At 38.3% G+C, this 72,089-nt stretch overlaps 1 protein-coding gene and 1 non-coding gene across 3 annotated transcripts; both read right to left on the reverse strand.

The window, feature by feature from the left end:
• Positions 1 to 2,188: 2,188 nt before the first annotated feature.
• TRNAK-UUU lies at positions 2,189 to 2,260 on the reverse strand. Its single transcript has one exon. It is a non-coding gene; the product is annotated as a tRNA-Lys (tRNA).
• Positions 2,261 to 11,330: 9,070 nt separating this feature from the next.
• On the reverse strand, positions 11,331 to 60,613 carry ZNF800 (zinc finger protein 800). 2 transcript variants are annotated; one of them, XM_043463637.1, is made up of 6 exons: positions 59,967 to 60,611; positions 59,374 to 59,492; positions 54,306 to 54,401; positions 44,453 to 44,596; positions 40,594 to 42,286; positions 11,331 to 12,434 (listed from the first exon to the last, which is right to left on the reverse strand). In XM_043463637.1, exons 2-6 carry the CDS (start codon positions 59,432 to 59,434, stop codon positions 12,248 to 12,250), a joined length of 2,181 nt encoding a protein of 726 aa, XP_043319572.1. In that variant the 5' UTR covers positions 59,435 to 59,492; positions 59,967 to 60,611; the 3' UTR covers positions 11,331 to 12,247. The 2 variants fall into 2 exon arrangements, with proteins under 2 accessions (XP_043319572.1, XP_043319573.1); XM_043463638.1 differs by lacking the exon at positions 11,331 to 12,434 and adding an exon at positions 37,594 to 39,378 and having other exon boundaries at positions 59,967 to 60,613.
• Positions 60,614 to 72,089: the final 11,476 nt, after the last annotated feature.

Raw genomic sequence — 72,089 nt, forward strand, 5'->3', positions numbered from 1 at the left:
AGTCCAAGCACCACTAGGAAAGACACAGTGAAGATTCAGCGTGCCACCACTGAGACCCGATGCAGCCAAATAAATACTATTTAAAAACAAAATAAAAAGTAAATAAAATAGCACCAATTCATTGTCTTACCGTCCTGGAGGGATGTGGTCTCAACAGGCTAAAATCAAGTTGTCGGCAGGACTGTGTTCCTTCTGCAGATGCTAAAGGAGAACCAACTTCCTTGCCTGTTCCAGCTTCTAAAGGCTTCCCATGTTCTTTGGTGCATCACTCCAACCTCTGTCTGTCATCCCACCTACTTGGCACTCCTGTCTCCTCTTTTACTTATAAGGACCCCTCTGATGACATTGGGCCCACCTGGAGAATGTAAAATAATCTTCCCATGAGAAGATCCTTAATTTAATCATCCCCCACTTTGACACAGTCCTTTTTGCCACATAAAGCAATTATACTCATAAGTTCTGGGGATCAGGTATGGATATCTTGTAGGGGGTGGGGATGGAGGGCTCTCAATTCTGTCGACCCCACCTGGGGAGTGCCTGTGGGCTAGCGGCTGGGAGGTGAGTAGGCAGAGGCAGCCCCGGTAGGCAATCTGTGCTCCAAGACCAAGTCAGAGCAGGTGATGCCTTGTGTCTTTCATTGGCCAAATGACATTGGCAACGTGAGTGAGAGAGAATATTCAGGTGGTGTGAGGGGAGGAGGCCTCGGAAAAAAGAAACCAAATGTCACATTTCCAGGGCACAAAGGAAGGGGCAAGCAATGAGCTAGATCAGTGCTCTCCAGTCTGAGGACTGGTGCTGGCTCCCAGTCTGTAATGTTGAAAAAGGACAGAAATTGAAAGTAAGCTTTAAGGAAAATTTTGTAGCGGTTTGACAGAGTAATTTTGTGTTGCAGAATGTGATTATTTAAAATGCAGCTTTATATTTTGCATTTGTTTTAAATTTTACTAGCAATTCAGGTTTATCATATATTTCAAAACTATTGGGTCAATAACAGACAGGAAATAATTAAAAATTACTGTTCCTGTTCTCTTTCTCTTTCTTTCACACACACACACACACACACACACACACATACATACATACACACACACACACATAATCCTAGTTCTTCACCACAGATTTTTCAAAAAGCCCTGCCTAGAGGAAAGTGCATGACTTACAGAGGGGAATTCCAAGTGAGAGGGACCCTGGAAATCTCCAAGGAGCTAGAATCAGCTGTAAACACTTGCCAGGCACTCCAGTGAGCTCCACACCAGTTCATCGCACTATCAGTTCACTAAGAACTGTCTCAGTCCTGTCCCCGTTTCTCTACCCCATATTCCAACCCCAAGGCTATACAAGCTTTGGGGTGGGGGTGGGGGTAGGACCACTAACAGGAAAGAAGCCTGCCACACCCTCGTCCTTTTAAATCAAGCTTGAAGTTTTGATTATTACAAGGGACTAGACATTCTAATTACTGAATTTAGAATATACTCTGTGGTTTAAAATGAATAAAAGACATTTTTCATTGTATGCCAGTGACCAGAAAATTCATGAGATGGGCCCAAGTTTTCATCCAAGGCCAGGGCCAGGACAAGCCCCGTGGAAGCATTTTAAAGTAAGAGTTGACAAGAATAGAAGTCACTTTATGGTTTCATCCCTCAAGTCATGATTGTTCAATCTAATAATTATGTAACTCAGAGATAGGGCAAGACTTAATATAGAGTCACTCATGTCATGGTTTAAGGCAGGGTTTCTCAGCCCTGGCTACACTGCCTATTGAGCTGGGCAATTTTTTGTTTTAGGGTGTGCATTTTACCAGCATTTCTACCTCATCTCTAATCCCTAGCACTTCCACCCCAAGTTGTGCCAGCAAAAACATCTCCAGACACAGCCAAATAAATGTCTGCTGAAAGGGCAAAATTGCCCCTCGTTGAGAACCACTGAGGTAAGAGAAGTCAGGAAATTCTTTTTCCTTTTCCCACCCAGTAAATACCTCCCTGCCAAGATCCAAAGCATCTGAAGTCCATCATTCCACATTCATTGCCATTTCAGAGTATTCTTTTTTTTTTTAATGTATTGGCCATAGTTGATTAACAGTGTTGTGCTAGTTTCACATGTACAGCAAACTGATTCAGTTACACACATATATATTCATTCTTTTTCAGATTTTGTTTTTCCCCACACTGAACAGTTTGCAGGATCTCAGTTCCCTGACCAGGGATTGAACTTGGGCCATAGCAGTAAAAGTGCCAGATCCTAACCACTAGACCACCAGGGAACTCATACATATTCTTTTAAATTCAAAGTCCTCGAGAAGCGATACCCAGCTGTTATCAGTCATTGACACATTACTGTAATTGAGTCATCAGATTCCTTCCTTCCACAGATTGGCCCATTTTTAATATACTGGTGGTCTGAAGCGAAAGTGAGAGTAAGGCACAAAGATCTGGGAAAACCAGTTGGTTCCTTCTATGTCCAAAACATCCCTTGATCTTCCCCCCACCCCCACTACAAATTCTATCTTTCAGGAGCTCTACTTCTCACCTGTATTATGGCAACAAATTTTTACCACATCCCCCTGCACCAGTTTCATGACTCTCAAACTTATCCTCTCCATCGTCCTTGGACTGATCTTTCTAATTATGCCAGTCAACTCATAAGTCTTTAAAGACTTGACATCATCCAGAGGAAAACATTCAAGCTCTTAATAAGGCATGCACCCTAATTCCATCCATATGAATGTTTCCTAATCCCATGTCTTTGCCCTTGCTGTTCCCTTTCTCTTTCTTTCACTTCCCTTTGTTTACTGGGAAAGCTTCCAAACTTTCAGTTGCAACTCAAACACTCACAGCCTTGAAAAATCCTTCTCTGATTCACTCAGCAATAATTAAGATGCTCCTTTTCCCAGGATGCCAGATAACAGTGAGCATATCTTTAGTGTAGCACTTACCTCTTTTTTAAGTAAGCTTCCCTGGTGGCTCAGATGATAAAATAATCCTCCTGCAACGCGGGAGACTTGGGTTCAATCCCTGGATCAGGACGATCCCCTGGAGAAGGGAATGGCAACCCACTCAGTATTCTTGCCTGAAGAATCCCATAGACTGAAGAACCTGGTGGGCTACAGTCCATGGGGTTGCAAAGATTTGGACACCACTAAGCAATGAACACTTTCACACTACCTCTTTGTTTTTAATTATTGTTTTACTAGACTTTTTTCTCCACTAGACCTTGAGTTCATTGAAGGTAGGAACCATGGTCTGCTGTTTTCCTGAAGTTCACAGCATGGTTTAGAGAGCCCTGTGTGATCAGGCCTCGGGATTCCTCTCCTGTCTTTTCTGTTCACAGTGTCCTTCTTGCTTTCAACTCCCACACCACGCAGACCTTTATTCAATTCTAATTCACTGTGTCCTCTTCAACTTCCAACCTCCCCATACAGCCTTTCATCCTGTTTGCAATGACCTTTTCCCTCCTCCATTGAATGCTGTCCCTGAAAACTCTGCTCACTGTCCATCACTCAGCTAAATGTTACTTCTTTCAAGAACTTAATCCTAACTTCCAGACCAAAGGAGGTCCCTCTTTTACACTTCCAAGACAGTCCACGCTTCTTTCTGTACCATTTTGCACATACTGCGGTAGTATGACTCACACCACCACATTCAGGGATAAGAGATGGTACTATTACTTTAATTTTCTAAGTAAAATTCAATCTGATTCTGAACTTTTCACTCACTAGTGTGGGGGAAAAAAAAATCTGTCATATTTTTGCAAGGCTGTTAAGAGTACAGAATTCTGGAGGCCTCTGGAAAGCCTAGGACTTAGACTCTAGTCTTTAACCCACTGTGACCTATGACCACTGCTGAGACACTCATCATCTAATTTGTATTTCATTCAAATACAGAAGGCTCTGTTGCTTCATGCTAAACTTTCAGGCTCCATAAGGCCCTAGTGAAAAGTGAAACTCGTTCAGTTGTGTCCAACTCTTTGCCTTCCCATGGACTGTAGTCCACCAGACTCTTCTGTCCATGGGATTTCCCAGGCAAGAATACTGGAGTGGGCTGCCATTCCCTTCTCCAAGGGATCTTTCCAACCCAGCGATCAAACCCGGGTCTCTTGCCACAGAGTCAGATTCTTTATCATCTGAGCCACCAGGGAAGCCGGGTTTTACCTATCTATCAACCTTACTATCTATCTACCTATCTATCATCTAACTATATATATATCATATATATATACACACACATATATATATAAAATGCTTGCATCTATCTATATATGTATAGATATAGATATATCTAGATATATATGTATATCTATCTATCTATCTATATCTATCTATATATATATATATCCTACCTCCCTGGGTTCTATCACCAAGTGTCACCCTGCTGCCACTTTCCTCTGAGGCCCCAAGACCTTCCAAGTGCCACTTCCCCCAGGATTGTAACTTTTGCTTCTAGCCATCTGAGCACCAATCTCACCCCTAATATTTACAGGGCCAAGACAAGAGAAAAGTAGAAGTAACCTACATCCAAATATTTTCAAAGTTACAAACCAAGCCAACAAACTATTAAATGACTTCTATTGCTCTATGCTCACGTATATGCCCTCATAATTTCCTGGAAGGCTACATTCAAGTTAAGAATCCTTGGATTCCTCAGTGTCCCATAATGGAACATGGGAGCCTAATCATAACTGGCCCTTATACCATACCCCAGCTGCATCCCACACTGCGAGGGGCCCCACATACACTGATGTGGACTCCCGTCTGCAGAACCAAGCTGTCACACCCTTCAAATAGCCACCCTTTCACCATCCTTTAGGCCTAAGAGAACTCAAGTGGCATGATAGGATGGACTAGACGAGGCTCCAGAAGGTGAGGCTGTTTGGATTGAGAATCCTGGGTCCCAGGCACCCAGAATGCAGTCTAAAGAAGAGTGTTCAGGGTCCAGGTGGGCATATTCCCTTAGATCCACAGACTCTTCAAAAGTGACTGAAAGAGGGCCAGAGCAGGGCCATATAAAGAATGGGTCCCAAAGCAAGGGTCTCTCTTACCCGGGTCTGATGGTAATTTTGAAATCAAATTGTTAGGTATTGCTGGAACTAACTTCTCAGCACACAAGAAGAGGCTCCAGAAAAGAAACTTATTCAATATGCTAAATCAGTATTAATTCAACTGATGAGTGGAACCCAAGAGAAAGGGCCATCAAGCTGCTGCTAAGCTAATAAACAAAATCAGTGCTTCCTAAAGTTTTATTTTAAGAAGTTACCAGTTCTACTAGGAAAAAGTACAGTATTCTGTAATGAAATGTTTGAAATGCATATTTTTAAAGCAGGTTTTTAATGCATAACTTCTCAGAAGCTTTAATATAAGAATGTGGTCTGTGAATCCAAAATAAGCAAGTAAACTTACATGGGTGTGTGTGTGCTTAGGTGTGTGTGCATTTGTGTGCACACTTGTACACACATGCATATTTCTTGGCACTAGAATTCTGAAAATGCTATGAATCAAATAAAAGAAAATCACTATATCAGTCAGAATTCCTGAGTGCCAATGACAGAAATTAAAGAATTAAATGGAAGATTATTAGGCGACTCTTTTAAGAACCAGGGTTAGAAAGCAAGTAGTCTGGACAGTAGAAACCACAGCAAGAAGAGCCCAATCCTTATGTTACTAATACTGAAATAAATTAGTTCCTAACCATTTCCACTTCTTTATAGCATTGGGAAATGCTAACAAATAATAACTAAAAAAACAAAACCAGGATGCAAAAGAATATGAGCCCAATTCTGTCCAAAGGAAGAAAGAATGAAAGAGGATATACAGAAACAATCCTAGAAGAAAATATAACAAAATGTTAACAGTGTTTTACTGAGTGACAGAGTTACAGGTGATCTTTATTTTATTTGATGTATATGAATTACATGTGTAAGTATAAAAATAAATATTTTTAAAACCAATCTTTTCCAAATCTAAAAGAAAACTTGTTCCAATGCCAAAATCTTCAAACTCCTTGTTTACAATTCTCAAATCCCCCTGATTTCATAAACTTTGATAATGAGTTTTTCTAATTTTTAGATGACCTTTTAAGTTTCATATTACCTGAGGATTTTTGAGGTGATAAACATTATTAAAGCTCTTTTTTGCCTTTTACATGAATGAATATGATACTATATATAAATCATAGTTCCAGTAAATTATTGACTATAATGGCATACCAAATCCCTGTTGTCAGTAGCCAGTATAGTCACCATTAGTCAGTGCAATTAGTAGGATCTCATAACAAAGAACTCTAGATAATGCTTGCATATAACTTGAGATAACTTCAAGGATAATTTCACTTTTTTCAAACAAAATTGCCTCTTTATTGAATTAGCAACATAAATATTAATAAATTTATTTTTTATTAAAAAAAAATCAGGGTTAACAATAACAAAACCTCACAACACTATCCTAAATAACACCAGTCAAAACAAAATGAAAACAGCAATCATAATCTATTTTTTTTAAATAGCAACAAATAAGAACTATATACCAAAACCTTTAAGATGCAGTCACTGTTCAGAGGTAAATGTATAGCCTTATGTGTCCTATTATTAAATAAGAAAGAAATAAAAATCAATGAATTAAGTCATTAATTAAAAAGAAATATTCTGAAAACAACAAAATAAACTTAAGAACAAGGAAGGAATTTTTAAAAATTAAAAGTTATATTAACGATGTAGAAAATAGAAAAAATAATTAAATGTTGGTTTCTCTAGAAGACCACCAAGTCTAATAAAAGAAAGAAAATGTAACTAAAAAGATTAGAAATGAGAAAAGAGCTATAACTATAAATATAGAGAAAAATATTTTCAATTATAAGATTATATGTAGAAGACTGGTAAACTGTTAAATAAAAAGGCATGATTTGCTTTAAAGTTGCTACTATTTAAAATTTATACTCAAGAAATAGTAGTTAACCTGTCTAAGCCAAAACCATAGAAGAAAACTTAAATTTTTTTAGAGAGTTATCTTCCACTCACTTACCCTGAAAAAAGCTTGGGCCCTAAACAGTGTGGTGGGTAAGTTCCTCCAAACCTTCAAAGAATTGACAATTCCTACACTCTATACTAATCTAGGACACGGAACAAGATTTTTTTGAAGCTATTTAAGACAGAATTTAAAAATGCAAAGCTATAGTCCAAACATAGTCATGAATATAAATGCAGTTATTCTAATTAAAATGTAAGGAGCTGAATTCAAAGTATTATGCTGAAAGAGGAAAACAAACCCACTATGATGAAACAGGATACATCTCATACAGAAATAATCCAATATTAAGAAAATCTATTAATGTAATTTATTATAACAATAGGCCATATGATCATCTCTTCTTGCCCAGAATACATTTAATATAATTCAGCAACAACTTCCAATAAAATGTTTAGAATGCTTGAACCAGGAAACCACTTCTTTGGCCTGATAAAGATTTATTTCAATCAAACAGCTAACATTCAAAGCTAGTGAAATATTACTGGTATTCCTAAAAAGTCAGGAATAAGAACAAAATTAAGATTAATACCATCATATAACATGTGAGGTATTAATATTGTAAAGAAAGAAAATCACTATTAAGTATATTTCAAGTGATTGTCTACTTAGAAGAGAATCAACTAGAAAAATTAATGAAAGAGTACAGAAAAGTTACCAATTACAGAAATCAATAGCCTGACCCAACAAGGAGCAACCAGTTATAAAACATGAAAGGAATGTGATCCCAACAAAGACATAAAATATCTAATAATACAATTAACAAGAAACACACACCACCTACAAAATTGCTGAAAAATATATAGGAAGCTTTCAATAATCCTGACGTGTGACAAGTTCCTGAATGGCAAAATAACTAGTACAACAATGGGCATTTTCCCCTAATTAATCTATGAGGTTAAAGCAATTCTAAATAAAATGCCAGTTTCTTTTGGAAACTGAGCAAACTATAACTAAAGTTTATCTGGAAGAATAAAAGCACAAATATAGCTGAAAATATTTTGAATAAGAAGAGTAATGCTTACCCCATTAAAAAGTTAATCACACAATAAAGCAGATTACAAAATGACAATAATTAAAACATGGTTCAGGAATATAGAAGGATGCCCCTCCCCCAAAAAACAAGCAAATAAATAATAAATCCAGAAACCACTCAAATATATTTAAGAATTTAATTTTTGATAAGTGTAGAATTTTCAAAACAGTGGAAGAGGGAGTTTTCAGTAAGTGATGATGCAACAACAAAATAAATATTTAGAGCCTTAATCATATCTATATCAAAAAATAAATTCCATTTGGAATAAAGATTTAAATCTAAAAAAATTAAAGGAAAAAATAGACAAATATTTATATAACATTGAGCTGGAAGAAGACTTTTTCAAACACATCACCAAAAGCAGAAATCTTGAAAGGACAAATAGATTTACCTAAATAAAAAATGTAACATTTCTGTATATCAAAGATACTACAAATTAAATTGGTACATATAAGACAAGGGGCAAAGTATTGGCAACATATTGAATAAACAAATGGTTAGTGATTTAAATATATAAAGAGTTCTTACAAATCAATAAAAAATGAACTCCCAACAGAAAAATTAGCAAATGTGTTCATTTATTCCTTTAACAGATATTTATTGTTCACCTAATATGTGCCAGGTATTGTGCTTCAGGCTAGAAACACAATGTTGAAGAATCTAGACATCCAGACACAGTCTCTTTCATTCATTCCAGTATGGGAAACATAGACACAAAAAGTAAATAAACAAATAATTGTACAAATCAAGATAAGGAATTTAAAGAAACAAAGAAGTGAGAAAACAAATGAGAGGAGAGAGGTGAGCACTATCTGCAAACAATGCTCTGGGCAGGGCTTTTTAAAGATGCTATATTTAAGCAGTTATCTAAGGATTGTTGTTGGGGAGAGGCTAACCAAGGAGAGCAGCTTGGCAGAGATAACAGCATTTACTGAGCCCCTGGGGCTTCCCTTGTGGCTCAGCTGGTAAAGAAGCCACCTGCAACTCAGGAGACCTGGGTTTGATCCCTGGGTTGGGACGATCCCCTGGAGAAGGGAAAGGCTACCCACTCCAGTACTCTGGCCTGGAGAATTCCATGGACTCTATAGTCCATGGGATCACAAAGAGTCAGACACAACAGAGCGACTTTCACTTTCGCTAAGCCCCTGTGGGGCAGAAAAGCATGTTGGAGGAACCAGCGTGGCTACATCATAGTGGGCAATAAGAGAGGAGCATAGATAGGGTTGGAGAGATAGGTAGGGGTCAGATTGTGCAGGACTCTGTGAGTCATGATAAAGGGTTTAGATTTTATCTTACAATTTACTCAATTCAATTGAGGAGTAAGGTCATTGTCATCACTCTATGAAGAATGTATTTAAGTGGGTCAAGGGTCATGAGTGAAAGTAGAGACAACAGGTAGGCTGGCTGTCACAATAATCAGGTGAGAACATGATTAGAATTAAGTGATGGCATTGAAAATGAAAAGAAGACATTAAAGATACATTTGGGGGACCAAATGGCTATATTATGCTGGTCTACTTGATGTATGGGAGAGATGAAAAGAATCAAGCACGATATATAGGTTTCTGGCTTGAGAAATTGGTTGTATGGTGGCACTTTTTACTGTAACAGGGGAAACAGGTTTGGGGTGAGAATGTGGAATTAGATTTTGGACATGTTAAGTTTGGAGGATCTGAGTCAATCAAAGGAAGATATTAATTAAGCAAGCAACTAGATATGTGAGTCTAAAACTTAGAGGAAAGATCAAAGTAGGAATCATAAATTTGTAACTTATTAGCATAAAGCCAGGACTTAAATCCATGGCAATTGATAAGATCCTCCTGGGAAAGAACATGGAAAGAAAAAAGGGACCCAGTGGAGGTTTTAACAAAACAAAAACCGTCAACTTTTCAAAGTTAGGCAGGAGATAGAGCATAACATTAGGAGCAAACAGTAAAGCAGGAAGAAAACCTGGACAGAATAGTCTTGAATATGAAAAGAGAACCTTTAAAGAAGCAGGGAGTGGTCAAGGTGAAGACAGGAAAATATCCTTTTGGATAGGATAGGGTAATATGGAAACTCCGGGAGATGGTGAAGGACAGGGAAGCCTGGCTGTTGCAGTCCATAGGGTCACAAAGAGTCAGACATGACTTAACGACTGAACAACAATATGGAAGTGAGTGGAGGCTTCAAATAGGGCACTTTCAGGAGTGGGGGTGGGGGTGTCACACTGTGAAAGTGAACGTAAGGTCAGAAAATGAAGACAATCTATAGGATAATTCCTTAAAGAAGTTTGGTCATGAAAGAGAGCTGAGAAATGGCTAATAGATGAAAAAGATGTGCCTGAGGGAAGGTTTGGTTAAGAGTACTGGAGTGTGTTTGCAGGCTCATGAGAATGATTTATTCAAGACAGAAATTGACATCGCAGAAGAAAAGGGAAAGCCTAAAGAAAAAAGTCCTTGTAGAGGCAGGAAAGGTTGAGATCCAAAGGTTGAGAGGAGGAGCTGGCCTTTGAAACTTCCTCCAGTCACTAAAAGGAAGTTGGTGGTTACCAAGGCAGCTGGGTTGGGAGTGGAGGGTCTTGTGCTGGGAAGATAAAGTTTGTATGTAACATGTATTTTTCAAGGGAAATTTAAAGTAAACAGGGAGGAGGAGATTGGAAAATTTTGAGGAGAGATGAAAAGGTATAAACAGAAGTGGGAAACTGAGACTATAGTAGGAACAATAGCACCAATTTGAGGTTTGAGATAAAGGATTCAAAGTAAAACTGTGATTTTCTTAAAGAAAATGTCCAGCTGTCCCAGTCAGGCCAATGGAAGGCAGACAGTAAAGTTCATTCAGAGTTGAGATTTTACCAGGAAAGTAAATTGAAAAAAATTGAAGTTCAAGACCACTGAGGGGACTATATTTCAAGGAGGATGATAATAGTGATGGATCACAGGATCTAGGCTAGACAAGAAAGTGACAAGGGCTGATAGTGGGGAAAATTAAGTTAATGAATTGTCAGTGAACAAGGGATCCAAGCTGATAGGAAGATGGTGATCACAGTGGAATGACTGATAAGGTGTTAGTTCAGGTCCTCCTAGAAGCTGGGAAAGATTGGGGGCAGGAGGAGAAGGGTGACAGAGGATGAGATGGTTGGATGGCATCACAGACTCAGTGGACATGAATTTGAGCAAATCCTGGGAGATAGTGAAGGACACGGAAGCCTGACATGCTGCAGTCCCTGGGGTCACAAAGAGTCAGACATGACCTGGTGCCTGAATAACAACCACCACTCCTAGAAGCAGACACGGAGGCAGGTTTTAACTTAGAAGACTTTTATTGAGGGGACATCTGTGAAGGAAAGAGGGAAAGAATCAGGAGCAGGGCGTGGTCTTCATACCATAATGCAAGTCTGACACCTAGAAAAGGAGAGGGAGGTTGGGCAAGAAGAGCCTTAGGCTCATGTAGCACGGTTCTAAGAAAGTTTCAGTCAGGCTGCTGAGGAGTACGCAGGCCGAAGTTGCTCGTTGGAGGAGTATGGCGTCTCACTAAATACCCCGACTCTGCTCAGTCACAGACCAAGCAGCCCAGGAGACGCACCAACCTCGGTGCAAACCCAGTAGAGGATGCCCCGGGATGGCAGATTAGAACCTGGGAGCAAGGGCTGATTCGGAGAGGAACAAATGGTCACTGGGTATGAAGTTACACGGAGGGGACTGGAGGCTGGAATTCAAGTTTACCCACAGTTATTGGTCACACGACTCCGGACAGCGCGTGTCACCAGCCTGTGATGATGGGATTTGAGGTGAAGAAGATTAAAATGGGAGCTAGTCTTTGAAGAACTAATAATGAAGGGAAATGACAAGTAACTCGACAAATTAGGAGGAGGAAAGAGGATGGTACTCTCCAGTGGCAAGATTCTCAAAGAAGCCGGGATTGTGGCAGACGGGATGAGGAAGTACTGCTCTCCGAGTAACGACTAGCAGGGAGGCTGTCCTCGCACCCGCCGGCCCTAAGGCACACGGTCCTCCTGAGGGGCTGCGTGGGACAGAGGTCGGTAAAGCGCGGGGTGACGGCAGGGCGGCGGTAGCTGAGGCCCCCGGGGAGATCGCCGACGCCAGAGTGGACTTGAGAGCTCCGGCGGGTGCGGCGGGAGGAGAGGCGCGACGGGCGAGGCCTGAGGTACTGGGCGGCGCGGAGCGCGGCGGCGTCCGGGCGCGGCCGGGCGGCGCCGCTCACGGGGCCGCGGGTTTCCCGAGGCCGCGGGCGGCGTGCTGGCGCTCCCGGGCGGCGCCGCCGCGGAGCTTGGCGCGGCAGCTGGCGGCGGCCTGGCGCGTGGTGACGGCGCCCGCGGGCGGGCAGCGGCTCCCGGGGACGGCCGGGCGCAGGGCGGCGGCGCTGCGGGGCGACGGCTTCCCGAGGCTTCGGCCCGCACGGACGGCAGCGATCCCCAGGGAGAGAGACAAAGACACGCCGGTTAGAAACAGGCCGAACGCGCCGGCGCCTCCCCGCTAATTCAAGGAGCCGCCAACCCCAACTCAGCGCGATGCCATTTCTGCCCAACAGGTTGTTTGTCGTAGCCACAGGAGATAAACCTGTGTTCATCAGGGGAAGACAGCATCCAACTGAAGTGTCATTAAACATGTTCTTAGCCATTTAGGAAAAGGTATCAAAACCCTTAAATTCTTTTGACCCAGAAGTTCTAGTTTGCGAGTTTTCCCTTAAGGAATAATTATGAATACCTGCAAAATTTTCATACGGGGTATTCACTGCAATATCTATAACAGCAAAAATACAACAGGCAAAATGAAACAGCAATTTAAAGAAAAACTGGGACTATCCTGTAGCCAACAATGAGATAAAAGTCTTAAGAGTTGATACTAACCTGTTATTAAAAGAATACCGGGATATAGTATCTATTCATATGGAAAGGTATACTAGATAGGATAAAAAAAAATTGCTTAATCCTCATTTGTAGTGTATGGGAATGGGTGTATATATATGTGTGTACATGTGGATACATAACACTACACACCATACATGTATAAAATAATGGAAACACTCCAAACTGTTAGGTGGTTATCTTCAGGCGATGAGGCTACAGGTCAATCTTTACAATTTCCCAAATTGTATTCAATAAGTGTATCTTTATAATAAAAAATTCAAGCAACTTAATAATAGGCATTTAGTCCATTCTTACATACCCATTCTTTCTACCAATTCAAAATTATGTTTTACGTTGTGTAGCAAAGTGATGGACATCAAAAGATTCTAAGAATGAATGAATGACTTCCACAGAAGTAATTTATCCTCCTCAAAAGTTCTGAGTAAATCACAATATTTCAGAGCCGTTTATGTCTTAAACATTATGCACTGAATCAAAACCACTGTCTTCTGTTAAGTTATACCTTTACTCAATTAAGTATTCCTACTTCAGGTGAAAAAGACTTTCTGAGTTTCTAATGAACCTAATTTGATTTGTAATCTCCACAGACTTGGGAACACAAAGTTTGCTGGGAAAAAAAAAGTTACCACACTTTTGGAACAAATGTTTTAGGTAATACCAATGTTTTAACAATGTATTCAATAATTTGCTCTTCAACTTGAAAGAACTTAGTGGGAGCAAAACTAAAGTATTACAATAAACTAGTCAAAACCTTTTATCTTGGTATTCCAGTCATAACAAATTTAAGTTTTTAGCACTTAACACCAAGGGAATCTTTTGGGTGATACTAAAATTTTATACCACCATAACAAATGGAAGGAATTATAAGGCTTTGTTATTAAACTGATAGAAGATCCATTAATACATAAATTCCAGATCTCAGAACTGTGAGATTTTCCTTAACTTTTCCATAATTTTGGATTTTCATAAATCCAAGCTTAGATGTTTATTGGAATGTTGCTTAAACAGAGGATGAGGTACTGATCAACCACACCACCCTGCAAGTTTCCTTCCCTCTGTAGGTAGGCATGGGATAAAACAATCATGTCTAGACATTCATTTTTGTAAAAATTTTTTAAAAATCATCAGAAATAAAACATACAGAAAGAAAAAATACTAACTGGCCAAAAATTTGTATTAACCAACTGCTGGAACAAAAAGGGTATGTGAACTTTTTATAAAGCAGTGTCTCTCCAAAATCCTTATTTTACACCAAATGATTTAACATAGCAGGATTAAATGCAGATAAGACAGAAGTACATTTATTTTTGATGCTATCATCCAACTTTCATTTGGTGTGTTGTACAGCAATTTCAATTCAACATTTTTGAGTGTTATGTTTCAAGCACTGTGCTCAGACCAAAAAAAAAAAAAAAGATAACTTGAGATTTCTCCCTTTGAAAAGCTCTATCTAGAAAATTACCTTCAGATTATTCAGATAACTCCAACCCTAAGGCTAACCTGAATCCCTAAATCACCCTTCAGCCCTGCCAAAGCTTTTCATCTCATTATTCTACAGACGAGCTTTCTAATTTCCTGTCATTCCTTTGCTCAGATTCATCCAGAGCGTCCCACTGTTTCCACACTAGCGAAGTTATTAGTTCTTATAACCTTTCAGGGGAGTCAAAGACTAGTGAGATTCTGACTAGACATGGACTTTGTCTTCCAGAAGCATGCACAGAAATGCATACATACACCATATACTTCACTGCACTAGAAACTGATTTCCTGAACATAAGCAATATACAAAAAGCAGCATTTACAAAGAAAGGAATCCCTCCTTCATCCTTTCTTGCAGGAAAACTAGTGACTTCCTGAAAGAAATTTAAAAATTTTAATGGCTCAGCAGTAAATCTCAGTAAAAACCTGGCTTGATTTGAAATTCTAATATGGTCTTTGACATAATAACACATAGATAACCTTCAATAATCAATTGTAACTTTATTCTCCATGGCCGTTAAGTATTGAATTCCTTGACTCAAAAAGGTACACAGAACCAAAGCCGAATTCCATAGAATGCTTTGTCAGTGTGTACTAGAACACTGAATTCCTCCCAGAGTTTCAAGCCAAAGTCAAGTCCCATTATTTCCTCTGCCTTCAATTTCAATTAAGACCTCTGGAAAGGCAGCAAATTTCTGTCTAGTAGAGAAAAACATCATATTCTGTTCCCGTCTCTTGGCAATACCTCTTGGAAAGGTGGTAACAGCTGCTGACATGGAAACAAATGAGGCACAATGACATGTGGCTATCCCTTCCTCATCAGAGAAGGAAAACCATGATGCATGCCTGACGTCACAGGTGCACATCTGACCTCAGAGTGCTATCAAACTTTTTCTACCATTTGAGTAATTATCAGACAGTAGGGGAGAGAGATTATTTTGAAGATGTTGACAGCCTTTCCAATTTCCAAAGAGTCCGAAAATGAAATTGGTGATGACATGATAGAGCACATGAAAATGGGAAGCCTGATGTACCAAGAGGCATCAATAGTTTTATCCAGTTACATGATGAATGGAAATGGCATGGGGCTCATTTTTTTCCAACTATGGAGTAAATGATATCATTTGACAAGCAGTGCCTCAATTCTCTTTCATGGACCTCATTTAAGAAACTTCACATCAAACCACTTGACTCTCCACTCCCCTAACATACAATGTTCTCTCCCTTCTCTCATGTATTCAAATACTCAAGACCCTCAGCCATTCTAATAAGCTTTCCCTGATTAACTGCAGTCTTAAAATGACCTATCCATTTTTTTTTTATGAATTCCCGCAATGTTTTCTATTTATGACTGTCCTAAAGTGTGTATTATCATGATACCACCAGCTTCAAAAATGCACTATAATCTGTATTTTTACAAACATCAGAAAGAGCTGTGGCAATTTCTCCAGTTTCCCTAAACCTATTTTGCCATTTTTAAAAGAATAACTTATCCCCAGAATGATGGAGAGGAGAAAGCTGACAATTGTTGCTGGAGTGACAGATCAACTGACCTCAATTATTCCTCTCTGTACTCATTTTGATACACAAAATTTGATTTTTCAAGTGTATATTTGCCAGATCCGTAACGTCATTGTTGACTGTTGAGTTTACCACCATTGTACTTCTACCCCTAGATTGTCCAACCATGCCTCCCAACTCCCATGGTCATCCTACTATTCTAAGAATTCAGACCACTTTCAAAATAACTTTATGAGAAAGAATTTAAGCAGATCTGAAATGAAGATAAACTGATTAGATGGAAAAGCCTACAATTAACATCATCTATTCAAATAAGATATAAAATTATCTACATCCTAGAGCTGAGCAATAACTTGAAGATTATCTCTTTCAATAGATTCACATTATAGATGGAAGAACTGTGGAGAATGGGGTATTTTGGAATAAGAAACTTAAATTTTAAAAGTATCAATATTTCAACAACAAAAGGATAGCAGAATCATGTAAAGCCAAAAGGGATTGGCCTAATCCATTAGCTCATGGATTCAACACTAATAATAAATGCAATTAAGGAGTTAAAAGAAAAAGAAATTAAACAATGAAAGTAACTCAAAATGTGAAAGATGAGATTGATTAGTAAGCCAAAGAAATGGCCCAAAAGATCGTCTTTGACATTAAAATACATCAAGGTAACCCGAACTTAACAACAGTTACACTTATTATCATTTATTGTATGCCAGGCATTGGGCTGTTTGAATTACATTAGTGCAGTTTTATTAAACTCTAATGCAGAAAAACTTTGCTAAAGGAGAAAGAAATCAAGAAAGCAAAAGCTGGCCATCTGTCTGCATTCTGGTCTACTAGAAAGGATGCTCTGAAAATTGATGAATATCTGGTCTGAGTGGCAAGTATATTCCTATGGGAACACTGAACGTATCATACTACCAGAGCTTGCAGATAATGGTCACTAAGAGCTGATTCAATGTTCATCAAGAAACCTTCAGATTATAGTTAGTTTTCCATGTATGTTTGTCTACTGGGGGAGATTACACTGAACCATAAACAGAAGTCAGTGTCCCTGATATATCTCATGACAAACTTAAAAACTAGTATTTTGGGCGTCCCAGGAGACAAAGGTTCATATAGTCAAAGTGACGGTTTTTCCAGTAGTCATAAAAGGATGTGAGAGCTGGACCATAAAGAAGGCTGAGCTCTAAAGGATTGATGCTTTTGAACTGTGGTGCTGGAGAAGACTCTTGAGAGTCCCTTGGAGAGCAAGAAGATCAAAGCAGTCAATGCTAAAGGAAATAAATCCTGAATATTCACTGGAAGGACTGATGCTGAAGCTGAAGCTCCAATACTTTGGCCACCTGATGCGAAGGGCTAACACATTGGAAAAGACACTGATACTGGGAAAGAGGGCAAGAGGAGAAGGGGGCGACAGGATGAGACAGTTGGATGGCGCCAATGAACAGGAGTTTGAGCAAACCCTGAAAGTCAGTGAAGGACAAGGAAGCCTGGCCTGCTACAAACCATGGAGTTGCAAAGAGTCAGACACGACTGAGCAACTGAACCATAAAGGTGGCTCAGTGGTAAAGAACCCACCAGCCAACAGGGAGATAACAGTTTGATCCCTGGGGCAGGGAGATCTCCTGGAGAAGCAAACAGCAACCTACTCCAGTATTCTTGCCTGGGAAATGCCATGGACAGAGGAGCCTGGCAGGCTACTGTATAGGCAGTCGCTAAGATATGACTTAGCAACTAAACAACATCATTGTGGCATTTATACTTAAATATTTATCTATGAGACTGGCTAGAATGACACAGTCCTCAAGCACCCAGTCACCTTGCTAGCTGAATCAATAGTGGCCCTAGATGAACCAATAGGACCAGCTTTAGAAAGCAGTGACCATGTCAAAGTTAAGTGTGAGGTCTAGCAGGGAGGCTAGCCTGCCCTCTCTGTCTTGCTGTTCACCATCTTTAAATTACGATGCCATGTGATTTTCAAACACATGCATACAAAAACAATTTAATTCAAAATGGGAATAATGGAATAAGGAGGAACAAACTACAGCATTGTTTCTCCATGTTCCAGTGCACTAACTTGTGAATTTAGAGTTTAGTTTCTACAGCAGAGAAGGCTGAAGATTTATTTTTGTTTTTCTGGCACCAATAAGTAACTGTTTCATCTATTAAAAGAATTAGTCACCTAAGCAAAAAGTAAATGTTCAAGAACTGGACATATAAACTTTTACTGAACAATAAATACCAAAACGTTTCTCATGTCCACAAATATATGCAATATGCAGTTACTTAACAGGTTTTGTTTTTGTTTGGGGTGTTTTGTCAGTTTTTGTTTTCTAACGACATCTCCAGAGGCGCAAGATCTAGTAATAAATACAGCCAGGTCCTAACATGACTTATCACAATTCTTGACAAGATGTTCACAGCATCACATCAAGAATTCCAAAGTCAGAATGCAGTTAGGACCCTGTGTCCATGGTCAGGGAGAACACACATAGAAGCTGTACCAATGCTATGAACCTCATGGATACAATTTTATTTATACTACTACTGAATTTTAACTACTGTGGTATCAGTATGAAAATACACTTTTAGTCTGGTTAACTTTTTTCCAATCAATAATGGAGTTATAATTAATACTATTTTCAAACAGAATTAGTAAATGATATGTGGAGAAGTACTGCCATCTTTAGGGAGAATGCAGGATTACTAGTAATCAAATATAAACATTCAGCCTCTATGAATCCTATCATGGACACTTGGTACGGTACACTTTTTTTTCAATGGATTTGTCTTCTGTGATACAGTTTGGTCCAAAAGATCTAAAATCAAGCAGTTTTAACAGGCCCCATTAATGTATGAAAAATAAAGCAATAATTTCACTGACAGATAAGCTAGCCAAACTAAACCGTGAATGATCGAAATTAAGGATATATGTTTATACAGATGACATGAGTCATCCCAAAAAGATTAAACATGAGTCATCTCAAAAATAAAAGTTATAAACCATTTTAAGAAACAAATGAAAAACTATATTTCTGTGATTAGCATATGAAGTTGGAGATTTTTAAATTTAGAAAATAAATATTTGTGGTTTAATATTTATAGCACCACTGCTTATCACTGGCACTGAGATATAAAGCTGTTTGGAACATACCATACAGGTTTTTACACAAGTTTAAAAGTAAATGATTTCCTTGAAAATTTCACCTACCATTTCTCATATGGAAAAGAAAATATCCCAATAAGCTATTTTTGGTAACTAGCAGTAATAATTATTATGCACATTTCACTAATTTTTTAACTTTAATATTTATCATAAGTAAATCAATGGCCATGATCTCTCTGAAAGAAACATGAAATACCACACTATGTTGCACATGAGGTCCTCAATCTGATACGCTAAAAGGAAAGAGTAACACTTTGTTCGCATTAACAAAAGTTAGTTGTCTGATAGGATATATAGTAAAACGGAAAGTTCATGGACCAAGGCATAAAAATATATGAGTTCTACAATTTTCAGACTTAATGCTAAAAAGTGAAAGAAAAACAAAAAACCCACCAGGAACAGAAAAGTGTGTATAAAGGTGAATATATACATTTATATGATTATATACACATAAAACATCACGAAAGCCCAAGAAAACTGGAAACTAACTTCTTAACTCAGGGAAGGAGAATAAGAGAACCAAGAGATAGGGTAGGAAAAAAACTTACCTTTCACAGTACATCTCTTTGTATTGCTTAACTTTGTTAACATGTATACGTTGTTATCTACTAAAATCATCTTTAAGAGATAGCTGGTCTCTATTCCTGACTTCTTCATTGACTTCATGCAATCACTTACCTCAGTTTTCTCCACTTAAAATGAGGTTAAACTACATCTCTAGAGTTCCCATCTACAATTCAACAGAATTCTGGCTTAAAAGAAGGTATATACAGAATGTATGTACCAGATGGCTAAATAAAATAACTATGAGCCTTACTTTGCAGCCTGCTCTGTTCCCATTAGGCTACAAAAGCAGCATAGTAAGCAAAAGAGTCTGGAAAGAAAATTTATGTTTGTGAACTTGATAAAAGTTTGTCTTCTTTCTTTTTATTCTGTTCCAAAAGTAAAAATATGGCTAGTCCTGGGAGTTCCTTGATGGCCTAGTGGTTAGGATTCTGGATTTTTCACTGCTGTTGGCTTGGTTCAATCCCTGGTGGGGGAAATGAGATGCCACAAACTACACCCAACAAATACATCAATAATCTGGCTAGTCCTCCTTTTATACACATACACACACACACACACAATTGCTTCTAAGGTACAGATTCTCAAAACATTTTGATACATGAGTAAATATTAAAAATAATTATAAAGAGGTAGAATCTTTGTGGAGGCTTTTAAATGGATTCTGAGGCAGGAAAAAGCTGAAAAATCACCCCTGTATTCCCCTAAAATTGGCCCAAGAACCTCCTAAAAATCCTTCATAATCTTCATAAATACAAGATACCAGCAGACCCAGGGTAGCCAAGGGTAGAGCAATAGAAGCTTTAGACCAGTAAAAACAGGACATGAAGAGAGGACACGGACATCTGAAGAATAGAAAATGGGGACTGATGATCCATTCATTCATGACCTTACATGCTGCAGAGCAAAACTGTCAGTCTTGAGTCTCAGTGGGCTTAGAGTATAATCATGGGGACCCTGTAGTTAAATAATGATGCACTAATAACAAAGGATGAAGAGGGGGGGAAAAAAAGAAAAGTGTTCCAAGTTCATCAGAGGAAGAGGTCACCATGGGCTGGAGCTACAAAGAACAGATTCACAGAAGAAGCAGAACTTAAAATCTGTGTGATAAGCAAAATGATGATGGAAACATGAACAAAATTAAGTCAGTTTAGTTTTAGTCATAGTTTGATTTTAAATAGTAACTTGGCAAAAAAAAAAAAGAATTATGTTGCCACATTTTCTTGACAGAATACAGGAGTGATGACATACTGAAGATTTATCAAACGTGACAAACAGGCTCAAATATAAGATTAATATGCATCTAGATACAATTTTTAACAGGGCAGGGTTCTAAAGTATGAGAAAACCATACCTATTCCAGAACATTTGGCCATCCTCTTCCAGTATTTTCTTGCAAGTTACTGGCATTATTTCCTATCACAACCTTCACACTCGAGTTAGCTCCACCCAAAATGTACAAAATGAGGAAGTCAAGAGGTGCCAGTTCTACTTTTCCATTGATTACAATTGTGAGTTGGGTCTGGGTAATTCAAAGAGTTATGTGTGCTTTACTACATGAAAAAATGTCAAAACAAAACAAAACTATCCTCTCAAGAGATTCTGTAACCATATGAACTACGGAAATAATACAGAACCACATAATCACTTTAGGAAAAATATATAAATTCAAGGTGTTATTTATGAATACAGTGTTATGTGGCTTCTGCTTGATTTCCTCAACATAAATCTTACCCTTATCCTGGCTCCAGTTTAGTCTCCTCAATGCTATCAGAGGCTCCTGGTTTTTAAAATCCTTCAACAGCTACCCCAAATTTTAAAAGTATGATTCAAACTACTCACTTGGTATATAAGACCTTTCTTGATTTGGCTGTAATTCCTTTTCCTGGTTTATATGGGGTCTCATGTCCTCTGTACCTACCTGGAAAGTTTGCCTAACTAACTCTTTCAAAACTCAACTTAAAAATGAATGGATGAATTATGAAAAGCCTTCGCCAATCCCAGTGTGCCTTACAATTCCACTTCTGTGTATCCTTATAATGTGTTCTTCTTTCACAGTACTTGAAAAAAGGAACTGCACTTCTTTCTGTAATCCTAGCACCTAACTCAGTGCCTCGCACAAGCAGGAGCTCAAAATGTCTACAAAATGGATACAGTCAGCCTAAGACAGTGAAATCTGAAGAATATTCATGAAATTCTTTGACTTTTGAAACCTGAACAGGCTCCATGGGGAAGGGGAGTTTAATTTGCTTATTGTGTCTATATTTTTTTTTTTTCATTGTGTCTATATTTTAAAATAATTTTTTCATTTTCCATTCAATAGAAGTTTGCTAAATTAAGATCTTTAATCTTTAAAAGGCAAATAAATACCTCATGTAAAACACAACTAGTCCTTCGAGTAATAAATACTTTAATTAACATGTGGTGCAAAGGCCTGAATCACTCAAGAGGCTAAAAAAGAATCTGGGTTAACTCAACTTAGCAAATACCTGTTTGCCTGCATGGCTAGGGCACCACCTATGCATTTATAACAGGTAAACAAACCTTAGGGGCCACCACCCTACAGCCCCCAAATCAACTACAGTCACATCAGCATTAGCGTGAGTGTGGGGTAATGCAACTGTTGACTCATATCCTTAGGGAAATAAACGCAAATGGCAGAAGGGAGAAGCCCATTATTACTTCAGAAAGGCCAGAACTATAGACCAAGGTCCGGGAAAATGTAGGAAGCTTCTAAAGCTTTTCTGCCTTTGCTATCTCCTGTTTTCATATACTGATAAGCTATCTATTATTCATCCACTCATTCAACAAAGATTTTTTTAATGTCCCAAGCATTGTGCTAGGCACAGGCTCTATACAACTCTCCCAGTCTCTTACATAAATCTCTCCAGTGGGAAGACACATGCTAAACAAATTAATGCACAAATATAAACATAACTAAAAATTATATTAACTGACAATGTGGGAAGGAACATGAAACAGAACTATAAGGGAGATAATTTTAGACTGTCTTTATTTAGAAGTGAAATTTAAGCTGAGACCTGACAATGAGTAACTTAGTTGAGCAGTGAACACACAGTAACAACAGATCTGTCTGTGTTTTAGGAAGATGGTTCTGACAGCAGCATGGAAGACAGATTAGAGGTCAGTTAAGAGATTACTGCAGCAGTGTAGGTAAGAGATAGGAGTCCTAACTAAACTATTAATACCAAAGGTGGAGATGGCAAGGAGAAGCCAAATGTGAGACACATCCAAAGGCAGGATGGACGGGCACTGACCACTGATCGATCAGGTAAAGTATGTAAGAGAGAGAAAGAAGTCAAAGTAGTTCCTAGGATTCTAATTAGCCCAGGTAACCAGGAAGGTAGGAGTGTAAATAACTAAACAGGGAACACACAGAGGAGAAACAAGCTTAAAAAGAAGCTAAGTTGGGTTTACTGAGTTTCTGTTGCTTTTAAGTAAGATATGGAGAAATATCCAGGTGGAGATGCTTGACACATAACTTTGAAAACAAATGGTCTAATAATCAGAATCACTAGACTAGAAAATAGGTCTGGGGTCATCTTCACAGAAGTAATAAATGATGCTTTAGGAGAGAGGAATCAGCGAAGGAGTATTAAAAAAGAAAAAGGAGTAAGGAAAGTCTGATCATGTTTAAAGGCCTAGAAACAAAACAAAAAGTCAGTGCCAAGAGAGGAAGAATCAGAACTCACAGAAGTGTTAGTTCAATAAATATTTATCAGCATCCACCACGTTCCAGGGCTTCCCTGATGGCTCAGATGGTGAAGAGTCTGCCTGCAATGCAAGAGACTCAGATTCGATTCCTGGGTCAGGAAGATACCTTGGAGAAGGGAATGGTTACTCACTCTAGTATTCTTGCCTGGAGAATTCCATGGACAGAGGAGTCTACAGTCCACGAGGTTGCACAGTCAGACACAAATGAGTGACTAACACACACACACACATACACGTTCCAGAGTCCTTAAGATGCTTAAAGACACAAATAGATAACTTCAATTTAGTTGTATATGGGGCACTATAGGAACACACAAAAGGGAAACCCAGCCAAACCCAGATCAGGATACACTCAATGAAAAAAACAGTGTCTGAGCTAAAGTTTTAAAATTAAGTGAAATCATGCAAAGAAAACCGGTAAGGACAAAAAAAATGAAATCAAGAGAATGCCTCTAGATTTCTGAAATGCTCAGCAGGATAAAAGGTTATACAAAAGAGCTGGAAGAAGCTGAGAGGCTAAAGTGAGTAAACTGGTAAGTGATTTAAATTGGTAAGAACAGAGTCATTCTTAGAAAAAAGAAGAGAACCAGATGATGAAAAAAGTGGACAAGAGATTTTGGTAGGGGAATTCCCTGGTGGTTCAGTGAATAGGAATCTACCTGCTAATGCAGGGGACATGGTTCGATCCCTAGTCCTGGAAGATTCCACAAGACATCTAGCAACTAAAGCGTGGGCACCACAACTATTGAGCCCGAGTGCTACAACCACTGAAGCCCATGCACCCAGGGCCTGTGCTCCACAATGAGAGAAGCCACTGTGATGAGAAGTCCGAGCGCTGCAATGAAGACCCAGTGCAAGCAAAAATAAATAAGTAAATAAATAATTTCTAAAAAGAGATTATACTTATATTTTTTTAAAAGGTTTTGGTAGGAAGTTTACAGAAGATTTTGGGGGAAATGTTACAGAAGGGAAGGTTGAGTGAAGCTGCCAAGCTGTGTGAGGATTTGGGAAGAGATGGGTAAAGAAAACTTAAATGAAGTTTGCTGAGCTTAATGTAATTGTACCTTTCTATCTTCTTAGAAGATTTCTGTAAAACTGTAAAAGGTTCATTTTCCAAAGCTTTGGAAGTCTGTCTGTTTCTTTTGGATGCAATACCATGCTGAGACCAGCCCAAAGTGATCCAGTCATAAGTGACCATGAAAATGTTGGAAACGTAAATTTCTGTAAGCATTAATGGTCATAGGGGCTTCCCTTGTGGCTCAACTGGTAAAGAATCTGTCTGCAATGCGGGAGACCAGGGTTTGATCCCTGGGTTGGAAAGATCCCCTGGAGAGGAGAAAGGCTCCCCACTCCAGTATTCTGGCCTGGAGAATTCCATGGACTGTACAGTCCATGGGGTCACAAAGAGTCGGATACTACTGAGCAACTTTCACTTTTCACAATGGTCACAGAGAGGTCAAGTACAATGAAAGCAAGAAGGCATTAGGTTTAGCATTTATGTGGTCACTGATGCCCTTCAAGTGAACTTTCAACAGAAATGTAGGGGAAAGAAAAAACTACAGATGATTCACACGTGAAGGGTATAGGCATGGCTCAATATTGTCCTTCATTCAATAAATATTTACTGAATGCCTACTATGTACCAGGAACTACCCTAGGCGCTGGAGAATCAATGATGACCAAGGCACAGGTCTCCTGAGAGTCTGATGGAGAGGGGAGACAACAAAATAGGCAACTACAGTAGTGAAAATAGTGCTCAAGTAAAGTACTGTGAGAGCCTAATGGAAATTTAGAAAGCCAATGCCTAAAGAAAGGCAATGCCAAAGAATGTTGAAACTACCGCACAACTGCACTCATCTCACACGCTAGTAAAGTAATGCTCAAAATTCTCCAAGTCAGGCTTCAACAGTACGTGAACTGTGAACTTCTAGATGTTCAAGCTGGATTTAGAAAAGGCAGAGGAACCAGAGAGCAAATTGCCAACATCCACTAAATCATCGAAAAAGCAAGAGAGTTCCAGAAAAACATCTGCTTTACTGACTATGCCAAAGCCTTTGACTGTGTGGATCACAACAAACTGTGGAAAATTCTTCAAGAGATGGGAATAACAGACCACCTGACCTGCTTCTTGAGAAATCTGTATGCAGGTCAAGAAGCAATAGTTAGAACTGGACATGGAACAACAGACTGGTTCCAAATTGGGAAAGGAGTACATCAAGGCTGTATATGGTCACCCTGCTTATTTAAGTTATATGCAGAGTACATCATGCGAAACACCAGGCTGGATGAAACACAAGCTGGAATCAAGATTGCTGGGAGAAATATCAATAACTTTAGATACACAGATGACACCACCCTTATGGCAGAAAATGAATCAGAATTAAAGAGCCTCTTGATGAAAGTAAAAGAGGAGAGTGAAAAATTTGCCTTAAAACTCAACATTCAGAAAATTAAGATCATGGCATCCAGTCCCATCACTTCATGGAAAATAGATGGGGAAACAATGGAAACAGTGAGAAACTTTATTTTTTTGGCCTCCAAAATCACTGCAGATGGTGACTGCAGCCATGAAATTAAGACACTTGTTCCTTGGAAGAAAATCTAAGACCAACCTAGATAGCATATTAAAAAGAAGAGACATTGCTTTGCTGACAAAGGTCCATCTAATCAAAGCTATGGTTTTTCCAGTAGTCACATATGGATGAGTGTTGGACTCTAAAGAAAGCTGAATGCCGAAGAATTGATGCTTAACTGTGGTGTTGGAGAAGACTCTTGAGAGTCCCTTGGACTGGAAGGAGATCCAACCAGGCAATCCTACAGGAAATCAGTCCTGAATATTCATTGGAAGGACTGATGCTGAAACTGAAACTCCAATACTTTGGCCGCCTGATGTGAAGAACTGACTCATTTGGAAAGACACTGATGCTGGGAAAGATTGAAGGCAGGAGAAGGGGATGACAGAGGATGAGATGGTTGGATAGCATCACTGACTCTATGGACATGAGTTTGAGTAAGCTCCAGGAGTTGGTGATGGACAGGGAAGCTTGGTGTGCTGCAGTCCATGGGGCTGCAAAGAGTCGGACATGACTGAGCGACTGAACTGAGCTGAATGGAAGTTTGACAGTGAAAGTAAAGAGGAAAGGATGGCAGTAACTAGACTGAAGATAGTCTGGAAGGGAAGTTCACTTATTGATTGAAAGGAATTTGGGCATGTTTGTAGGTCGAGGGGGAGAAGTTTGGGGAAAGGAAGATAGAAATGGGGAGGAAGACAGAGAGAAGGGTTGCTGGAGGAAGGTTTAAGGAAGACTGGCAAGGGTAGAAGTGCTAAGTTTGGAAAAGAAGAACATGTCTTCCTTCAAAGAACCAAAGACAGAAGACAAAAAAATAACTGTGATGCCAAAGGGGAGTGTAAAGAAATGTTTCCTACTTTTGCCATGATATAGGCAAGGCTGCCTCTTATTAAGGAAGCAAAATAGGGCTGAAGGCTTTAAGAGCAAGGTAAAAGTTCTGAAGAAGTGATGTGAGAATCAGATAACTGAAATAACTAATTCTAATTCCTAAGATAACATAAATAACAGGAGAGGCAATCAACAACTCTATACTTTGTTTACATTTGGGAGTGGAATATAAAAGTGAAATGTGAACTGCATTTCACAGAATTCCACAGACATGAATTAAACAAGGGCAAATCTTAAAAAAAATTATCAAAAAGTCACTAAATGTATACCCATACAGTGCAGAATTGACTACAGACTATTTATCAGGGTACACAGTCAACACAGCACTCCCATGAAACTGAACCTGTCACCATTACTTAGTAGCAACAGCAGAAGTTAGGAGGGTCAAATAAAAAAGTCAGGAAAGAGAAGCCATCAGTAACAGAAACAAAGAGAAATACACAGGCAGAGAAGCTATATAGATTAGAAGATGAGGTAATAGGAAAATAAACTTAAAAGCAAAGACATATTATGGACTAAAATAAGCCTGAAAATAACTGATGTAATGTTCCTGCTTTCCTTCTCTCCTTCTTCAACATTCTCTTAGCACCAATTATATGCCAGGTACACTGGGAGGCATCAGGGATACAAAGACAAGATGTAATTCTTACTTGTAAACTCAGAATATGTTCTTGTACCCATAGCCTAATGTTTACAATAAACAATAAAACTGAAAGCTGTTCTGAATTTTGCTACTAAAAATTACACTTTGTTCTATATTAATCGCAAAGAAGCAAAATTATATCAAAAAGTTTAACAATTTCTTGAACAATTAGCAAAAGGTGCTGCCAAAAATAAGCCACCCATAAAATAATATGCTCTAACTTAATAAACTGCTGTCCATCTTGACTTTATCACAGTTGTTACATCTGACTTTTTCTTAAACGGTTGGATCAATACCAACAAAAAGGCAACAAATATCAAATGGCAAAGCAAGATAACAGAAACTGCTTGCCAAGTGCTGGAAAGTATTTTGGCAGCAAACTCACAGCAATTGTAGTGATCACTGTAACCGAATTAACATATATTTTTTGAGCTCATGAGCCAGGCATTGTGCTAAGTATACTATATATATCATTAAACTTTTATAAATTCCCACAACAAACCTACATATACCATAGTTTCTAATACTGTCATTTTACAGGCAAGAAAACTGAAGCTTAGGAAAACTAAGTAATTTGCCCAAACTACAGTTAGTAAGCAAAGGAGACATGGCTTGAACTCCAGTTTGCCTGATTCTTGAAAACCCATGCTTTAACCACGGTGCGATTCTGTTTTCCCAGAAGGGAATGGTGCCAGACACATGATGACACTCAGTAGTGCCTGTCGTTGAAGGAATGAATGAGACGATATAAAGCAGCTATTGCAGAGTATGCCCAAATGTGGAAAACACAAGAAGAGCAGAAGCAGTACTTTAAGGATTCACTAAATCACCAACTCAAATTGTGCAGCATAATTGTGGGTGTCTGGAAAATCGCAGCAACTGACAGAACGGCCTAATATGCTGTTACAGGAAATGGAATGGCTCTTTTTGAGTGGAAACTCCAGGCTGTCTCCGAATCTACAAAGCCAAAGATGGAAACAGCACCAGGCGGTTCAGGAAAGGACCTGCAGGTGCTGATCAGAGAACTCTTCTCACATTTTTCTCAGCAGGGAAAGGACTGTTGATGCTATACTAACAAACAGTCAAGCCCACAGGTTACCTTTAATTCTATCACCTTTAAAGTGGAAGAAAATCACGTAGACTGGAAAGGTTATGATATTCTGAAAGTGAAATACCGATCCCTCTTTTAGAAGTCTGGCACCAAAAACTCCCTTTTACTGGGTCCAGGGCCATGTTTTACAGCACTGACTCTGCTATCATGATCACCAACAGCAGGACCAACGTTCCCAGGAACAGCCAAAGTATGGCCAGCAACCCACAAAGAGGCCTGGTATGGGAGATTTGCCCAACAAGAATGCAGCCAATGGAACCAATCAGATGTCTCCTGTAGCAGTCTAAATTCAAGCTATATGGAGAGGGAAAGTAGCCGAAAGACACTGAGAAGGCAAGCAGCAGAAGTAATGAGGCAATTTCGTACCGCACTAAGATAGCAAATGAGGTAAAAGGTTTTTTTTCCTTTTTTTTTAAAGGTAAAAGCAGAGTCTGAGAAGGGCTAATAGCAGTCGAGAAGCCATACTCCCACTGCTAAGAGAGTAACACCCAGTCACTAGAGTTGCATTACTTTTTCCTGGTTTCTCTAGTACTTAGTTGAACTCTACATGGTGAAGCCAGTCTGTATGATTATTCCTAGACTCTCTTAATGCCGAGCCATTTCTCTCTTATTTCCCCACAATGCTCTCAAACAAACCTCTCTTTACCAGCTATGGATCAATTTTAAAACTCTGTGCTTGCAAGAATAAAGAGAGTAGCATGATGCTTTATAAAGGGTGCACATGGATTCACACATGTGCAATCAGATGACCCGGCAACTTGAGTGGTGGCGAGGTCTCACTTCCATCTTGCAGAATCTGTGGTTTGAAGACACTGTGTTCTTTAGTTTCAGTTAACTGTCTCAGAAAGAAACGACCTTCAAAGAAGTATCTTAAACCTCACAAATTAACAATTCATATCATTACAATTATACACTTAGAAACTGAAAAGAGATCCAGGGCAGATAAAGGCAACAAAACCATCTCCTTTAAAAGTTTCTTCCTCTGGTATGTTTTTGTATGTATCCAAATTTCAAGGCAAATAAGTGATTTTGTCCACTTGCAATCATAAGGAACAACAGGTGGCTAGTCAGGACAGCCAAAGAAAGGATAAATTGGAAAATCATGAAAACGTGGTGAGGAAAGTTTAACTTGGGGATATAAATATCAAAGATGACTCACAAATTTCACTAAGTGTGTTCATGCCTAACTCTATGACAATCCCATTTAGCCCATCTTATGTCTTCAAAGCCTGCCCATTCAAAGGAAACGAGAATGAAGCTCAGAAAGTCTCAAACATCTACAACTGTCCAAATGTTGGGTTCCAAGGAACTCAATAAATAATCTAATGGGCAAAAGGCATGAAAATGGCATGGCCACTCTCCTACAGAAGCTTATATAGAACGATTCTAACAATTTATATGTCAAAAACCCAAGAACATTACAAAAAAGTCTTCTCCCCTGAAAGTTATTTTTTCCATATAATTCAATCACTTGTGCACACAATGTTCCTAGTATTTGGCTATTTTTTTTTCCTTAGAAGTATTCCTCACTTTTTCTTCTCATCCAAAATAAAAACTACCAGACACAACCAGGTACTTTGGAATTTAGGTCTATCAAAGCATCGATGTAGCCAAGAAGAGTCTCAACTTTTTAAAAATATTATTTTTGCACAGCTTAGAAAGAAACTCTAAAAGCCACAGTTCCATTTTTCAGAGCTAATTTCTTTTCAAGATAATTCCACAGATAGAAGGAATTAACTAATATTCAAAACCTGAGTTGTAAAAAGAGTTCTATGCATTTAGGCTTCACCCTGGTATAATAATTTCTCCTCTTCTAATAACATTAGTACACACTCTTACACTGAAAGTGTTACTAGATTACACAGAGCAGGACACCCAGATAGGCTGCAAGTTACTCAAGCATTCAAAGTGGGGTTATTTGTTTGTTTGGGTTTGGGTATTTTTTTCAACCACATCATTCTATTGCTTAAACCTTACAATGTTTTGCATACCAGGAATATGCTCAGATACCTGACGTAAGAATTTGACTGTCAAGAGTCATGAAGCCACACAACCCAGGAGTGGTAACCCTAGCACTTGATCTGTAGTTCAAGATAAAAGAGTTTATCCAAACTGAGGGACAAAGGTTCTCTGATGTTGCGATTATCCCCATAAACCCAAATTTCTAAAATTGTCATCTTATGGTTAAAAAAAACATGATCAATAACAGACAGGTATGCCACTGAAATCTCTCAGCAGATAATTTAACAGTGCTTGGGCCTCAGCTGAAATGTGGAACACTGCCACTAATGAACTACCACTGGCACAACCTGTGAAAAGTACCGTTACTTATCTCTTCATGACACATTCACCAAAGCAGTTCCTGACTCAGCGGAAATCATGCTCTCCTGAAGAATCCACTCTTTCTACAACTAAATACTTGCTTTCAAATAATTAGCTCACCGTGTTTCAACTATGTTACTCAAAATTTGCTCCATGTCAATATTTTACACATGCCCAAAACCAAAATATTGTGTGATATAACAGACACTAATGAGAATTTTAAGACAGATGAGCTGTTTTAAGGAGTAATGATAAAAGCAAGCCTAACTTACAATGAATGAGTTTAAAACTACCAATACCTTTTTCAAGATAAATGAAAAACACAGGAGTAGGAATGATAAGCCAGTAACATCAGATTAGAAGAAAACTGGTAGCAAGTAATAATATAGTTGGTTGTCATTTCCCAATTAAACACAAAAGCAGCAGCTAAAATCTAATATATAGCAATGAACTCTCTTCTAAGGAAATGTTTTCATTTAAACTTAACTTTACGAGGTAATAAAAGAAATCCCACATTTATACTTTGAAATCCCACATTTATACTATGATTACTTACAGCAATCATATCTAACAATTACTGTAACATGACAAAGACCACCCTAAGTGTTTTACATGTATCTTTGGTTTTCTTCTAAGAACAACTCTATCAGGTAAGAAATATTATTGTAATTTTATAAATGAGGCTAACTAGAATGTAGAATGTTTAAATAACTTAGTTTGCACAAGGTCACATAAGAAATAATTTGTGGATCCAAAAATTTCACTAATCTAACTCCAGACCATAACACCAAGCTGCCAACAAGTAATGCAGTCAATACTTTGCAAACAATAAAATCTGCAAATATAAGGTACACTGATTAAGGCAACCCCGTCTGTAGTCAGACTTAGAGTCAAGTCTCAATTCTGTTTACTAGCTATGTGAACTTGAATACACCTAAACCACTGAACTTCTCTAAGCTTCTATTTTCTATTCTGTAAAGTGGGGATAAGTGGGGATAACGAAGGAACAGTTCTTACTTCATAGCGCTGTTGGTGGATTATAGGCATCAGGCATGTAAAAGACTAGCAAAGTGCTTGGTATATAGTAAGCACTCCATGAATGCTAATTACTATTGGCTAATACTAAGAAATTCTCTTTATTACTATAAACTCTCATTTTAGTACTGGTGGTACTTTCTAAAATAAATTAAATCTATCAATACTGAGATAACAAAAGTTTAGGAGATTAAGACCCAAACATCTCAAAGTATATGTATAACAGCACAACTTAGATGGAAAAGGCTACTACTTACTGTAACATCAAACATGTACTTATAGTGCCTGGGTATATATGAAACATACAAGACACTGAACAAAATTATCAAGGTGTAGTTAAAAATACACGATCAAGCAAATTAATTCTGCTGAGTGTGCACAGGCAGTAAAACCTCCAACTCTGAACCAGATGCACCTTCAGCATTCAATAAATTCCCCTCGGTTTGTGGCATGACAGTGGTGAATATATGCAGAGAAACAAGCTTGAAAAATAATATATCTGACAAATTGAGTACAGACTGATATTCCGGAAGAAATGAGCTCTCTTTCCACCCTCTTACCTTCTTAAAAAAATGTTTTAGTGATCTTGGTACTAATGATCTGTTAATTAACCAGAAGAGGAAAAAAAGAAAAAGAGCTGGAAGCTCAGCTCAGTCTATGCCCTGACGAGTAATGCTGAAGAAGCTGAACAGTCCTATGAAGACCTACAAGACCTTCTAGAACTAACACCCAAAAAAGATGCCCTTCTCATTACAGGGGACTAGAAAGCAAAAGTAGGAAGTCAAGGAATACCTGTAGTAACAAGCAAATTTAGCCTTGGAGTACAGAATGAAGCAGGGCAAAGGCTAATAGAGTTTTGCCAAGAGAACGCACTGGTCATAGCAAACACCCTCTTCCAACAACGTAAGAGAGGACTCTACACATGGACATCACCAGATGGTCAATACTGAAATCAGATTGATTATATTCTTTGCAGCCAAAGATGGAGAAGTTCTATATAGTCAGCAAAAACAAGATCAGGAGCAGACTGTGGCTTAGATCATGAACTCCTTATTGCCAAATTCAGATTTAAATCGAAGAAAGTAGGGAAAACCACTAGATCATTCAGGTATGACGTAAATCCAATCCCTTACAATAACACAGTGTAAGTGACAAACAGATTCAAGGGATTAGATCTGATAGACCGAGTGCCTGAAGAACTACGGACAGAGGTTCGTACATAGCACAGGAAGCAGTGATCAAGACCATCCCCAAGAAAAAGAAATGTAAAAAGGCAAAATGGTTGTCTGAGGAGGCCTTACAAATAGCTAAGAAAAGAAGACAAGTGACAGGCAAAGGAGAAAAGGAGAGATACACCCATTTGAATGCAAAGTTCCAAATAGCAAGGAGAGGAAAGAAAGCCTTCCTCAGCGATCAATGCAAAGAAACAGAGGAAAACAATAGAATGGGGAAGACTAGAGATTTCTTCAAGAATATTAGAGATACCAAGGGAACATTCCATGCAAAGATGGGCTCAATAAAGGACAGAAATGGCATGGACCTCACAGAAGCAGAAGATAATAAGAGGTGTCAAGAATACACAGAAGAAGTATACAAAAAATATCTTCATGACCCAGATAGCCATGATCGTGTGATCATTCAAGTAGAGCCAGACATCCTGGAATGCGAAGCCAAGTGGGCCTTAGGAAGCATCACTATGAACAAAGCTAGTGGAGGTGATGGAATTCCAGTTGAGCTATTTCAAATCCTAAAAGACGATGCTGTGCAAGTGCTTTACTCAATATGCAAGCAAATTTGGAAAACTCAGTAGTGGCCACAGGACTAGAAAAGGTCAGTTTTCATTCCAGTCCCTAAGAACAGCGATGCCAGAGAATGCTCAAACTACCGCACAATTGCACTCATCTCACACACTAGCAAAGTAATGCTCAAAATTCTCCAAGCCAGGCTTCAACAGTATGTGAACCGTGAACTTCCAGGTGTTCAAGCTAGATTTAGAAACGGCAGAGGAACCAGAGATCAAATTGCCAACATCTAATGGATCATTGAAAAAGCAAGAGTTCCAGAAAACCATCTACTACTGCTTTATTGACTATGCCAAAGCCTTGAACTGTGTGGATCACAACAAACTGTGGAAAATTCTTCAAGAGATGGGAATAACAGACCACCTGACCTGCCTCCTGAGAAATCTGTATGCAGGTCAAGAAGCAACAGTTAGAACTGGACATGGAACAACAGACTGGTTCCAAATCGGGAAAGGAGTACGTTAAGGCTGTATTTTGTCACCCTGCTTATTTAACTTATATGCAGAGTACATCATGTGAAATGCCAGGCTGGATGAAGCACAAGCTGGAATCAAGATTGCCAGGAGAAATATCAATAACTTTAGATATGCAGACAACACCACCCTTATGTCAGAAAGTGAAGAGGAACTAAAAAGCCTCTTGATGAAAGTGAAGGAGGAGAGTGAAAAATTTGCTTTAAAACTCAACGTTCAGAAAACTAAGATCATGGCATCTGGTCCCATCACTTCACGGAAAATAATGGGGAAACAATGGAAACAGAAACTATTTTGGGGGGCTCCAAAATCACTGCAGATGGTGACTGCAGCCATGAAATTAAAAGATGTTTGCTCCTTGGAAGAAAAGTTATGACCAACCTAGACAGCATTAAGAAGCAGAGACATTACTTTGCCAACAAAGGTCCGTCTAGTCAAAGCTATGGTTTTTCCAATAGTCATGTATGGATGTGAGACTTGGACTCTCAAGAAAACTGAGCACTGAAGAATTGATGCTTTTGAACTGTGGTGTTGAAGACTCTTCAAAGTCCCTTGGAATGCAAGGAGATCCAACCAGTCCATCCTAAAGGAGATTAACCCTGAATATTCATTGAAGGACTGATGTTGAAGCTGAAACTCCCATACTTTGGCCACCTGGTGCGAAGAACTGACCCATTTGAAAAGACCCTGATGCTAGGAAAGATCGAAGGCGGGAGGAGAAGGGGACGACAGAGGATGAGATGGTTGTACGGTCTCACCAATGTGATGGACATGAGTTTGAGTAGGTTCTGGGAGTTGGTGATGGACAGAGAAGCCTGGCATGCTGCAGTCCATGGGGGTGCAAAGAGTTGGACACAACTGGGCAACTGAACTGAACTGAGAAGCTCACAACAGAGGTGAAAGGAAAAGAGTGCAGAAACAAATTATAAGGGAGAAGAGTAAAGAATTTGGAAAGTTAGAAAAGCCAAAGTAATTGTTCTTGTTTAGTTGCTAAGTTGTGTCCAACTCTTTGTGACTCCGAGGACTGTAGCCCACCAGGTCTCTGTCCATGGATTTCTCAGGCAAGAATTCTGCTGGGTTTGTAATTTCCTCCTCCAAGGGATCTTCCTGACCAAGGGATCAAAAAGCATCTCTGGCACTGGCAGGCAGATACTTTACTGTTGAGACACTAGGGAAGCCCAGTTTAAATGAAACACATTTTATTCTAGAATTCTGTCATGGGCCAAATGCCTTAGAAACCAAACAACTAATAGCCAATCTTAAGACTGCTGACACTTACTCCTCTTCTATCTTGAGGTTTCCATTAGCTTTCAAAGTCAGAGAAGAGAGAAAGAATACCACAGAATAGAAAAGGATTTTGCCCAACAGCACAGCCAACTTCACACTGCCCATATTTTACAGCTCAGCCAGAGGTCAACTATGAGACCCTGTCTGAATCATAATCCTGGTAATCTAAAGATTCCACTAGAAAAGTAAATTCTAAAACTCCTAAGGATCTAGATTATTTCCTTAGGCCACTACAGGAAACCTGGAGACCTAGTTTCTACAGTTTCAGAAGCATTTCAAATCTTTCTCAGTGGTCATGCCATTTGAAGACATTTTTTGTAACTTCATAGCAGGAAATGATACTTACTTGGGCCTCTATCTCCATATCTACTTGCCGTAACAACTACTGGGAAAGCTCTCTCTATATACCTACAAGCTCAAACCATAGCAAAACCATAAACTTCCCACTACTGCATCCATAGGCTCTCTAAAGCAAACTGAGTAGAACAGCCTACTGACCATAAAGCATGTAATAAATACACATTCTTAAAGTGAAGGTACTTTTCAACAACAGAGGCAAGGTGTCAACTGCAAATTTGGTGTGTATTGTGTGTGCATACATACATGAGCCAAATTTTATATATATGGGGGTGTATATATATATATGAGCCAAAATTTATATGTGTGTGTGTGTGTGTGTGTATATATATATATATATATATAAAATATGAGCAAAATCCTATCTTTATGCGTGTTTATATAAAAATAAATAAAACCAGGCTAAAAATTAAGGATGGATAATTTATTATTCTTTAAGAATGTACACAGTCTTTTAAAAGGTTTTGTTCTTGAAGCAGGGAGAAAGCAGGGGGAAAGGGACATGAACCCCAAAAATGGTTACTGTGCATTCAAACTGTATCTGCAATGTTAAACAGTCAGCACCTGCTTAGGGAACTCCCCAGCAGTCTAATGGTTAGGACTCGACACTCTCACTGCTAAGGGCCCAGGTTTGAAACCTGGTCAGGGAACTAACATCCCACAAGCAGCATAGCAAGGTCAAATAAAAAAATAAACAACAAAAAAAAAAACACCTGCTTGGTGTCAGCCATACTAGTCCAGTTCTCACTTGCACTATACAAACTTAAAAAGTTGAAGTGCAAGCCATACCTTTTATTGTTTTTCCTCTTCCACCAATATAATTTAGGAGTAAAAGATATCTTCAGGAAAGAAGGTAAGTTGAATTCTATAGAAAAACTGTTGATCAAACAGCAGCAAAGGTAGATATAATTTGTACCTAGAGACAGATCTTAAAGTAAGGTGTTCTTGATAGTTCTTTACCTGATTAACCACTGCCCCTCCTCACTCCACAACAAAAAGTGCTACAAATACTTGCTTATACAGCCTACATGCAAAAAGTGTCTGGCACAAATTTCTTAGGCCTTTTCTCAAAAGCCTCAAGCCTGATCCTCTTGAGATGACAAAGTCCAAGAGTCAAAATAAAACCAAAAAGTTAAGGATGAAGACCAGAAAGGAAGAACAAAGAATTTCCAATCACTTCTTACATGTTCATTCTACTCTTCTTAATTGGTCTGAGTTCTCAAACTCCTATGTCTCCCATGATCCATTAATTTAGCTGTTATGATAAAATATTCTTAATCTCTCCAGGCCCTTCTCATTTAGACAAGTCCTGACATAGTAGCATTTTTTTTTTTAAACTCTATGACCCAGATGAAATCTTTTTATAGTCCTTGGAACCCTTGATGCTCCATCCTAAATTCCTGCTCTGTGGCCCTAATGTTATGACAGAGGAGACAAACTATGTGAATGGTCCTGTGAAAACAAGTGAGTGGAGGAAGGGAATTGCAGCAATTGGGCTCCACGAGCATCAGGCTATTTCTCTTTCTTCCCTACAGGATTTAACAAGTAAAGCAGAAAGGAAAAGGCTGGCATACACATGGGAGGCCACAGCAAAGAGCTACCCCAAGGCTTTTAGGAATCCTCATTATCTTTCCACTTGTTATAGGCAGTTAAGTCTGGAAAAATATCTTTGGAATATGTCTTGTGTGTAGGAATGCATAAAAGATAACACCTTGCAAAAGTCAAACATACAGGTTTAATAATGTGCCACTAATGAAGATGGTTTATAAATGAAATAACACCTACAACATTTAGTTCCCTAAATATATTATGCTATTAATCATTAAAGTTAGACCTATAAGTACAAGTTTTCCATATGTGGAAAAGTAAATCTGTTTTTAAATTAAAGAGAAATTATCACTCTAACTCTTAAAAATAAAACGATCAGGATAAATTTCAAGTGTAGCCGCTCAGTCACTGAATAAATTTAAATTTGATAATAAAACATCTAAGTTTCAACCAATGCACCTTCGCTGAAGCACATTTAGCTGAAATAACTTCGAGTCTGGTTTATTTCCATCACATATAGTACATTTTTCCAACAAGAGCACGTACATTCAATATAGAACATTTCCAGCAAGTTACAGTCTTTCTACTTTCCTTTCACAGTATATTTTAGTGCAAAGCACTGGGAAGGTAAATGCTTTTCTAGCTATAAAATCATTTTATTATGACCTTGTGGATCTTCAACATTTTAAAATTTTATACAAAAAGTATAGATGGACAGGGTCCCTCCTAAGTCCACATGTGAACCTATATAAAAACACGGTATATTCTCCTGCTGTACCTTTTAAAATTATAATTTGACAAAAATTACTAAAAATTATTAAAAAATAAAGTAATTCCTAAAAAGTACAAAGTATTGATACACAAAAACCTGCCCAATATTTCATTAAAGATAGATGTACTTCTGTTTTCCCTAAAATCTTGATTACAAAAATGGACAAAAATTCATTATTTTTTAAATTTTACAGTAGGGATCAAATATTATCTAAAGTGGTCATCTAAGATTTTACTTGGGAGAGGGGGAAAAAGCAGGGTTTACACCCCAATCTTCCTTTTTTAGCAATATTTAAAGAAATAAACTAATACTGTAAGAAGTGGTTGTGCAGGGATTGTCTGCATCCATAAAATTTCAGTAAGCTATTTACTGCCTTCATATTAACACCAGTAAATGTGCGGTCTTTAAAAAAAAACTGAAAATTTAAGTTGCATCTATCATTAAAGTGCTTTGAATGAAATTTAAAGAAATATAGGGGAATGTTTAATTTTCATAAAAACCTCAGATGTTTACAAATGAACAATATGATGATCCATGGGTGAAAATGAACTGCAACTTTCCTGTAGTATAAATTTTGAAATGAAACTTTCAAACATTTAAGTGCTGTAGAACAAGTTAGAAATAAATGAATGTAAAAATAATTACAAATACTTAGCAGGCTAAATATTTATAATGTGCTGATATTAAATTATCTTTTGGTCCTAACATACACTCAAGGAAATTATGGATCTGTACAATCCAGATAAAAATTCTGCCAAATGAAGGGGAACAAAACTAAAATTGCTAAGATAAAGTCTTTGTTAATTAAAAATCACCAGTGGTGATATTTTCTTCAGGTTGTTGATCATTAAATTAATCAACAAACTGTTGGAAAACAAAATTTGCACCATTTGTGTAGAAAATGTAGACCAAATGCACAAGGGTGGTTAGTTGATGGATTGTGATGACAGTACTTAATGTCACAGCTACTTGAAAGTGCTGGAAGAGGCAGTGCCTTAGAAACAAGTGGTTAGATGGTTATTATTTTAGTCAGAAAACAGCAGTTACAGTCATATATTTATCCAAATTTTTTCTTTTTTTCCTCATAGTACCATTTGAAGATGTTTAGTGGTTCTAACACCAATTTAAAGTCTTTCCACAAAAATGAACTCCAAACCTTTTCGTACATCACTTGAAGTTATCTGAGGAGAAATGGGAATAAATGAACACTTTTGAGTTTACCAATAAAACCTTATTTTTAGAACTATACAATAATTCTTCTAAAGGATGATTTCATCTCAAGTTTTCCACACCAAAAAAATGTGCGATAGTCAAACCACAACATTTAACCTACTCAGCACTCAAAACTAAGTATACTGCTTTAGAACCTGAACCCAAAACTAATTTAATACTAATTAAATATATTAAATGCCTTAATACGAGGGACACAGGTACTGAAGGTAAACTTTAAAAATACAGGGAGATTTGCAAAAACAAGTAAAGGGAGTCTATGCTTTATTTTATATTGCATTTTAAAAATCTAATTTGTTCCAAAACCCTCTAAAAAAGTAATATTATTTTCTTTCTTCCTAATAGGGATTTTACTTTTCAACACACAACCATAAAAAAAAAAGAAAAAAACCTACTTAATAATATTAACTATGTTGAAATGATCACCAAAAGTTTATTTAAACAAAAAGGTAAAAATAAAGAGGATCTGGGACCTAAACAATCACTTTCCATAGATCAAAACTAAAACACAGTAACTAACACATACTTCCAAGGAAAAGGAAAAATAATCCAAACTTTTGTTTATCGAGTTTTCTCCTTTGCCTGGAAGCACTATGTTAAACGTAAATAATAAATGCTAACTGTTCTAAATTCAATTTGGGGGTTGTATTTTTTCTGAGTGCAGCACTTTATTTAGCCGTCACATTAATTTTTACAATAATTACAGTGCCTCAAAAGACGTTTTTCCTATAATTATCGTCTTCACAAATTCATTCTAATATACTTAACTTTCCCACAATGTATTAATTAGTAGACTAAGTCACTGAATCAAATTAAACCTGTGCAAAGTTAGTTAAACAGAAGACTTCTATTGTAAACATAAGCCAATATTAATGTATATATTTTACAACATTGAGAGGAAATCACTGACCCTGTGCCATCTATCTATAACTATATTGCATTGTCCTGTAGAAGATTAAGTTCTGAAGTTAACTTTTGTTCCCAAGCCATTGGAATAAAGGTCACTGAAGAGGTAAATGCAATATGCACATTACTCTTGCAGTTCCCACTGCCATAAGATATATGGAAGCAAATGTGTTAAAATGGAACCAGCTATAAATTATGGTCAAATGATTTTTTTAGTTCGATGGGGGGAAATAAAGCAAAACTCTGTAACTGTTCCTCACCAGACAAGAGCCTTAGATCTTGTACTTCGGCCTTTGGTTTTGTTTCCTTCAGGTGAATTGGAAGCATTTGCCTTATGAGTTTTCTTATGATGTTCAAGATAAGTCTTTTTGGCAAATGCCTTTCCACATTTATTGCATCTGTGAAGAGAAAAGTTTTTTGTGACTTTTACTTCAATACCAACATCAGCTACTTCATACTTTTTACTAGGAGAGTTAGAAGTGCCATCATGTTTTGAATCACTATGTTTTGCTTCGTCTCTCGAAGGGCCTCTTTTTGTCACTTTATTTAGAACAAAATCAATGGGCTTTTTTATAGCTCTGATCTCTAAACTGGCTGTTATTTTCCCAAGATAACGGGATGACTTTTTATGAACCACAGTTATATGTCGTATCACATCACGCTTCCGACGGGTTTCATAAGTGCAAAGAGGACACTTGTAGAATTTAACATAAATGTTATTCCCATCTGTGTGCAATTCAATGTGTTTAGTCAAGTTCTGTTTCGAAGTAAACTGACGTTTACAAAGTTTACAGTAAAGTTGCTTAAAATCAAAGCCAGCTGAAAGTTTTGGTTTCCTGGTTTTTTGCTGGCCACCTGCAGCAGACAGACTAGTTGATTTAGGGCTTTCAGAGTCTTGTTTAACTTTATTTTTCTGTGCTGCCGGTGTGTTCTTTTTTTCATTTGAATGATTTGTTCCCTTTAATTCATTCTGTGGAGAATGGGTAATGGAAGGGGGTGAAGATTCTACAGAATCTGCTGGTTCAACTTTAACTTTTATTTCTGAACTGCTGGCAGTATTATTGGGGCCTTTCTCTCTTTTAGAGTTTGTTCCAGAAAGAGTTATCTTGTGGACAATTTGCATATGTCTTTTAAGCATTATTTGTGAACTATATTTCCTCTTGCAAAGAAGGCATTTGCATGCAGTTAAATTGTATTCAGCCTTTGAAGACGACTTTTGTTTTCGAGTCTTAAAAGATTTTTTAGGAGAAACAGAATCCAGGAACAAAGGTTGCCCAGGCTTTGTTGCTATATCAGGAGTAATTGAATCCCTCCTTAGTCCTCTATGAACTTCATCAAAATGCCTCCTTACATTCGCTTTTGTAGCAAATGATTTACAACATACTGGACAACTCCTACTTAATGGAACTAGAACATTCTTACTGCGTCCTTTAGAGGACTGGTTTGGATTCTTTCGTGTTTCAATGTACTTTTTTAGTTCTTCCATCTTTTTCTTGTGTACTTTTCGAATGTGACGACGAACACCTCGTCTGGAATTGAAATCTTTTCTACAAAGACAACATATCAACTGGTGACCAAAATCAGAATTGTCAGAAGTTTCCAAGTCAGCCTGTGATTCCTGCGGTTGTTCATCAGATGGAGGTGCAACATCATCTGCAACAATTTCAACAGGAGGGGGCTCTACAGTTTCCACCTCTGTGTCTGTAACTGGAACTGTTTTAGACTGTTCAGTGCTAGTTTCCTGTATTTGAACTTCAGGCTGTTCAGGAGTACTGCTTGACTCTGTGACTTCAGTGGGATTATCAGTCCTTGAAATATATTGAAACACTGCATTTTGATTAGTTTCTATAGGTTCTAGCTTAATAATGTATTCTCGCTTGTCCACACTTGGATATATGGCTTCTAGGAGGTCGTTTATGGCTTGGCTTTGTTTATCATTTACATCAGGAAGGTCTGTTAAGGAAAAAACAACATTTTAATCTGAAATAATTAGCCTGCTCTAGTCCTCTAATATTTTTAAATGTATTATTAACCTGTCTTAAAGTTTATTATTAATTTGTATTTATTTTTACAAGAGTATTATCTACTTCTCAGTATTTTATGAGGCTGAAAAACTAGTACTGATTAAATTAAAATTTGCTTTAATTTAAAATCTCATCATGGTACACAAATGTTAAGGAATAGATACAACCTGAAGAGCTACTTCTAATATAAGGGCCCTTAATATAAAATATTTAAGCAGATGGGTATCCCAAGCAATAAAAATAATACTTCATATTTTTAGGCTAGCAAAGGAAAGTCAAAAGTTCTCATAACCCAAGATGGATAAAATACCATGAAGTATGTTAGTATAAAAATCATTTTTTTAAAGAAAACATAACAGCATTCCTATTAACTTAATCCATAATAATCTAATCTAATTGTATGGGGACATTTGAACATCTTATGGAGAAAGAAAAAGAAAAAGATTTCATAGAAAAACACAGAAACACAAATAATGATGTATAGAAGTGTCTGCTAAATTCAGTCTTAACATGGCACAACTCTATTAAACCAATGATTAAAAACTACAAATTAATTCCAAAAACAGAGCTAGTTTTCCTTTCTTATGCAATATAATTACTCTGGTCTGTAGGCAACCTAACAGTCATATTGTAACAGAGTTGACTAACACTGGTTATGTTCCTACATACAATGCTAAAATCTAGCTACAAATACAACATCAAATCTGATAACCACTTAGAAATCAAGAAATGACTTATCATAGCTCTTCTAGTCTACTAATCTTTCTTTTTAAAATGGATAAAGTAGAGTCTGTAAGAAGAATACTTTCACACAAGTATTTCTAGAGTAAGTATTACAGAAGAGTATACAGTAATCCAGCAAATCCATTTATCTATTTCCCTCTAAAATTCAACTAACTTTAGTTCACACCAAAAACTAACACAGAATAACTACCAGAAAGTTAATTAAATTCCTACTAGTTCCTTAATTGCAAGGTTAGATTTGAAACTAATTTCTAGACTGCCTTTTCATTCACATCTCAAGGATAAAAGAAGTATAGTAAGATATAACACGGGAAGGAAAATTTTCGAGATAAATATGAAATTTTTGTTTCATCTATCTCCTATCATATACTTTAAATCACTTCACGCTAATAATTAAAGTGGTACTTTTGCTATTTGGAGTTTTGCACTCTATTCCCATCCACAAAAGATTAAGTTGAAAAATGCACAAAATCCACAATACAACTGAAATATCAAACTGATAAAAATAACTTCTACATTTTGTTAAGTCCACAAGAGTTAAATCCCTGAACAAAAAACAATGAAAGTAATCTATGACTTAATAAAATATTTTAAAGAATTTATGTTAGGTCTTTAAAGCAAGAAAATATCATTACATACACTGCAACTTAATCATATACAGACAATATACTTAACTCAACAAACATTTGGTTACACAAAAACTTCATTAGCTTACTACCTGCCTTTATTACATAAAGCTATTTCAGATTAGCTTTCAACATAATCCAATTTCTGGTAAAATGACATATCAAGTAAATTTCACTGAGAATAAAACTGATCTTCAAATCAAGACCCAGGAAACATTAGAAGGATTATCAAATATTTTTTAATGCTCTCCACAATTCCCCAAAAATCAATTTATTTACTCATTCTTTGTTCTATATTCAACCTTCTCATTTACTTAAGGAGAATCTAAGTAAACAATGAGTCATATCTGGTAACAAGCTGCTAAGAAGTAAAAATACAAACACCCCCATCAAGTATCAATATTTTAATTTACAAAAATCCTGAATATAAACTATATAGTCCACATAAACATTCAAAAACAATATCCAATATTTTAATACAAATAAACATGGTAAAAATCTAACTTCATTTATCTTTAGCAAAATCCAAATGACAGATATTAAAAACCAGACATTAAATTACCTCTTTAAGAAATCAAATACATAACATTGAGTTAAGTATTTTATTTTGTTCTCCATCACTAAGTCATCTGCAACTAGATACTGATACCATTCTAATGTGAATGTGCAGCTATAGCATAAGAACACACAGTAAATGTGTAAATGAGCATATGAATAAAACTTACTGTCATCCATCTGCAGACTTGGTGGGCAGTAGAATTTTTTATGGGTAATTAAATTTGGCAATCCTCTGAAGAGACTGCGACATAATTTACATTCAAAAATAGTGTCCACATCTTTTAATAAAATATGCTTAAGTTGTTTAGTTCCTGAGGGAAAAAAGAAAACACAAAGGTAACTTTAACATACTTTTAAACTGGAAAATCACTGCTGACAATCCAGAAGTGTGGTTTTACTCTTTAAAAACAAAATGCAGGCACTGCCAGTATCTACCACACTATACTCAAAAATAAGTTATAAACTACATTCTAAGCAAAATTTTCTCACTTGGATGTTGCTGCTGCTGCTGCTAAGTTGCTTCAGTCGTGTCCGACTCTGTGTGTCCCCATAGACAACAGCCCACCAGGCTCCCCCATCCCTGGGATTCTCCAGGCAAGAACACTGAAGCAGGCTGCCATTTCCTTCTCCAATGAATGAAAGTGAAAAGGGAAAGTGAAGTCGCTCAGTCATGTCTGACTCTTAGCGACCCCATGGACTGCAGTCTACCAGGCTCCTCCGTCCATGGGATTTTCCAGGCAAGAGTACTGGAGAGGGTTGCCATTGCCTTCTCCCACTTGGATGTTAGGACACCTGAAACTGATGGTCTTTTTCTAATTCAGCAGCCAATCAACTCCTGGGATATCTTGGCAATGGTTCTAGTATCTGCTTGATCATCACAATGACCTGGTAACAAAAATGTACATGACCCACTCCTGGAGATTCTGATGCAACAAGACCTGGAGTGGTACAGAAGAATTAAATGCCACCTCAACCCAAGTTTTTGGCTGGTTCTTCCAGCTCTCTTTGTACTACAAAGTAAACATGAAGTAACACATTTCCCCCTGATTACTTAAAGAAGGTCAAAACTGTCTCACAAGATTATCTGTGCCTTTCTTTTTAAATTCAGCTCAAACTACTTGCAGTTCTGGGCCAACATGGGATTATGATCATTTAGTGGACAGTAAAGAATCCTTGGTCCCTGTTTTTGAATTTTGCTTAGGTCTCTTAATACTACTAGAAATTTATTCAAAGCCTTTCTCCCTAAAATACTCACCCTAATTGCAATTAATTAAATATTGACAGAACTACTAGTTTAAAGCCTGTCTTCCACTAGACTATAAATTCCAAAGTGGCCAAGACCAAGCCTGTCTTATTTACAAAGTTCTCAGCTCTAACAGGAGAAGGCAATGGCACCCCACTCCAGTACTCTTGCCTGGAAAATCCTGTGGATGGAGGAGCCTGGTAGGTTGCAGTCCGTGGGGTCGCTAACAGTCGGACACAACTAAGCGACTTCTTTCACTTTTCACTCTAACTCATTGGAGAAGGAAATGGCAACCCACTCCGGTGTTCTTGCCGGGAGAATCCCAGGGACGGCAGAGCCTGGTGTGACATCTATGTGGTCGCACAGAGTCGGACACGACTGAAGGGACTTAGCAGCAGCAGCTCTAATAACACTGAATAAATATTCATTGAAGAAAAGCCACCTATCTACAGAATATAAGCATTATGATGGAAGGTCAAAAGGGAGGCAGAAAATAAACAGCAACAAACACTCCTGAAGTATTTAAAATAAAACACAAATAGAACCTCTTTTGTCACTACTTCCTACTGGTCTCTGACACAGGTAAATGGACAAAATTGATCTGTGTTCACTAATTAGTGAGCCTTCAGTTTCTTAAAAATAATAATAATAATAATATTGAATTAAATAGGAAAAAAACAAAAGTGTCCTGAAAAAAACCATGAAGTCTATCCAGGGGCACAGTGACTATTAGGCTTTGGGACTACTAAGAGAATAAACACAATCTCAGTAGGATAACTAATACTGTAGGATCCATAGAAGTTAAGCATTTCTGATTTAATCTTTTGTGATTTATTTACCTTTAATTTTTCATGTTCATCATGTTGCATTTTATCATCATTTTGAAGACATTAGCCTTCAAATTTCTATTGCAAAAAGATTACCACATTATCATAATTTTACTAAGTCTTTAGAGATTCCAATTCTGATATCATCTAGCTGTGTGGCCTTAAAGAGTTATATAACCTTTGCACTTTGGTTTATTCATCTTATAAAACAAACCAAACCTATCTCGGAGAATATGAAAGAAAATATGAACCTAAATTCCAGAAGAATTAAATTATAAATCCAGATTTCTACTGAGAAAAATATATATATATAATGAAATAATTTCTACCACTTCCCAAATCCAATTCAAAGTTTATTCCACAGGATCATACTACCACAAAACATTTATTTTAAAAGATTCAGAGGATAACTTGGGTATTATCCATTGTGTAAAAGTAAGTTCACACACACACACACTTCTCTAGTCTATTTCACATTACAAAATATATTGGCAATAAATTGCTAATGTATTTAGTTCATAGTTAACCTCATAAGTGATTGACAAACTATGAAAGGTAGGCTGATGATAAAGAACACTTTAGATAAACTTCTGTAATTCATCTACATATAATTCTTAGTAAGTATAGGTGGATGTATTACAGACAGAAGAAAACATGGGAAAACTTTGCATATTTTAATCCTAAATTAAAAAACCAGCTAGACCCATACTACAAATTCAATTCTGCCTTTAAAGATACTAAACTGTCTAAAAGGATTGAAGGAAACAGAAATAATCTGAACTAGGTTTAGCTATGACTAGAAAGTACAACATGAAGTTATACATAAAAAACGTTATTTGTAAAAACTTAAGACTGCATCCCTAAATCAGATATCATCTACCAGGTTATCTCAACCAACCATAACAACAAAAAAAAGTATTTGATTCTAACCTTGACTAATTAATCTTAGTTATCAAATCACAAAAAATACTCTACGACCCTCACACCACTTATGCACATACAAACACAGTTGTGTTGAACCAAGCAAACCGAATTTCTTTCAGGTCCTTCGATTCACCAAATTCTCTCACTTTTCAGACCTTCTCCTATGTTTCTTTCTCTCTGCCTGTAACATTCTCCCCATTTCCCTGGTCTGGCCCACTTCTAATAATCCTTCAGATTCCAGGTTAGATGTCATTTCCTCCAGGAAGCCTTCTCAGACCCCTCCTGTTCCCTGTTAAGAATTCTTCCTCTATATTCCCAGAGTACCCTGTACACCTATACTGTATTATCTCACTGTTTTGTGATTACTTTTATCTCCATTAAACTGGAAACTCGAAGAGGACAGAGACGATATCTTTTATGTTCACCACTGTATTCACAGCTTTTAGGACCATGCCTGACGGGCATTTGTTAGACATACTGGTGAGTTCTCTCTATGTTTAAGAAAATCTTCCCTATAAATTTTTTAAAAAATCCATATAAAGTTAACCAGAAAGTAAAAAATGGGACCTGAGTGATTTTCCAATTCTGCTTATATGTATTGCAAATGAGAAGAATAAGATGTGCCCTCACTCCATAAACACAGGCAAAAGTTATTCCTTAAGTTGGTTTCAGTTACCATTTAAGGTTTTGTTGGTTTCCCACAGGGACATAATGGCTTTATTCTAATCAGCTACCATTCTGATTGCTTTGCTCACTAACAGTTTGACACAGCCAACCAACTGTGCCTCTGCCAAGTTAAAACCTACTCTAACCTGAAAAAAGAGACAAGACAGCAACAAAAGTTCACCCAAACAGCAACAAAAATTCCTCCACAACTCTTAATCCTGAGAGAAAGAGAGCCGTGCAGCCTTACTCCTAATTATTCCTTCTCCTATAAATAACTCTCTTTCTCACCTTAGATTTTTAAATCATCTTAGAAGTCACTACATACTACTTACACCGTTTACATAGATCATCAATTCAGTATCTTTCAAAAAACCAGCCCTCCAAAGAGAAGGCTTTTGATGCCTGTAACTAATTAATGAACATTTCAGATCCTCACACATAATGGGCGCTCAATAAAATTTAGTTAAACCTCATTGAAGGTTTAATCCTGTGCTATCAATTAAAGTAAAATACACTGTATATACTGATATAAAGTTTAAAAAAATTTTTTTTCAAAACAGATCAGTATTCAATTTCACATTAGGTTGCATGTCAGATGCTTGACATAAGATAATATTAATTCTAACTCTTCTGTGCTAAGAGACAATCTGAAGACACTGCAGGATAGTTTACCTTCAAAAATAGTGTCTACATCTTTTAATAAAATACGCTTAAGTTGTTTAGTTAGGACAAAGTGAAAGTGAAGTCACTAAGTCCAGTCTAACTCTTTGTGACCCCATGGACTATAGCCTACCAGGTTCCTCTGTCCATGGGAATTTCCAGGCAAGTGCACCGGAGTGGGTTGCCGTTTCCTTCTCCAAGTTATCTTCCCAACCCAGGGATTGAACCCGGGTGTCCCACACTGCAGGCAGATGTTTTCCCATCAGAGAAGCCCAAACAAATAGAAGCTTTCCTTTTCTCCCTTAATATACTGATATGTTGGTCAATGACCCTTTTAAGTTGCAGCAATAACGGTTTTTAAATAGTACACTGTATGCTTTATTGTTGATTCACACATGAACTCAGTTTATTTAGGATGACTGTTGAACCACAATATCATTCCCAACATTGCAAGCAAATCTATAATTCCTGTCACACCCGCTGAATTCCAAGACCAGTATGAAGGGAATTTCTAACTGATCATCCATTCTTAATATAAGAAAACTTCAAAATTGTTCCTTTAAAACCACTACCTACAAGGGTTGGTTAAAAAAAATTACTAAATTAATTAGGAATACTTCTACATGCTACAATAAATTTATAAGCAGAATGAAATTGTTTTAGTGCCTATCTGGTGAAACATTTGTTTAGTCTAACACACATTTACTGAACATCTATTAAATACCAGGTATAATGTTATTCACTGAAGACATGAAAGTGAAGGATATGATCTATGTCCTTGAGAAATTCCCAAACCAACATGAATGGCTGCTCTCCTAGGAACACAGCCTCAGGTGAGATGCTTTGAAGATGAATGTAGTAACAAATAAAATAAAGCTACATTTTTCTTATCTATCCCCAAAATATGCAATCTGATTTTAAATTTCCTACAACTGCTTTGTATCAACTAAAAGGAAAAAAAAAAAAAATCCATCATATGATACAGCAGTTATGTACCTCTAATAAGTCATACTTTTGTCCCAAGCTTTTGCTTACAGAATCAGGACTAAGGCATCACCATCCAGTCACAGTTTACATTAACTGAAAGAAATGTCACTTTAGCAATAAAAAACAAACAAAATCTCTAAGAAACTAAAGACCAAACTTAAATTTAGTTAGATAATGACAATAGCAAACATCACACAAAGCCAATTCTCACTTTTCACTGCAATTTATTCCTCCCTAAGATTCAAAAAGTCACTGTTCCTTGCACATCGTAATAGTGTATTCTATAGGTAGTAGATTTTTCTATAATACAGTTGACCTTTGAAGGAATGCAGGATTTAGGGATGCCAACTCTCCATGCAGTCAAAAATCCACACATAACTTACAGTCCTCCTTATACTCCCTTTCTTCATATCCTCAGTTCTGCATCCTGGGATTCAATCCAATCAACCAAGGATCATCTGGTACTATTTACTACCGAAAAAAATCCACAAAAAGTGGACCTATGCAGTTCACATCCATGCTGTTCAAGTCAACTGTATAATATTGTAAAAAGAGATATATTTCCAAAACTCAAAAAAAAGATGCCAACTTCACATTAAGGGCCAGTTCTGAATACTGGACAAAATGATTATCCTCCCCTTTTCCCATTTTTCTGTCTCTAACCTTAGGGCATACCACAGCTTCTTTGCCTCTACCAGAAGACTATGAGACTAAGAATATTAATCTCAATTAAATCAACTTTTATATAGGTCACGGAAATACATCTTTTTGTTATTTAAAATTTTGTTTCAGTTTGGGCGGAAAGGATGGGGAAAAAAGGAAGCTAAAATAAAAGTTAACAGAGGGAGGAATGGCTTTGGAGTCTGGGACTAGCAGATATAAACTATTATATATAGAATGGATAAACAAGATCCTATTGTATAGCACAGGGAATTATATTCAATATCCTATAATAAATCAAACTGGAAAGGAATATGATAAAGAATGAATATATATATACACATATATATAACTGAATCACTTTGCTGTATACCAGAAACTAACACAACAATGTAAATCAACTATATTTCAACTTCAATTTTTTCTAAACAAATTTAATAGAAAGGAGGGAAACTTGGAAGACAAAAAGTCACCGACATGATCCTAGAAGGACTGACAGAACTACAGAAAAGTTCAAGCAAAGGGCAGGGCACAGTTTAGGTAGTACCTGAAGCCAGGATTCAGAGCAAACAGCCTGTCTCAAGTCACCCAAGCATCAGAGATTTCAGAGAGAAAAGCTCTAGGTAGGTGTAAAACAGGCAGCCTTCTAAAAAATATGAGATATTTATATATGGACAGATGTCAAACAACAGTAGAATCTACTCTTTAAAGCCAAAGATACCTAAATACCCAGTCAGCTACCATTTGTATCAGGAAGAAAGTTAAGGGATATATGCTCATATATGGGTAGAGGGTCTCTGGAAGAAGATACAAACCATGTATTAGTACTATCTGAGCAAAGACACTTATTTCTGTATTTCTGTATATCCTTTTATACCTCTGTATTATTATTATTTTTAAGCCACAGGTATATATTACGTAGGATTTCCCAGGTGGCTCTGTTGGTAGAGTCTGCCTGCAGTGCAGGAAAGACTGATTCGATTCCTGGGTGGGAAGATCCCCTGAAAAAGGAAATGGCAACCCATTCCAGTATTCTTGCCTGGGAAATTCTACACACAGAGCCTGGGGGGGGGGGGCTCTAGTCCATAGGGATGCAAAGAGTCGGACATGACTGAAGCCACTTAGCACGCACACATACATATATTTCCTATTCCAAAAAGAAAAGTCTATTCAGATTAATTTTTAAGTCAAGCAGATAAAAATAGAGATTAGAAGTCATGAAGTATTTGTAATTTAAAGCCAGGGAAATAGTCCAAAGCAAAAGTTGAAGTAGGAAGCAAAGAAAATGAGTCAAAACTGGTCAAGCAGTCAGTACAGCACACACGAGCCTAGTGGACCTAAAAAAGTTAAGTCAACTCCTTCCTCAGCCTTTTATGAACTTCCAGCTTAGGTAGGAATTAAAACCAGGTCATAGAGAGCCCGGTATAGGCCATAAATCCCTTAAACAGAGCTGATACAGGAGTTGAAGACAACTATCTGAGCTTGAAGATAAAGAGATATCCTAACACATCATTACTGCACAACCTGGCTGAGCTTCTGAATGTTAACAAGAGCAAAGTATGACTTCAAAGTTCTATCTTCAAATAACTGTCAGATATAAAACACCACTATAGCTCTTTAAATGAAATGTGTGTGACCAAGCCATAATGGAAACAGCTTAGAAAGAGATTAGTCACTGAGGGACTGCTTGGGAGAAACTTACAAGTCTCAGAATGAGAAGGTATCTTAGACCCTGTCATGTGGCCCAAACTTCCATCTCATCCTCCCAAGGTTTCAGTCAGCAGAGGCTTAAATACCTCTGTGCTAAAGAAGAGCTACCTTAGGAGACTTGAGATTATCCAGATATGTAAGAGATTACTATCCTCAGGAAATCAGAATTACTTAGCTATGAGATACACTAGTGAAGTAAAACAGTTCTTTTTTAATTCAAAATTAGTTTCTTTGTATCATTTAGCGTATTTCTAAACCATCTCTAATTTAAATGACTGAGTACTTAGAATTTATAGTATTTTCAAAATTTGTTAAAAAAAAAAAAAGCTCAGAAAGCAAATTTGCCAGAGACATTTTAGAAAGAGCACATAATCCATTTCACAGTCCCTTCCTTAATCTTAGTAAAGAAACGGCAAACACAGAAAACCAATACAACCACAGTGCAGTAAGAAAACAAATAATTTCGTTTTTAAATATTCACCTTTCAAGGTAAAAAATATATATAGATTTTGGTATAGGATCTTGTTGAAAAAGAATTTTTTTCCAAGATAAAGCACAAATAAATGAAACAATTCTAACTTCTTAATCAAATAACATTGTAATAAACTGAAATAGTAAAATTTCAAATTACAAATTTTTAAAAAAGAAACCTAAGGCAAAGAATATAACTGTGAAGTTATTATCTTCATTTCCATGATATGAGAAAGAACAAAAAGAATTATCTCTGAAAAAAAAAAAAAAAGAATTATCTCTGTACTAAAAGCAGCTAACAGAAACTCTTACTGCAATTAAGAACTAACCATTAATGGCACTGAAACATGTAAATTATCATGTGAAACGAATCGCCAGTCCAGGTTCGATGCATGATACAGGATGCTCGGGGCTGGTGCACTGGGATGACCCAGAGGGATGGGATGTGGAGGAAGGTGGGAGAGGGGTTCAGGATGGGGAATACATGTACATCCATGGCAGATTCAAGTCAATGTATGGCAAAACCAATGCAATGTGGTAAAGTAAAATAAATTAATTAAAAAAAAAAAACTAACCATTTTTCTGTTATGCCAGAAACATACTTAAATGTTGCCTCTAATTAGTAAAATTTTCACTGTATTTACCACAGGAGAATTTGACCTATTAGTTATTTTTGTTAAACAAGGGCAATTATCAAAAGTAAAAAGCAATTAAAAAAAACACAATAAAACATGTTATACCACCATCTAGCATGAGCACAGGTATTTGCTATGGCAGACATGAAATGCTGATTTAAACACATAAAGCAACGCCATGAGGATTACAGATGAAAAGTGTTAAGAAATGAATCTCAGAGTCAGAAATTAACTTAAATGAACAATCTACTTTTTAGAATCCTAAAATAAATCAAATGTATACTATTTCCTTTTTAAATGATATAAAAACAAGCACCTTAAAAAATTTCTCATCAATACAAGTGGCTTCATATAAATTCTCTGAATCTCAGAATTTTTTCATTAAGATACAGTAACCTTTAAAATAATAACAGAAGGTATTCTAATCCTTAAACTTAGGATGTCCATCACTTAGGTGTCCATCAGCCATGTGCATTTGCTAGTTCATACTTGATTTAATACCCTACAATGTCAAAGAAGCCAAATCCACAAGTGGTGGACAAGCAGATAAAAGAATCACAACAACTTAAGACCTTACTGATAGGACTTCTAATAGTTCTCAACCACTTCTACTTAGTGAGCAATACCTATTTTAGAGTGCTGGATTGTAACTGCACAAATATACTTATTATATATCCATTATTATAGTAATATAATGGAAAGAAAAGCTAAACAAATATATCTGAAGATATCAGGGCTAGAATAAGTCTTTTTTCTATCAGGTGATCTACTAAAGATAGTGAAACTCCAGGGTTAGATAGGAGATGGTGAGTCACATAAACAGAGATGATAAAGTAATTAAGCTAGAACAAGAGACATCTCAGACATTCCGAGTAAATAATCTACCCTGCCAAAGCTCATAAAGACCTTGTATAATTTAGTACTGTCTTCTGAGAGTTTATAAAGAACATGCCAAAAAATAACAATGAATCTTTAAGAGACACTTTACCAGCAAATATACCACATATTTCTTTAAATCATTCTAAACACTTCTTACATTAGTATATAATAATATAGTACTGAAAAAGAATTTCTAATCAAGCAATATTTACTTGTCCCCTTTTTTAAAAAGACAATTAAAAGTATATTATAAAGAATCAATGTATATATTTCATTTTTAAGAAATTATTTCTAAGGATTTCTAGGTAATTTTAAGGTACTACGTGAAGATTGAAAATACATCCTAAAACATTCATACCTGATCGAAAGCATTCAATTATTTGCTGAATACCAGATTTGGATGTCTGTAGTGGTTGCTGTAACAAAGGAGCATCTCCAGGTTCCAGGATATAAACTACATGGAAGACAAATACCCACCCCAATCCCCACAAAAAAGGGTTATTTAAATCATTTACTATTGAAGTAAAACAATGGTTTGCTATAATCACGTTAAATGACAAACACTTTTTTGTATGTATTTCACCATTAGCTTTTTAAGGAAAAATAAAATAATGGTAAACATGTAACTGCAATTTTTCTCAATTCAAGGTAAAACTAAGGCTGCTGAGGCTATGCATTAAGTTCAACTGCAAAGATCTTACTATTTTGGTGTTATTTAGTACATATTAGTCATATTTGCCTTTTTATTCCCCTTGAAGAGGAACTACTACATTTAACCAAATTCTAGGGCAATAAATAGCCTAGCCACCCCTCATGAACCATTCCAAAACTCTCCAATCTAGTATGGTTCTCTGGCAATTATGAGAGCAAAACTCAAAAACCACTGCCTAAGGAAAAAACTGGTCAAGTGCACAATGACAGATGTACAAGAATGTTCACTGCAGCACTCTGCAGCACTGTAAATAATTGAAAATTTCAAACAACTTAGAAGTCTCTCAAAAAGAACCAGACTAAATAAACTATGAAATATCCATACAACAGAATCTCTCACGGCTATTGCACAGCATGAGCTAGACCTACATGTACTGACAACAAAGGATGTCAATAATACATTGTTAAGCAACACAAGCAGGTTATAAAATAAGATCTCAATTATACTAATATATATTTCAATAGCCACAGAAATAAATTTAATGCATATGTGTGTCTATGTATAAATGCTAATAAAAACACAAAAAGTCTGGTGAGACAGTGGGATACCAACAAAACTTAACAAAGGTTCTTTCTGTTGGGTCGGGTTTATAGAGGTGATTTTCACTTTCTGCCTCACACGTCACTAGCCCAGGCTTTTGGAAGTATGCATTTTAGAAAGAATGCATTTCTAACAGTAAGTAAAAACAATATTCCCATTGTAAATATACAGAGGTCTACGTCATCCCTGCTTGCCAAGACTTCCAGATTATTAGTATAAATATGTAATAAATAAGGTTACGGTAATAAGAAACAAGGTAACTGAAAAGGAAAACTGAGTTTTCCATTAGACACCAGGTAGAGAGAGTTGTGGTGGAGAAAAAGCAGTCATTTTAATCACCTCTCTTCAGTACGTTATAATGTTTTACCATCATCTGCTCAGTGAGAGAAGATAAGGAGGGCTACTTCAGGAATGGGCGCTACACTGCTTCAGGACCTGGGCCTGGAAAGCTCTGAACTGTCTGACAAGGGGGATAAAGCCTGCTGTCTATGTGTATAGACACAGCCTTAGACTCTCTTCTAGGCTTCAACTCTTAAGTTCAGTGTACACAAACAGGAAAAACTGTGTCTCAGGAACAAATCGTTCCATTAAGCAAAATTTTCCCAATTTTAAGAGACACTTTGGGGGTATTTTTAAAAACATACACACAAATACAACTCATTTTGAGAACATCTGACACTGGCACTAACTGCAGTGGTTAAGAAAAGATTCCAGACCTGGACTGACTGTGCTGAAATTCTTTTTTTGCCATTTACTAGATACAGCTAGGGCAAATTATACTCTCTTGATTTCCCTATTCTCAGCTCCAAAATGTGAATATTAAAAGTACCTAAATCATAGAGTTGTGTGAGGATTATATTAGCTAATGCAGGTTCCTGGTTAAATCAAAGCCTAGAATACAGTAAAGACTCGATAAATGTTCTACCACCATTATTATCATCTATAAGTCAACTGCTTTCCCAACACCAAAAACTGAAAAATCTTTTCCAAAATCTAAGTAGAATCCAACCCCTTAGAGAAACAGCAGCAAACGTTTGTAAATAGAGTGATGATATCATTTATTTGGATTAGATGGACCTCTTTCTAGTATTTGTACATTCTGACAACCAATAACTGATTACAAAAACTAATAAAAGATAGGGTGGAAATTATACAATTTTAACAAGTCCCAAGGTCTGACTCTCCAACTGGCAAGAATTCTGTAAAGCAAGAATGAAAAATGAGTAATAAATAAAGGAGAAATATGAGGAAAAAATGGAAACTTCTCTTCAGCACCCCCTTTCTTCATTTAGGTACATGCTCCAGAAACCTTCCACTAATTTCCACGTCCACATGACAACATCATTTTAAAGCTAGAGCAAAATTTTGTTACCCATCACCATCACTGGTACCACCAGAATACACACACATCCTGAGACACCATTCAAATAACCCCAGGGTTAGTTTTGTTATGAGTGGACATATCCATCTGGTATACACATCTGTGTAGGTCCCCTTTCTTTCTTCATTTGAAAACATACTCAATCCTAAAAAACTGTGTATGTCAATATTTTATAAAATTTCTTCTTGCACATCCTATCATTCATCCCAAGATCAGGTCATATGACCTTTAAGGGAAAAAAAAGCACCTCCCTCCAGCCAAAAACCCCAAAGTCTCAGAAGTTAACATCTTTCTTTACATCCTTCCAAGAACACACTTCCCAGAATACCTACTTCTGTTAAGAATCTCTCCTCCATTAAAACAAGCCTCTTAGGATATTCTTCAACCTAAGATGTCTGAGATTTGCTTACAAATAATAGTGAGTGGGGGGCAGTTTGAGGATAGAGAAGGGAACTGTGGTGAGGGGAGAATACAGATCAAAAGCAACTGTCCACATACTCACATACTGATAACTGACGGAGTTGTGTGTTGGTTACTTAAGGTTCCTATACGATCCTACCTTTGAATGTTTGAAAATTTCTCTAACAAAAAAACTTTCTTAAAGCATAACTAATATACTTTACATACACCGATAGGCTTATAACACCACCACTCACTACAAATTGATCCAGCCTATCAAGCCCTCCCCAGGAACACACTGCTCTCTCTCATTCAAGAACTCACCTACTATTCATAATTCAAAAGGACAGACCTCTCAGCAAAGTTCATTAAAGGAACTTCTCAAACATAACGTCATCTTCTTCCCTCCATCTGAGGGCAACCTCTTTTTAAAACTACCATTCCTATTCCTTTCAATACGGGAAACATCCTCTCACTTGGTCCATTGTCTTCCTGTGAAATAATGACAATTAACTACCTCATAAGTTACACTTCTACCTTTCCAATGAACTAAACCCTCAGAAAGTGTTTACTTCTAACTAAGAAAGCAAAGAAATACCAACTACTTTTGACCTAACAGTCTGAAAAATAAACTGCATCGGAAAAGTTTCTGGCAAAATAAAGTTGAATTTTTAAAATTAAAGCAACTTATCTGACTTTTTGTTAATGAGGGAGGAAAAGAAGCAGAAAAGTTTCAACACAAATTTAAAAGTTCATCTCTGGAAAATATCTTTAAAGTAGATAGAAAACTTTTATCAGAATACTCTAAATAAGGTATGGTCACAAATTATCTTATCTGTGTACTTATTTACATCCATCTCTTTCCACTCAAAGGTTCCATGAAGGAGTGAGCTTATCTGTTGTGTTCACCACTTATATCCCCATTGCCTTAACAGTGCCTAAGCACCTAACTGGTGCTCAAGTCAGCAACTAACTGGTGCTCAATAACGACTTGTCAAAGAAATAAATGAATGACAAAATACATTTCTTCCTAAGTGACAAGCTTTAATATGATTTAATTAACTAATTCAACTTAAATGACTTCTCAGAAAAAAATGGAATAAAAAAACAGTGGAAGAGAAGTGTAAGAAGTCATTCACAGTTTTCTACTTCAAAACTAGCAAATCCATTCAACAACTGGTACAACATAATGGATATATATTCACTTCAAATACACAAAAGGTCCAGCAGAAAGGATTATGAAAGGTAGGCAGATCAGGGAGTAAGTGAATAAACAATGGATTCCATTCTGGGATTGCCTGTTTTATTAGCAGAGGTTATTATTTTCAGCAAATTAGTGGGGATAGGGTCATAGTACAAATTTTATTCTAACGTGTACCAAAGTTTCCAGAGAATAGAAGTTCTTCCCTTTTAACACCACCATTTTTTTCCCCATCCATCAAAAAGTACTCTAAATGAACTCCACTGTGACAAAACCAAGTACACTGGGTGTGGTTAAAATACTCCAACAAGAAACAAGCAAAAGTACTAAAAAGTCCTGGAATTTTTACATCAAAAACAATGCTAAACATCTGCCTTTGAACCTAACAGAATAGCCTTTAGTCGGTTTAGTGACAGTGTGTATTCAAGGATTCTCTTTTAAGCTGTACCTCTAAACGTTTTTAATAATGCACAAACTTCCAATAAGCAGAAAAACTATCAATAGTTTATATATCACGTTTTATTAAAGTGTTCTAATACTCCTTGTGAGACTCCAAAAAACACCTTTTTAGTTTCATAAAGTCAACTAAAAAATATCCCTCTGATCAATATCCTAAAAATATTTATCTTAAATAATCAGATTTTGCAATCCTGTGCTCTGTCCAAGATCTTTAAGAGGTCGCACTTAATACCTGCTTCTCCCAATGAGTTGACTTCGACAAACTTTCCTTAGCCCAAACTAAACTCATTCTTAGGTTTAAGCATTATTCTCTCTTTCAACACTAATTAAGCAGAAGAAATTTCTAGTTTTTAAAAGTTTAAATGAAACAGCTTTCATAAAAATAAATGCTAGTATTCTAATACTACCTATTTTTTCCTTTCTCTTCAATTTTAACCATTCACAGAGCATGAGGGTATACTACTAACTACAGGCTGCCTTGAAATGGAAGGAAAGGGGATTGAGTAATTGATCTTGTGGAAAAGATTTAAGGTGACACCTGCAGTACTTTTTTGAAGGGATCAAGCAAGGGAGACCTCTTGTTTGTACAAGCTTTTAGCTTCATAACTGGTTTTATGCTGGGGAAAATTATAGCCTGCTTAGTTAGGAATGACTTCTTGGGCAGGAAGAAAAGAAAACAGAGAGCAGAGTGGCTCTGATGGAGACCAAAGAAACTGGAGAAGAAAGGGGTATACCTGGTTCACAGCATCCGTGATGATGGTGGTCAGTCTGACAATATTTGTCCCTTAAAGGCATTTTCAGTGGGCGCGACCTACTTTCCTTTCACTGTAAGAAGCTCTTCATTGCGGCTTGGCTGTTGAAAGAAGCACAAACCCGTCACTCACCCTGAACTTCCTGGGGGGGCTCTCGCTGCATTTTCCAGAAACGTTCCCTTCACCCACCCTCCGCTTCCCCTCCAGCGCCCTGTACCTTCCTCTCCAACCGAAAGATAAAAACGCACGAAGGCTTCACCAGCCCGAACTCCCGCACAGGTTCACCGCCTTACCCGGAAACGCAGCCCCGGGCGCGCAGCGCAGGGCGAGGGCCTGGCCGGCTGCGCGGGCGGCGGCGGCGGCGGCCTCGCCTTCCCGGGCGGGTGCGCGCGGAGATGGAGGCGCGGAGCGCAGCGGGCACGGCCAGCGCCGGGGCCCGCGGGGCGAGGGGCGCGGCGGCAGCCGAGGGGTAGCTCCCGCCGGCGGGCGGCCCACACCGGCCCTCCCGCTACGCACGTGCGCTGGGGTCTCCCAGGCAGAGCCCCGGTCCCCCCAACCAAGTGCGCCCAACTTACTGAACTCCTGGGGCGGGCCGGCGGGCGGGCGGAAGGAAGGAAAGCAGGCCGGGCGGCCGCGGGGACAGCCTGGCGTGGGAGGCGGCTTCGGGCCCCACCTGGCGCAGCCTCGGCGGACGGCGCGAAGGGACCGGGGTTCGGGCCCGACGCGCTCCCAAAGAGTCCCCGCCGGCGCTGACGCGGAAGCGCCACAGCTCACCACGTCCCTCCGCGGCCCGAGGCGACGCGGCGGCTCACGGCGTCCCTCCGCGCTGTGGAACTGGGCGGGCGGGCGGCGCGCGGGCGCAGGCAGTTGACAGGAGGAACCGCCCCGCAGCCGCTGCTGCCGCCACCGAAGAAGCTGGAACCGGAGCGGGCAGGACCTGGCGCCCCTCGCCCGGGCAACGGCTGCCGCCGGAGCCCGGCTCCCCCCAGCGTCGCTCCACCTGCAACGGTCCCTCAGGCTTTTGGAGAGGGGCGGGGAAGGATGGGGGTTTTCCCCCCACCTTGGGCCCTTTCTGGTAGTAGTTGTTGTTTCAGGAAACTTTATTAAGTCAGTCTCTCTCTTTCTCGGTCTCCCCCTCCCCGAAGAGCCTGAGCTACCGCCGCGGAGCGAGTAGGAAGGGGGAAGCAGAGACTCTCCGGCAGCGACAGGGAGCGAGTGACTGACCCCGGACGGAGATGGGGCGAGGGCAGGAAGTGACAAGCTCTCGGAGTGGGTGGGGGGAGTGTGGCCGGCACGCCCGGGAGCGTCGCGCGCATGCGCCCGGCCCGCGCCCCCGCCGGTGGGGAGACGCTGCGCGGCGGCTGGGCAGGGAGAGGGAAACCGAGAGGGTGGCGCGCGGCCGACAGTCGGGTGTCTTCGACCGGCGGCTCTCTCAAGCGTCCCCGGCGGACGGGGAGCCGAAGTCTTGGGCTTCGCGGGCCGAGAGGTGCAAGGCCACTGGTGCAGTGGTTGGGCCCGGGAGACGGGCTGCTGGGCAACCAAACTGTTGCTATCGCTTTTCTTCCTTCGGTGGAACCGAAACCAGGATGCTTGGAAAAGCACGGGAGAGAACTGTAGGAAGAGGCTTGGCAAATGCGTAAGCCGTAAATCGTGGTGATTCCGAAAAAGTTGTCAGCGCATTTATAAAGGGTACAAGTGGAACTTTTTTTTTTTTCCCTAACCCAGCAATTTCCGAAGTGTGCCTCTTAGAGCTTTGTCAGGTCTTTGGGAGGAAAACAGTCTAGTCCGTGGAAGATCGGTATTGATCGCAGCTGCGCTCGGCGTCTGGCATCTGAAGGTGAAGTTGGGTCACGTGGGCAGTACGCACTTTTTCTTCGGCGCTCATCCTGCTTGGAAAACCCCCCAGGATCGCAATAGACTGTCAAATTCTGCAACCCCGTGTGCCGGTGCTCGAGGGTGGGCGAGCCGGCTCCCCCGCCTTCTCCCCGGCTCCAGAAGCAAAAATGAAAATTTTAAGAAAGAAAAAGTCCATTTAAAAAATCTCCACCCGCCCTCCCCCACGATCCGCTGAAAACCTTCATGGTTAAGTTACCGGTTTTCGGATCCGTGAAAACGTTTAGTAGACAGGCTCTGTATGTATTTTGGAAGAACAAACGAGTGACTGAAATCTGTTTTCAAAATTCAGAGTTTGTATTAGGTCCAGTAATAAATGTGTTACTGTAAATGCACTGAATGGAGCATTGGGATAGGTCTGAGTGATTTTAGCAGCTTAATTATAGGGGTAACAGGAAAATGATACAAAAATGATCTTTTTAAAAAGGAATTCCACCTGCTGTTCTGCACACTTGTCACCTTAGTATGTTTGATCATTTTTATCTGTCCCATTGTCAAGAAGCAACACAAAACAAACTAAAATGAAATGGATCTAGGTGGTGGTGGGGGCGGTCCAAGAGGGGATATGTGGGCATATATATATATATATATACATACACACACAGCTGATTCACTTTGTTATATGGCAGAAGCTAACATTATAAAGCAGCTATTATCCCAATTAAAAATGAAATGCCATAATTTCTAAAAGTAAAATAAGCTGCATCCACATGATAGTGTTTGTCATACAACTAATAAAATATTTTTCTAATATTTTCATGCTAAGTCTCCAGTCCTGTCCAGTTCTTTGCAACCCAAGGGACTGTATCCCACAAAGCTCCTCTGTCCATGGGATTCTCTAGGCAAGAATACTGGAGTGGGTTGCCATGCCCTCCTCCAGGGGATCTTCCTGACCCAGGGAGGGAATCTGCATTTCCTGCAGCTCTGGCACTGCAGGTGATTCTTTACCACTGAGCCATAGAGGACTATGCTTACATAAAACAATAGAAAAAGGTTTTTAAATATGACCCTTAACAGTGGAATTTTGATTTTATTTAACACTAGAGATCTTTGGTAAAATTTAAGATGAAATATTTTAACTTAGGAGATCTTTAATAAGCAAATTTATCATGGTCTTAAAAATGAATATACAATTTAAAATTTTCAAAAACATGAGAAGGCATTACTTCAGGTATGTGAAAGTTAGAAATGTTTGCTGACCAGATGTGAATTAAAGATGTTTATATTTCAAAGTGGTCATCACTAGAGAGTCCTCAAAATTGTTTGCTAATAGAATAAGTTTTAAATATTCTGAAATATTAGAATTATAGACAAAATTGGAATTTGCGTACGAGTAAAACATATTGAACACATTGAATCATAGAATTTTAAAGATGAAGCCATGGAAATTATCCTGGCTTTATAGATAGAAAACTGAAACCCAGAGAGGTTAACTGGTTTTCTGAAGGTCACATAGTAACAGAACTGAGTCTAGAACCTAGATCATTCCCTTTATAAAATAATATTATTATCTGACATGTTTTGAGTGATTAATGTTTTAGGCTCAGGCATGAAGTCATTTAATTATATCAACAATCCGATGACATTTTGTTATCCTGCATTCTTCAGGGGGAGAAACTGAGGCACAGAATGGTTCAGTTCAGTTGCTCAGTGATGTTGGACTCTTTTCGACTCCGTGGACTGCAGCATACCAGGCTTCCCTGTCCATGACCAACTCCCGGAGTTTACTCAAACTCATGTCCATCGAGTGGATGATGCTATCCAACCACCTCATCCTCTGTTGTCCGTTTCTCCTCCCACTTTCAATCTTGCGCAACATCAGGCTCTTTTCAAATGAGTCACTTCTTCACACTGAATCAGGTGGTCAAAGGATTGGAGTTTCAGCTTCAACATTAGTCCTTCCAATGAATATTATTCAGGACTGATTTCCTTTAGGATGGACTGGTTGGATCTCCTTGCAGTCCAAGGGACTCTCAAGAGTCTTCTCCAACACCACAGTTCAAAATCATCAATTCTTCAGCATTCAGCCTTCTTTGTGGTCCAACTCTCACATCCATACATGACCACTGGAAAAATCATAGCCTTGACTAGACGGACCTTTGTTGGCAAAGTAATGTCTCTGCTTTTATTTTATTTTTTTTTTCATTTATTTTTATTAGTTGGAGGCTAATTACAATATTGTAGTGCTTTTGCCATACATTGACATGAATCAGCCATGGAGTTACATGTGTTCCCCATCCCAATCCCCCCTCCCACCTCCCTCTCCACCCGATCCCTCTGGGTCTTCCCAGTGCACCAGCCCTGAGCACTTGTCTCATGCATCCAACCTGGGCTGGAGATCTGTTTCACCCTTGATAGTATACTTGTTTCAATGCTATTCTCTCAGAACATCCCACCCTTGCCTTCTCCCACAGAGTCCCAAAGTCTGTTCTGTACATCTGTGTCTCTTTTTCTGTTTTGCATATAGGGTTATTGTTATTATCTTTTAAAATTCCATATATATGTGTTAGTATACTGTATTGGTCTTTATCTTTCTGGCTTACTTCACTCTGTATAATGGTCTCCAGTTTCATCCATCTCATTAGAACTGATTCAAATGAATTCTTTTTAATGGCTGAGTAATATTCCATTGTGTATATGTACCATAGCTTCCTTATCCATTCGTCTGCTGATGGGCATCTAGGTTGCTTCCATGTCCTGGCAATTGTAAATAGAGCTGAGATGAACATTGGGGTGCACATGACTCTTTCAGATCTAGTTTCCTCAGTGTGTATGCCCAGGTGTGGGATTGCTGGGTCATATGGCAGTTCTATTTCCAGTTTTTTTAAGGAATCTCCACACTGTTCTCCATAGTGGCTGTACTAGTTTGCATTCCCACCAACAGTGTAAGAGGGTTCCCTTTTCTCCACACCCTTTCCGGCATTTATTGCTTGTAGACTTTTGGATAGCAGCCATCCTGACTGGCTTGTAATGGTACCTCATTGTGGTTTTGATTTGCTTGTCTCTGCTTTTTAATATGCTGTCTAGGTTGGTCATAGCTTTTCTTTTAAGGAGCAAGCATCTTTTAATTTCATGGCTACAGTCACCATCTGCAGTGATTTTGGAGCCCCCAAAAATTAAGTCTGTCACTGTTTGCATTGTTTCTCCATCTATTTGCCATGAAGTGATGGGACCGGATGCCGTGATCTTAGTTTTCTGAATATTGAGCTTAAGCCAAGTTTTTCACTCTCCTCTTTCACTTTCATCAAGAGGCTCTTTAGTTCTCCTTCACTCTCTGCCATAAGGGTGGTATCATCTGTATATCTGAGGTTTTTTATATTTCTCCCAGCAATCTTGATTCCAGCTTGTACTTTATCCAGCCCAGCATTTCGCATGATGTACTCTGCATATAACTTAAATAAGCAGGGTGACAATATACAGCCTTGATGTACTCCTGTCCCAATTTTGGAACCAGTCTGTTGTTCCATGTCCAGTTCTAACTATTGCTTCTTGACCTGCATACAGATTTTTCAGGAGGCAGGTCAGGTGGTCTGATATTCCCATCTCTTTCAGGATTTTCCACAGTTTATTGTGATCCACACAGTCAAAGGCTTTTGCATAGTCAATAAAGCAGTAGTAGATGTTTTTCTGGAACTTTCTTGGTTTTCTCATGATCCAACAGATGTTGGCAATTTGATCCCTGGTTCCTCTACCTTCTCTAAATCCGGCTTGAACACCTGGAAGTTCACGGTTCACATACTGTTGAAGCCTGGCTTGGAGGATTTTGAGCATTACTTTGCTAGCATGTGAAGTGAGTGCAATTGTGCGGTAGTTTCAACATTCTTTAGCATTGCCTTTCTTTGGGACTGGAATGAAAACTTTTCCTTTTCCAGAATGGTTAGGTAACTCATCAGGGTTACAGCTGAAAGGCAGCTGAACCAGCATTCTAACCCAAAGGGTGTGGCTCTGAAACTTATGACCTTAGCCATTGTGTTCTATTGGCTATATTGTGTTGCCTACACTGTACTGTAGCTGTTTTGGATCACATCAAATGTGAAAGATGAGCGAGTAGATCCTGTCATTTGTGAGAGGTATTAAAATGCCATGTGTAAGCTCTTGAAGTGGGAATGGAATTGCTAGAATCACAAGAATTTAATTGAATTTCACAAAAAGACTTTGAACATCACCTAGAATTTCACCCTACCTAAAAACACTATGCACAAACCATCACAGAAAAATCATTTGTCTCACTTTCGTTGTTCACTGCAGCAACCTAGGTGACACATCATTACAGCTTTAAGGAACTTTTTGATAGTCAAAGTCTGGAAGTGCATATTTAGTGATTAACATATCACCCTCAAGGCTGGAGAATACACACACACATATATACATACACAAGGCTGGAGACTACACACACACACACACACACACATCCCTATATACATACACAAGGCTGGAGAATATACACACACACGCACACACACACACACCTATATACATACACAAGGCTGGAGAATACACACACACACACATCCCTATATACATACACAAGGCTGGAGAATACACACACACACGCACACACACATGCATGCATATACACATATATTATTGCAGCATAGCAAACCACCCTAGAATCAGTGCCCTAAAGTCATTTTAGTCTGGCCTTGTCTGGGATCATCACGTAGCTGCTACAGGCATCTGGCAGCTTGACTGGGTGCTCTCATGGCTGGCAGCTGGTGTTGACTATTGGCTGGACCTCTCTCTCCCCTTGTAGACTTTCCTCCTCAATATTATCCTGGGCTTTTTCATATCATGGCAGCATGCCAAGCAAATAGAGTGGGAACTGAAAGAATTTGACATCACTTCCACCACATTCTATTGGTAAAACAAAGTCAGAAGGACCAGCACATATTCAGAAATTGGGAAGATAAATTTCCCTTCTTTTTAAAAATTTTTAAATTGAAGTGTAGTTGACTTACAGTGTTGTGCCAATCTCTGCTGTACACCAAAGTGACTCAGTTTTATGTATGTATGTGTGTGTATATATATATATACACACACACACACATATATATTCTTTAATATTCTCTTCCATTGTGTTTTATTCCAAGAGATTGGATATAGTTCCCTGTGCTATACTGTCGGATCTTGTTCATCCATTCTGAATGTAATGCTGTAGTTTGCATTTGCCAACCCCAGATTCCCAGTCCCTCTTCCTCCCTTCCTCTTTCTTGGTGACAAGTCTGATCACTGTGTCTGTGAGTTTGTTTCTATTTTGTGAATAGGTTCATTGGTGCCATATTTTAAATTTCTCTTCTTGATGGGAGGAGTAGCCAAGTCACATTTCAAAGGGATATGCATATAGGAATGGAAGGATTTATTGTGATGATCTTTGCATGAAGTCTATCACAATATATAATTATTTCAAGAATAATACTAACTAATTAAAGCTGTTGGGTTGCTTTCTTTTTTTTTAATGATTGGTAATGCCTTTAAGAACAGCAGAACAAGGAAATACTAGTCAGACAAATTCTTTAAACTGACTAAGTGGGTCAGTTTGCTGGCACTGTATAGATACGTTGGTGATCCCTTAACTTTGTTTCATAATTTTGTTTCTTTCTTTAAGATTTTCCCATCCGTTCTAAACAGATCTCTCTAAAACACAGTATGAACACCTAACAAGTAGAAGCAATTATAGGACATATATATTCAGGTCCAGATTTTGCTAGCTTTGATTATGATGTGGCATTTTACAACACAAATTCATAACTTTTTAAAATCAAATTATGGGCCAAAATAGAGGGTGAAAGTTTAGAAAGGGTCATAGAAAAATTGATTTTGAAGGACAAATATTAAACTGTTGACCTATTATCAATTACAGAACTTAACGCCTAAGGACTGTGCAAGCAACAGAATACAAAAAAAAATAAAAAAAAATAATGCTTTTCCTAAAATGTTTATTTTAAGGGACACTAGGTTGTAACCTGGGTTGCTGCCCTGGAGATATGTTGCCTGCTAGGACCCCTGACATAGACTTAGAGTTTCCATTCCTGATGCCAAAGGCACACTTAGGTCTTGCTGGCCAGGTGGTACAGTGCATGCAGCATGCTGCCATGTGGGCACCATACCATGCCTTACAGGTCTTCCATTCAAATGCATTTCAGATAGCATTTAGGTGAATTCCACTTTAAAAAAAATACTTGTTAAAAAAATAATTTTAAAAAATACTTGTTATAATGGAGTTTGTTCATAAATTAGTCTGTGCTATAAGAATAGCTGGGCTTTCCAGGTGACACTAGTGGTAAAGAACCCACCTGCCAATGCCAGAGACATAAGAGATGTGGATTTGATCCCTGGGTCAGGAAGATCCCCTGGAGGAGGGCATGGCAATCCACTCCAGTATTCTTGTCTGGAGAATCCCATGAACACAAGAACCTGGAGGGTTACAGTCTGACAAGCAGAGTCAGACATGACTGAAGCATATATTCATATAATAGCACGTATGCATATAATAGCTAAAGATGATTTTGTCACTTATTGAATTCAGAGAAAGTGCTAAGTGCTTTTGAGTTTTTTTTTCACTGAACCCTTACTAAGATCCTAGGTTAGATGTTATCCCATTTTACAAATTAAGAAGCAGATAATTTATGTTTAATCTTAGATTTGAACCTAGGACTGAGTCCATGTCCTATGCTTCAAGTTACATATATTCTGATTATTCCTAAAATTTTTATCTCCAGTTCAGTCCTGTCCCTGAAGCATCTAAGCTCTAACTACCCACGAAACCCACAATCTGAATTTCCCCAAACGTCTCAAAATTAGCAGGGCCCAAACTGAACTTCTCTTCTCACAAAACCTGTTCTTCCAAATTTTAATCAACAGTGTTGCTATCTATTCAGGCTATCAAGGCGGAGGCCTTGGAGCTAGAGAGGAACACATGCAAAGATGCAAAGTAATGCAGGTTACCTGTGTACAGGTTTCTCAGCTCTGTTAACCCCAACATGCAACCTGACACCATGGACAACTGGTTTACTTCAGAAAGGTTTAGGAAATAGTGACCTCTCTCCATGGGCACCATCAATCTTCAAGTCCAAACTCTCACCTCTGAGCCAGTGCAATAACTACCTCCATGGTCTCCCTACCACCATCTCTCCCTCTCTCCATTATTCCACACTATCAACAAAATTACAGTTTTAAAAATATTAATAATATTATTTCCTAATTTAAAATCTCTGTAGACTGCTCATTTTCTACATGAAGAAGCCAAATCTCAATGAAAAGTAGAAAAACCGTGTGTCAAGAGTTGGAAAAATTGGGTATACTAGCAGTTGAACTAGATAGGGAGGGAGTGTGGAACATGAGAGAATTTTAGAGAGAGATGATTAGAAGTGTATATATGGCAATATATCCATTAGCTAAAGCAACTATTAGGGACTTCCCTGGTGGCACAGTGGATAAGAGTCCTCCTGCCAATGCAGGGGACTCAGGTTTGATCCCTGGTCCAGGAGGATACTGCTGAGCAACTAAGTCCATGCATCACAACTACTGAAGCCCAAGCTCTAGAGACCACAAGCCACAACTACTGAGCCTGTATCCCACAACTACTGAAGCTTGCATATCCTGGAGCCTGCATGCCACAACCAGTGAAGCTTGCTTGCCTAGAGCCTGTGCTCCACGACAACAGAACCCACTGCAATGAGAAGCCCATGCACTGCAACAAAGAATAGCCCCTGCAACTAGAGAAAGCCCACACACAGCAGTGAAGACCCAAACAACCAAAAGTAAATAAATTTTAAATTGTAAATTTAAAAATTTTTTTTAATAAAACAGTTATTAAATAATAGAATAGTGGTTTGCTGAGAGGGTTGGGAAGTGTACTGGGAGGGTGATGATTTTGGGGTTCCTGACCATTTTATCAATTTTTACCACATAATCATTACAAGGTATATTTGCTTTGTAATAATTCAGCAAGCTGATAGTTATGTTTTATGCACTTCTGTAAACAAGTATTATATTTCACTATAAAAAATATTTTTTAAAGCAGCTGACCTAGGTTTTAATGCCTCTGAATTATATCTGGTATCAATTAAAAATGAGTATTGAATTTAGAAAGATGGTAACAATAACCCTATATGCAAGACAGCAAAAGAGACACAGATATATAGAACAGTCTTTTGGACTCTGTGGGAGAAGGCCAGGGTGGGATGATTTGAGAGAATAGCATTGAAATATGTATATTATCATATGTGAAACGGATCGCCAGTCCAGGTTCCATGCACGAGACAGGGTGCTCTGGGCTGGTGCACTGGGATGACCCAGAGGGATGGGATGGGGGGGGGGGTTCAGGATGGGGAACACATGTACACCCATGGAGGATTCAAGCCAATACAATATTGTAAAGTAATTAGCCTCCAATTAAAATAAATAAATTTATATTAAAAAATAAAATAAAATTTTTGGAAACACACACACAAAAAAAAGAGTATTGAACTTTTCAAGGCTTTGTTGCCTTTGCACGTGTTACTCCTCACACCTGGAAATAAATATCCTGTCCACCTGGAAAACTCCTACTCATCCTTTAAGACTCGCTTTAGATATCACTTCTGAGAAACTACTTCCCACAGACAAATGACAGCTCCATTTTCCTGCACCTGTAATAAGTCATTCTAATTAAATGACTGACTCTCCCATTAGTCTGAATCCACCAAGAAACACAGCAAAACATTCCTCATTGTTTTGCCATCACCTAGTCCACTTCCTGGCACATAATAGACAACCATTAAAAGTTACTAGATGGGCTTGAGTGAATGAATTCTGATTTCCATTGGGCTAAAGAAAAACAATGTTCAGTCTTTGCAATAAACATCATAAGAAAAAGTTTAGTGGGAAAAATCAATCTTAGTGGGTTGGGAAAAATTAGCTTTAGCCCTTGGCCTAATAGGACACTCATTTTCAACGTAGAGCACAACCATCTTGGTGGTGGAGGTTTAGTCGCTAAGTTGTATCCAACTCTTGTGACCCCATGGACTGTAGCCTACCAAGCTCCTCTGTCCATGGAATTTCCCAGGCAAGAATACTGCAGTGGGTTGCCATTTCCTTATCCAGCGGATCTTCCCAAACCCGGGATCAAACCTGGGTCTCTTGCATTGCAGGCAGATTCTTCACCAACCGAGCCACCAAGGAAGCCCAGAGAGCAACCATACAAGGACAATTAAAGGAACCCTATCGCATAGAATTAGTAATACTATAGAATATATGCCATAGTTGGACACTTGAAACTACTAACCATTCATCATGATTGTGGTTTTGTTTTTATGAGGGGTGATTATTTTTGTTTAGTTGGCTTTTTTTAACTTGCAAATATTGACAAATGGGATGCTTTTTAAAGCAATTTTTGCATTTTTAGAAGTCATTTTTTGTTTTTTTAACTTTTTATTTTGAAACATTTCAAATTTAAAAGCAAATGAAAGGACTTCCCTGATGGTCCAGTGGTTAAGACTCTGCACTTCCACTGCAGGAGGCAGGGGCCCCTGGTGGGGGAACTAAGATCTCACATGAAAGAACACAATTCCCATACTCCACCCAGATTAACGAATTTTTAATATTTTGTCCTATTTGTTTGCTCTCTCTCTCTGTCTAAATATATATGATTTTTTGAACCATCTGAGAGTAGATTGAAACATACATCCTTCTCCTTTATCCCTAATTACTTCAGTGTGTGTTTCTCAAAGCCAGGATTTTATTATCATACATGAGCACAATACAGTTATCATATTCAGGAAATTTAACATTAATACAACACTTTTATTTAGACTACAGTCTATATTGGAGCTTCTCAGGTGACTCAGTGGTAAAGAATCCAACTGCCAATGTAGGAGAAGCAAGATATTCAAGTTCCATCCTTGGGTCAGGAAGATTCCCTGGAGTAGGAAATGGCAACCCACTCCGGTATTCTTGCCTGGAAAATCACAGGGACAGAGTATCTCGGCCGAGTGACAGACAGTCCTTGGGGTCGCACAGAGTCGGACACAACTGAGCACCACCACCCCCTGCCCCACAGCCTATGTTATAATTTTGTCAGTTATCATGATAATGCCTTTTATTGACTTTTTCCCTTCAATATAAGAACCAATCCAGGATCAGTTCAGTTCAGTTCAGTCGCTCAGTCGTGTCTGATTCTTTGCAACCCCATGAACTGCAGCACGCCAGGCATCCCTGTCCATCACCAGCTGCCAGAGTCCACACAAACCCATGTCCATTGAGTTGGTGATGCCATCCAACCATCTCATCCTCATCATCCCCTTCTCCTCTTGCCCTCAATCTTTCCCAGCATCAGGATCTTTTCAAATGAGTCAGCTCTTCACATCAGGTGGCCAAAGTATTGGAGTTTCAGCTTCAACATCAGTCCTTCCAATGAACACCCAGGACTAATCTCCTTTAGGATGGACTGGTTGGATCTCCTTGCAGTCCAAGGGACTCTCGAGAGTCTTCTCCAGCACCGCAGCTCTTCAGCGCTCAGCCCTCTTTATGGTCCAACTCTCATCCCTACATGACTACTGGAAAAGCCATAGCTTTGACTAAGGTGGTCCTTTGTTGGTAAAGTGATGTCTCTGCTTTATAGTATGCTGCCTAGATTTGTCATAGCTTTCTTTTCAAGGTACAAGTGTATTTTAGTTTCAGGGCTGCAGGCACCATCCACAGTGATTTTGGAGCCTAAGAAACTAAAACTTGTCACTGTTTCCTCTAATCCTCTTTTTTTCCTGACCTGCATGACCTGCCCTAACTAACCATGAGGCCACTAGGGAACTCCCAGTAATTCTTTTTCT

Source organism: Cervus canadensis, chromosome 3, assembly GCF_019320065.1.
Source record: "Cervus canadensis isolate Bull #8, Minnesota chromosome 3, ASM1932006v1, whole genome shotgun sequence".
In the NCBI taxonomy this organism is placed as follows: Eukaryota; Metazoa; Chordata; class Mammalia; order Artiodactyla; family Cervidae; genus Cervus; species Cervus canadensis.

What these genes read in the sequence shown, in the direction of transcription:
- ZNF800 (XM_043463637.1), bottom strand. Translation starts at nt 59,434, where the DNA reads ATGCCTTTAAGGGACAAATATTGTCAGACTGACCACCATCATCACGGA. An exon ending in AATTGAATGCTTTCGATCAG is followed by an intron (nt 44,597 to 54,305) that starts GTATGAATGTTT and finishes TTTTTCCCTCAG; the next exon opens with GAACTAAACAACTTAAGCAT. An exon ending in AGATCTAAGGCTCTTGTCTG is followed by an intron (nt 12,435 to 40,593) that starts GTGAGGAACAGT and finishes TGCGGGCCGAAG; the next exon opens with CCTCGGGAAGCCGTCGCCCC.